This window comes from Ailuropoda melanoleuca, chromosome 12 (assembly GCF_002007445.2).
Source record: "Ailuropoda melanoleuca isolate Jingjing chromosome 12, ASM200744v2, whole genome shotgun sequence".
NCBI classification, from domain to species: domain Eukaryota; kingdom Metazoa; phylum Chordata; class Mammalia; order Carnivora; family Ursidae; genus Ailuropoda; species Ailuropoda melanoleuca.
The window spans coordinates 69,818,716-69,879,663 of NC_048229.1; the positions used below are offsets into that span (position 1 = coordinate 69,818,716).

At 45.3% G+C, this 60,948-nt stretch overlaps 3 protein-coding genes across 21 annotated transcripts in view; 1 reads left to right on the top strand and 2 right to left on the bottom strand.

Annotated features, from left to right (window-relative positions):
- Positions 1-3,468, bottom strand: part of TMEM231 (transmembrane protein 231) — an 18,328-nt gene extending 14,860 nt beyond the window's left edge. Inside the window, exons 1-2 of one of the 2 annotated variants that reach the window (XM_034638217.1) lie at positions 3,060-3,468; positions 2,792-2,961 (exon numbers count right to left, since the gene is read on the bottom strand). In XM_034638217.1, the coding sequence (XP_034494108.1) occupies positions 2,792-2,961; positions 3,060-3,198 (309 nt within the window). In that variant the 5' untranslated portion in view covers positions 3,199-3,468. The remainder of the gene's footprint in view (positions 1-2,791; positions 2,962-3,059) is intronic. The other variant, XM_002927722.4, reaches the window with a different exon arrangement.
- A 5,116-nt stretch (positions 3,469-8,584) lies between these two features.
- On the top strand, positions 8,585-18,952 carry GABARAPL2 (GABA type A receptor associated protein like 2). Its single transcript, XM_002927721.4, has 4 exons — positions 8,585-8,745; positions 9,073-9,128; positions 10,301-10,473; positions 18,348-18,952. The coding sequence occupies exons 1-4, from the start codon at positions 8,712-8,714 to the stop codon at positions 18,436-18,438; spliced, it is 354 nt and encodes a 117-aa protein (XP_002927767.1). The 5' UTR covers positions 8,585-8,711; the 3' UTR covers positions 18,439-18,952.
- Positions 18,953-27,625: 8,673 nt separating this feature from the next.
- Positions 27,626-59,104, bottom strand: ADAT1 (adenosine deaminase tRNA specific 1). 18 transcript variants are annotated; one of them, XR_004619184.1, is made up of 12 exons: positions 58,335-58,995; positions 55,980-56,168; positions 55,618-55,686; positions 54,633-54,687; positions 54,043-54,170; positions 49,982-50,585; positions 48,154-48,299; positions 46,591-46,690; positions 40,516-40,602; positions 37,620-38,493; positions 28,367-28,580; positions 27,626-27,775 (listed from the first exon to the last, which is right to left on the bottom strand). XR_004619184.1 is itself a non-coding variant. In XM_034639231.1 (11 exons), exons 3-11 carry the CDS (start codon positions 56,146-56,148, stop codon positions 38,361-38,363), a joined length of 1,491 nt encoding a protein of 496 aa, XP_034495122.1. In that variant the 5' UTR covers positions 56,149-56,168; positions 58,370-58,459; positions 59,022-59,104. The 18 variants fall into 18 exon arrangements, 14 of the variants coding, with proteins under 14 accessions (XP_034495119.1, XP_011233696.1, XP_034495127.1 ...); XR_002144326.2 differs by having other exon boundaries at positions 27,626-27,848; XR_002144327.2 differs by lacking the exons at positions 27,626-27,775; positions 28,367-28,580 and adding an exon at positions 29,804-30,806.
- Positions 59,105-60,948: the final 1,844 nt, after the last annotated feature.

Here is a 60,948-nt window from a genome sequence, read left to right on the forward strand (position 1 = left end):
TAGTTCCTGGTCACCAAGATAAGAGCCAAACTAACTAGCAGTCCACTGGAGAGCCAATCCGTTGTAGTGGATGAACAAATGAAAAGAACAAATGAATGAAACCTAATGCTATCTTGTTGCTTTCACTTCAACTTTTCATGATTACGTCTTAGATTTAAGTAACCAGAGAGTATGATAGAGAGGAATACACAAATGTAATGAAAACGAAAAACATCTACCCAAAACTTAAAAGACAGGTAATGTTCATCTAAAGTAAAACTAACAAGGGGCTCCTGGGTGGCTCAGTTGGTTGAGCATCGGACTCTTGATTTCCACGCAGGTCATGATCTCAGGGTCAGGGGAGCGAGCACTGTCTCCTAGCATGGAGCCTGATTAAGATCCTCTCTCTCGGGGCGCCTGGGTGGCACAGCGGTTAAGCGTCTGCCTTCGGCTCAGGGCGTGATCCCGGCGTTATGGGATCGAGCCCCACATCAGGCTCCTCCGCTATGAGCCTGCTTCTTCCTCTCCCACTCCCCCTGCTTGTGTTCCCTCTCTCGCTGGCTGTCTCTATCTCTGTCGAATAAATAAATAAAATCTTTAAAAAAAAAAAAAAATCCTCTCTCTCCCACCTCTGTCCCTCTGCTCCCAACACCAGCCCCTCCCCCCCACCTAGTACTCTCTCTCTCTCTCAAAAAAAAAAAACTAACGAAGTTAATATTTTGTTTGGAATAAAAAAACCATTTTGTTTCCACTTGTGGAAAGGAAACACGTGCATGCAGAGCACCAGAAATACAGTGGGTATACATTGAAAAGTAAGGGTACCTTGACAGGGCCTCTCATCCACAGTCACCCTTCCCCACATGCATTATCATCTCAAATAAGAATAAAAATAGGCAGGGGTGCCTGGGTGGCTCAGTGGTTAAGTCTGCCTTCGGCTTAGGTCATGATCCCAGGGTCCTTGAACTGAGTCCTGCATCAGGCTCCCTCCCTACTCAGCAGGCCTTGAACTGAGTCCTGCATCAGGCTCCCTCCCTACTCAGCAGGAAGCCTGCTTCTTCCTCTCCCTCTGCCTGCCTCTCCCCCTGCTTGTACTGTCAAATAAATACATAAAATCTTAAAAAAAAAAAAAAAGAATAAAATTAGGCAACATGTCATGATTAGTGAGGAGTTATTGATGGAAATCTGTCTCCTACTCCAGTTCTACTTTTCAAAATCAATTTGAAAGACCTGATCATTTAAGAATGAAAAGTGTTCAACAATGTTTGTTACAAAACCCAGAAGACTTCCAGCCCCATGGCAAATATTTTCATCTCATTTGCCTGACTATTTAGAAATCTATCTCCATCCTAGTCTTTAAATAACCTGTGCACTGGCAATTCTGGAATTCTCAGTTTCAGGCATTCTTTACTGACTCCCCATGAGGAGAGATGAAGGTTTAGTTTTCCTGCCTCCCCCCTCCCCCCCATTGAGTTAAACTCTCATTTTGGTTAATCAATATTCAGGGTTCACATATTTATGACTACGTAAATTCTATTCCTTTCTCCCTTTTCCTTACTTTTTATTTCTCTGGATTTAATAGTTATTTGCTTGCTTAGTTTTCTATTTACTGGTACAATTTAAACAAACAGCTTGCATTCCAATTCCTCACAATCTGCTGTTTAAAGGTGTAAGATTTACTCAAAATCTTGTTCACTGCAGTATTCTAATAGTGAAAAAGTAAAAACCCATCAAATATCCACCAACAGGGAACTAGTTAAATCTATCAGTTTTTCCATATCATGAAAATTTTATGTAGATCTTAAAAAGAGTAAGGTTGATTAACAAAGGTACATGTCCCAAACTCAGCCTTTAATTTTGTGTCATTATGTATACCTGTAAGTCTTTAATATTTTACAATGAGCATGCATTTTTATAATCAGAAAAAAATTAATCAGAAAAAAGTAATATGAATTATATTTTGTTTGTAGTTATTCATTAAACCAATCAGATGTAATTTTTTTTTTCATTTTATTTAGTTGCTGGAAGAAAGTCTGAATTTTTTTTTTCCAGCTACACAAGTTGGCTTGTAGGCCAATCATCTCTGAGATGTGTAAAGAGATTCAACTTTGGAAGAAGAAAAAATAGAATTTTTGTACTTCTAAAGGAAAATGTTTTCAGAAAATGAGCAGAAATGGAATGATTGTAAAGAAAGCACTCACTTATCCTGAACCAAATACTAAATCAGAGACAGTAAAATGCTTCCTTTTCATCCTGGACAACTGCTAGATGAAGTAGCATCTAATCCTACAAGCCCAGGGAGGCGGGACTGCGACCCCAGCACATTCTGGATGGGTCGCTTAACCAATCAGCGCCTCGGCTTCCACGTGTCAGGTCTGCTTGAAAATGCACGCCCTTAACGGTGATCCCTGCTACGATGCACAACCGCAGCGACACACTGGGTTAATTTCTAAGAACAGCGCTCGGCCTTCGTGACTCAAACTTTCGAGACCACCCATCCATCAGGACAGGCCCACGGAAAGGATGGGGGGCCAGAGACAGGACCTCCCGAAGCTTCTGTAGGTCACATGCCGACAGCAGTGGCTAACATTCTTGGGGCCCTGGACCGCTTGGAGAAGTCGAATGAAACAAGAGTCACTTCCCGGGAAATTAAACGCATGCTCAGGCCAATGCGCCTGTGTACACAACTTCCGTGGGTTCACGAACCCTTCCTTAAGACCCAACCTGGGCTTCCCCCGGCCGGGGCCGTTCGCCCTCCCCCCGCCACCCCCGACCAGTCCCGGTGGGCCTCGAAGCCCGGAGGGGAACCACGCACCGAAATGAGCGGGACGCGCAGGTGATCCCCCTGCAGCCGGTTGAAGGCGGGGAACGTGCTCCAGGCGAGGAACCCGCCGGGCTCGGGTCCCAGTAAGGCCACGAGCAGCACCTGGTGCTGGAAGCGCACGGTCGGCTGCTCCTCGTAACTGCTCCGCTTCAGCCAAAACCCTGAGGTAGAGAGGGCGGTGGAGAGGAGGTCAGGAAGGCGGGCATCGGCGCAGCGGGCCTTGGGGAACTGCGCGCGCAACGGCGGCGAGCAGGCTCACCGTGGCTCCGGAAGGCCACCAGCAGCGGCGGGATGTACGTGAGCGCGGCGGCCAGCAGCAGGAACAGCGCGGCCTTGGAGCAGAGCCCCGCGCGGTAGCCGCGCTCCACCGGGTGAGAGAAGAGCTCGTAAAGCGCCATGAACGCCGCCCGGATTCCGGCCGCTTGCCCGGGACCCCTACGCGGTTCCAGAGGAAGGACCAAGTTTGGCTTCTCCTGGTTGCCATAGCCTTGGTCTCCACGGCAACCGACGGCGCAGGGAAAGGAACCAATAGCGAGGACGCAGGGTCCTGGCAGGGGTGGGGCTAAGCGGGGGCGGTGCCCGCTGGTGGGCGTTCGTCCTCGCTTTAGGCGTTACGTGCGTTTTCCAAAGGCTAAATGGAAAGAGGAGGTTTCTGTACTTAGCATCGTAATCATTTCCTGTGTTAACATCTGTGTAAAATAAGATTTTCCTAAAAAGTGACTTAAAGTCGTAACCTGCTTATGAGTCATCTGTTAATCCGCAATGTGGTTCATACTTAAATCCAACCAGTTACAGCACACCCTCCATTGCAGGAAAACACAAAACGTTTAAGTGTGGCTGTGCTGCTGGCCCTGGCCCGGGCTAAGACCACACCCCGGTCCCTTTGTCTCCAAATTTTCTGTTGCTTTCCCTATCCGCCATAGCAGGGCAGACACAGAAACAGGGCACCAATCCCCCAGCTCTTCGAGGGATACAGGATAATTACTTGTTAAAGGGATAAAGGATAATTACCACATGGCTCTCTCTGCTATATTTCATTACCTTATGCGGGGTACAAAATTGGCTACCGGTTTTAGGGAAAGCTGTGGCCTTATCACTTAAATGAATGCTTCCTCCACCACCACCGCCACCACCTCCAACCAGTATTTTGAACATGGCAGAAGGAGGTGTTTTTTTTGTTTGTTTGTTTTGTTTTTTTACCATGGTCAACAGCCAAGTTCTTTACCAGAAAGCCCTGAAGGATCACATTGCAGTGCCAAACGATAGTGTGAGGTTTGTGGTCAGAGTGGAATCTAGGAAGTGATGCCTCTATTTTGAAGGCAACCTAGGAATGGCTTTTAGATGAATAATACAGCTGAGATCCTAACAATACAGGTGCTTGAGGGGTCAAGACCTGACCATTTGGGAAAATCATCCAGGGTCCTCACCACAGTTCAAGATGACAATATCAGCTATAAGATTTTGACATATCAGGTCCAGTACTACTCATCCTTGCTTTAAAGCTTTTCTGGGGTGGTAACACAGCTTTTAAATACAGCAATTGTTAGGCTTAAATCTATATTTTGATTCTGACATTACACCGTATCTATGATTTAAATGAATGACTTTCGTTTATTGAAATACTATTAAAACCGTATGATTTCACTCATATGTGGAACTTAAGAAAACAAATGAGCAAAGGGGAAAAAAAAAGACAAACTAGAAAACAGACTATATATTACTATATAGAACATATATAGAACAAACAGATGGTTACCGAGGGGAGGTGGGTGGGGTATGGGTGAAATAGGCAAAGGGGATTAAGAGTGCACTTATCTTGATGAGCACTGAGTAATATATGGAATTGTTGAATCAGTATATTGTACATCTGAAACTAATATAACACTGTATGTTAACTACACTGAAATAAAAATTAAAAAATAAACAACCATTAAAATAAGATTCCAGAATGGATGGTTCTAGTGTTGCCTCCTAGAGTAGCTCTACACTGGAGGAAAGAGGTGTTTGCCTTCAAAGTTCCTTCTTTCAGCAGAAGGAAACACATACTGTACTGCTGAGACACAGCATGGTGACTGCTAAGAATTTAGGTGTGTGAAGTGCCTCCCCGAGATGCCATGGGCTTTGCAAAAGTATGTAATAATAATGGTTATTAATATCTATTCTTTGCTTCCATGATTTGAAGAAGCTAGTCTTTGTGGTTTTATTTTGATTCTTTCAGAGGGAACATTAGTTTTCAAAAATGCTAAAGCTCTGTGTATATTGTGTCATTAAAAAAAAAAAATTTATTTGCCAGAGGGAGAGAGAGAGAGTACAAGCAGGGGTGAGGGGCAGAGGCACGGGGAGAAGCAGCCTCCCTGCTGAGCAAGGAGCCCCATGCAGGGCTTAATCCCAGGACCCTGGGATCATGACCTGAGCTGAAGGCAGACGCTTAACTGACTAACCACCCAGGTGTCTCTGTGTCATTTTAATATATACATAACTGAGAACTTACTTCTTAGTTTCCATTTCCGTAATTTACAATTTACTTTTTAAAAAGATTTATCTATTTTCAAGTGAAAGAGAGCGTGCAAGCAAGGAGAGAGAGAGGGGGGAGACAAGCAGACTCCTCGCTGGGCCAAAATCAAGTTAGACAGTTAATGGACTAAGTCACCCAGGCACCCCTTCATACAACTTACTTTTAAGGACAAAGAGAGTTGTTCTCTTAAAACTACACATTTTTATCACGTTCTTCTCCTTTCTAGAAGCTCCCATTCAGGGTATCTTCAATCAGTTTAGAATGCCTGAATGTTTGGATCAGGGCTTAACAGCATTTCTACATCGCTTCCCAGTTCCCTCTTCCAACCCCAGCCTTTTTTTCTATCTATTAAGGGAAGTTTATGTACTCTTCTCTCTGAAGCATAAGATTCACATTCTCTGTGAAGTCTTTCTTGATAAACCTCACTTGGTTTGGTGTCAGCCCCCATTGCCCTAACCATCCCTCAGCGTCCATGTTCACAGACCTCTCCAACATTTGAAATTTATTCTGCATGTTTTATAAGTCTGTTAATATGTAATTGAATACTTTCATTATCCTATTTTTTCTTCTGACTCACCTTTTCAACTAGCCACCCCCTCAAGGAAGGCATTTGGTTTCTTTAGAACCTTCAGTAAGCTAAATATAATGATCCCATAAGTAAAGAAGATGATGCATATCATCAGGACAGATCAGAGAAACCAATTAGAATGGTGAGCTGGAAAAAGACATCAAGAAAGTAGGCAAAGATAGAAGACAGAAAGACATTGCACCATACTGAGACCATCAGGTTACATGCCTGTAAGTGGGTGACTGACGGGATCTTTCCCCTGAGAAGTATACGAAGGTCTTCCAGGTGCAAGGTGGTGTACACATGCCTTGGATCAGGATACAATGACCATTTCTGTAAAAGGCGGCAGGGATCTTCAGTCCAATTTCAAACTCCTCCACTGATTCACTGACTGTCCGATGGTGAACACCCCCCTTGATGCCTCAGTGTTTAATTCTATTTGCAAAATAGGTATTTTCAATTTTTCACTTACTGTTTAGCTGATCTCATCCAGTTCAATAGCTTTAAATACTTCTCTCTTGAATTTGAGACTCAAAGATCTATTCACTTACTCCACATCTTCATTTGGATGTGTCTCAGGAATCTCAGACTCAATATATCCAAACCAAACTTTGATTCTCACTCTCCCAAGTTGGCTCCACCCTATTTCAGTAAATGGCAATTCCATCCTTCCAAAAACCCTGACTTTGACTTGTTCCTCATACTTCATATCCAATCTATCATCAAATTTTGTTGGATCTATCTTCAAAATGTATCTAGAGTACAACTGCTTCCCACCACCCCCACAGACACTATCTTGGTCTAGGCAAACATCATCTTCCACTTGGATTATCACAACAGTTTTTTTTTTTTTTTTTTAAAGATTTTATTTATTTATTTGACAGAGATAGAGACAGCCAGCGAGAGAGGGAACACAAGCAGGGGGAGTGGGAGAGGAAGAAGCAGGCTCACAACGGAGGAGCCTGATGTGGGGCTCGCCGCTGTGCCACCCAGGCGCCCCTATCACAACAGTTTCTTAACTGTTCCCCTGGCCTCCATTCTCAACCCCTTATAGTCTGCCTACAAAGAAGCTAGTCTACTCACTTCAAAAGGAAAGCCATACCATGTCACACCTCTGCTTAAAATCCTCCACTGACTTCTCATGTCATTCTAAATAAGACCCAAAGTTCTTCACATGGAATTCAAAGCTCCATAGTTTTGTTAAACATCTCTTTGATCTCATCTTCTAACATACTCCCCTTTGTTTATTCAGCTCCAGCCACAAGGGGTTCCTTCTTATCTCTAGATCCCCTCCTGTCCCTATGTCAACTACTTTACCTAATTAGCATTCTATCCCACCATCACTTATCACCAATCCTGCTTTACTTTCTAAAGAGAACCTCCCATTACCTGACATCCTTATTTTTCACCTTGTCCCACTAGAATGCAAACTCCATGACAGCAGAGGTGTTGTCTGTTCTGTTCACTGCTTTCCCCCAATACCTAGAACAGAGCTCCTGTATGCAGCAGTAATAATTTCTAGGTATGAAATTCAAAGGATTTTTCACTTCATTAAAAACAAGCAAGCAAACAAAAACCTACTTTGTTTGCTCAGACAATCTTAAAATAACCAAAATACTTCTAGAATGAAGCTAGATTCCACAGCATCTATCAGGAATTACAACTATAGGAAATGATGAATGACAATGTTCAAACGTGCAAGCCTTTCAGATGCATCAGAATCACAAGCACATGGCAAGGATCATGTGCCCAATTAAATGAATATTCTTGTTATGTATTCACCAGCTCGTAAACAGATGTTGACCCAGAGCAGACTGTCCTGATGACTGTGCTAGAAAGAAAGGAGTGACATCACTGGAGAATCTCAAGGCATATGCTCAGGCAGGTGACACACACGCACACACAGCCTGGGCTGTGATTGCTGAAATCCATGCTGACTGCCAAAGAAAACTGTCTTATGACCAACTCTCAGGGGAATTCTCTCAGCCTGACAATCACCTCTAACTCCTCTGCAGTTAAGGTTAAGGGGTCTCTTTCTGATAAGTGCGATGTTACACTCCTCAAATGCGTATTTGTGATACCTTTTCTTGTATGTTTATCAAACATTTATTCACGAAAAAAGAAAGGAAATAGAATTTGTTTAAATTCAATTTCTAGGTCCAAGGCAACCTGTTATGGCTGTCTCCAATACTGAACCCCCGCTTGTCATCAGTACCTCTCCCCATACAGTCCCCTCAAACTAGTCACACCCTCTGTATTGAGCCTCTAACCTATTACCACCCCAAGCAATACTCCCCAGCTGTCAATGCCATAAACAGATTCCCCCCGCCATTACCAATCACGAAAGACCCCTCTTCCGTCATTCATACCTCCAAAATTCCCCTCTTGTCACAGAGACTTCCCTCAAGAAAAGCCCTCTATAAAAGCCCTATCCTATCAGCCACACCTTCAAACTCCTCTTCCCGTTACCAACGTTCACCGAGACCCCGCTCCTGTTACCAGCTCCCGACACCATCCCCTTCCCAGTCACCGAAACCCCTCACAGAGACCCCGTAGCGAACGTCATCATCCCTACTTCCCGTCGGTAGCCCCTAGTGGCGCCTTCTCCTGCCCCCGCCCCTTTGCGTGTGGTCCCCGCCCCCTGACGCGGCGTCCCGGCGAGTGGCGCCGGAAGCCCCGCCCACGGCCGGTTGCTAGGCTCCGGCGGCCGGAAGTCCCGCCTGCCGTGTAGTCGCTGCTGCCGCCGCCGCTGCCGTCGTTGTTGTTGTGGTTGGTTCGCTGAACTCCGCGGCTCCGAGAGCCGGCTGCATCCCTTCCCCGCCGCCGCCATGAAGTGGATGTTCAAGGAGGACCACTCGCTGGGTAAGGGCTCCGTCAGAGGCTGGGTGGTGGGGGTCGGGGCGGCGGGTGGGCCCCCTCCCCCACTCGGGCCGCCCTGGGCTGGGCCGGGCGGGGCGGATGCTATGCTCTGGCCTCGGGTCGCTGAGGCCCCGGCGCCCCCGGCGGCTGCCCACGAACCCTATACCGCCTTTCGCCCTTCTGCCGGGAGGCAGGGGCCGAGGGCCGAGGCCGCTGAGACGCCGGAACAAGGGCCCGGGGCGTGCGCAGGTTGCTGGGGGAAGAGAGACGGGGCCCGGGAACCGGAGGTCGGGCAGGCGCGACCGTCAGCCGGGTCTGTGTCTCCCACAGAACACAGATGCGTGGAATCTGCGAAGATCCGAGCGAAATATCCCGACCGGGTTCCGGTGAGTGCACTCCCCGCCCCCTCACCTCGCTGTCACCCCGTCGCCTAGGACTCGTGATAGGGCCCCGGGCCATTCAGCAGTTGACAAGTTGAGGTTCCATTCCCAGTTACAGTAGCAGACAGGCCAGAGTGGGTTAGGGGCCTTCCGGAGCCGTGGCGTGAGGGGCTTGAGCTGGTGCTGTTCAGGGTGCCTCAGTGCTGAATCTCCCGATCTAGGCCAGCGAGCTGTCTGCAGCCTCTGGGCTCCCTCGCCAATTATGTAAGGAACGATGTTCTAGGACAGGGCAACAGGTCACTGCTACTTTTGGGAACAGCGGTGGAGGGAGACTGTCACTTTGGTCTTAGAAGTGGTACTTTAGTCTCAGGACACTCATCTTTTAACTTTGAGCCTCTATCTTTACTTGACTTCTAGTTCCCTTTCCTCACTCTGATCCTGTCATCCTTTCCTGACCAAACAAATCTGAGAAGCCTCTGAGAACCCCTTCTCTCGTGGTTTCTCCTTAATCAGTAATAAATATGATCCTATATTTCTTCGGTGGTAGGGGATAAAGTTTCTATAATCCTTACCGATTTTTAAAGGACATCCATGCCTGTCATTGTAGCTTTTTGTTTGAACAATTCCTTTGAGGAGGGATTAGGAGGGACACATTTGAAACCTAGTTCAGGGAGAAGCAACAGGCCAGATGAGGAGCTTGGTTCTTGGCTGGCTGAGATTGCCATTCATTCCTTTTAGTCCATCCTTTCCTGCTTCCTGTGTTCCTTGGGGTCTTACTTCCCCTGTAGTGTTAAGGCAGATCCATTCTGGCATCCTGGAGTAACTGGCTGTAGATGAAACCCTCACCAGATATTCTCAGGTCTGCCCAGATAAAATGTTGAAAAGCTTTGTAGTAAGGGTTTCTCTTACGCTTGCTGAGATCCAGGATGATAAACATAATTGACCACAGAAGAACACTTTCTGTTTCCGTATCATACATTGATGTCAGTTCTTAACCTCCAGAGTTAAGAGTTTGTGGTTTATTAAATCAGGGGCATATTTTCCAGTGTTGTGCAGTTTCCTACCCACCTCGTTGCCCACATAATATTCATCAGCTCCCTGACAATGCAAGGCCAGAACAATGCAAGGCCAGAGCCTCACCTTAGAAATCCAGTCCTGATCTCTCTTTGCTTTCCTAGGTGATTGTGGAAAAAGTCTCAGGCTCTCAGATTGTTGACATTGACAAACGGAAGTATCTGGTTCCATCTGACATCACTGTGGCTCAGTTCATGTGGATCATCAGGAAAAGGATCCAGCTTCCTTCTGAAAAGGCAATCTTCCTGTTTGTGGATAAGACAGTCCCACAGTCCAGGTGAGAGGTGTTTACTGGCATTGGCCATCTGCTGGCTGTTTATAGAACTCTAAATTTTGGAGGTCAGAAAACTCTTAGAGATCCTGACTGGAAATCTGGATTTTGTGCTCCCTGACATGAGGAGCTCAAGGAAAATAAGAAAGGGGTGTAGTACATGGGAATGTACTTTGGATCAAGAAAATAGAACAGAGTTGGACTTAAAAAAAAATGACATCTAGCCTCAGACCCTCACGAATCCTTTAAAACAGTTGAGGATTTACTTAGGTTTCAGTTCTACTGATGGCTTAAGCCTAAAATGAGGTTTTCATCAAATGATCCATGAAATAAGTTCTGTCATTCTCCACTGGGAGCTTGTGGGCCCTGCTGAGGCTCAGCTTTAGTTAATCACCCTGCTGCTTGCTCTCCAAACTTAGTCACTTCTATGCCACTGTGTGAGTCTGTAGCTGCTTGATCCTCAGGTATGCTGAAATGGCTGCTGTCCACCACAAGGCTCTGAGGTCTCTTTACAGACTTACACCTCCCTGGTACCACCTGCTCCGACTGTCAGAGTAATTGCCCCCCTTGCCCTAGCTGTTGTGCTGCCTGGAAGCATTCTTTGGGATAACTTGGGGCCTGAATCTAGGCAGGGGCATTACAATTCCCTTCTTCTATGTAGTTGACAGCCCAGCTTTAGTCCCCTGTGGAAAAAAGAAGATGGATTGTCTCCTAAATTCCTGGTCAGCCCTCTGCCATTACTGGTTGAGTAGTAGCCCCTGAGCCAGTCCCTGTCCCCTGAGTGTGAGTTCCTGGCTACATCTCATCTTGGAGACCCAAACTAGGTCTCATCTGTTATCCCCCAAAAGTAGTACTTCTAAAAGCTAAGGCTTTCAGAAGCCCTGGGAACTAGCACAGTGTGGCCAAAATATGTTCCCGTTGAAAATCCTTGAAAGCTCCGGAAAAGGTATAAGCCAAATGCCAGTCCTTTTCCTGTGAAAGGTAGAGAGCTCTGGCTACTTTTTGGTCTGATTTCTTGCTTTCCCAATCTCCACCACCTCCATTTCCTCTGTTTGGCAGAGAAACAGGCTAGGGGAGAAATGAAAGGTTCTGCCTGAGGAGAGAGGCCTGGCCTGCCTGCTAGGTGTCGTTGGTCTACTACAGCTTTAGTTCAGGAAGCTGCGGTGTTGGCAGAGGCAGTCCTGCCGCCTCTTGGGGCTCTTCCAGCTTTCCTTCCCAGGCCTCTAGGCATCGTGGTGCTGCGTGCACTTTTCCTCAGGGTGGGAAGCCCTTGGGCATTTGTGGTCACACTCAGCTTCTCTTAAGGTGGTGGGGAGGTAAATCTGCACTCATTCCACCTGCAGCTTCTGCACAGTCTTGGTGACCCTGTCTTCCCTCCTTCCCGGAGGTGGATTCTTAGTGAAGGAAGTAGGCAACTACGACCTGTGGCATTGAGTTTATTTTATTAATTCCGATCCTCTGATATTTCTTAAAGGAAACAAGGCGGCTTCTGGAGACATTGTTACTCTGATGGCTCCATGTTAATCTAGCAATTAAAATGGCTGCAGATTAGTAACTGCCCCCTCCCTCCATTATCCCTGAGTTATAAATAGAATTGGAAATGAGAAGTGATTCTCAGGGCAGCAGAGGCTGCTTCCTTTTCTCTCCCAGTCCCATTTGCCTTTCCAATGATAAGAATCTCCCCTAAAGCAGATGACACCAGTGACCCGAGTCAGGATTTTAGAGGATCCCTAACCGGGCTTCCTCTGCTCAGGCCTTTGGCCCCAGCTAATGGCTTTGTGTCCCCCACTTGATGCAGCAGTTTGGTTTTATTAAGAAAAATTGTTTCTAAACCAAAATGGTGTGTGACATCATTGGGCCTTATGCAAATGCTGATCACCTGACGGCAGCACACAGAATTGCCACAGGGTCTCCCGTTAAAGCTGGCGTGTGACTCAGCCCTGCCATATCCTCCCCAAGGCACTAGAGCGGCAGCGTCTTCCTCAGCTCCTTCCAGCCTCCTTAGGGAAGTGCGGGGCCTCCCTTAACCTTCCAGCAGTGCTTGCAGCCTTCAGAGGGTAGCTGGCGAAACCGGAGTTGGGAAAGGGTGAATCTAGGCCTGTGGGAGCCCTCTCCCATCGCATAACAGACAGATCTTCGAGAGGATCACTTGCGAGGTGGGAGGCTGAGCCAAGTAACTTCAGTTATTCTTACCTTGCAGTGGAACTTTGGGAGAGTGTTCTGGAACACAAGTGATCATGTAAAAATGTGGTTATTGTTTAGAGTAGTGAGTATTAAGTACTGATTCTAGATACAGAGACCAAGGCAAGTCCCAGAGAGTTTTATTTCCTAAATTATTTCTGAGTTATATATATATATATATATATATATATATGTATGTATGTATTTTAAAGTAGGGCAGAGGGGGTAGGATCTCAACTCCCTTTTTGCATTTAGCATTGGAAAGTTGAATTCTCTGCCTAGGTTCCTGCATCCAGAATCAGGCCAAAAACAAAAGAATTGTGCCTTGGTGAAGGCAGAACTCGAGAAAGAGTATCAGTGTACAAGCCTCTCAGTCATGGCATTAGAGGGGAATCCAGACCTGGCAATGGTATCTACCTTTTGGTCTTTGTTTAGAACACAGACGAGTCTTGTGAATCCCCGTTTAAAATAGAAACAGTAGTATATTATTAAAGAAAATCTCTCTAAGATGTGATAATTTGGGAATGTTACATTTGGAAACCGTTGTTGTTTAAGATTGTGGTGCTTAGCTGCTGCTTTGATCTTAAAGAGATAGTAAGAGGAAGTTGTGAGATCTTACAGTCCATCCTTTATTTAGAAATGTGCTTAGGTTAAGCAGTTTTGATAATTTCTAGGTAAATACCTCTTCAAGGGTTTATTCCAGCAGTAACGGAATAGGGTTTATTTATAGCAGAGAAAAATCTGACAAAAGGAATAGCCACTGTTAATTTTTATTTTTTAGAATGTTGGGAGCTTTCATGGCTACATTACCTTTCACTTTGAGGTAGTTGCCTTTCCAGGGTCCACAGCAGTGACCATTGTCCACCCCTCCCCCGCTGTCCTTCCTGCTGGGAAAGAGAGAAATCCAGGTCCAGTGGAAGCACGTGGGCTCCAAAGCAGATGGGTGACCAGGTGTGTGCCCATCAGTCCAGCCAATTCATGAGTCAGGCTGGAGCCCACAGCCTTCCCAACCTGACCTTGGTCAGGGGCTACGGGAAGGTTCTGCAGGGATTAGGCACCCACACAGTTCTGGGTCGGCCTCCCCCAGTGCATGTGCTCTCGGGTAGCTTAAAGCGATTGTTCGCCCTCAGCAGCACAGCCATTCCTGGATGTGGACCCTTCTGAAAGGTGCCGTGATTATCGGTTGGCTTGTCTGAGTCTGTGTGACCCTGAATGGAGGGGTGAGTGACAGAGTTTTAGCGGTCAGTTTAGGTTCACTAGACTTAGTACTTGAGGTCCCACCACACCTTAGATTGGCTCCGTGGCTTGAAGCTGCCATTGGCTTTTCCCATTTCTTTCCTTGTTAGACTTATGGGTTTGGAAGGTGGCAGTGCTCCTGGCACTTGGCCACCATTCTGGGATGAGTGCATGTCCGAGCTGATGCCGCAGTGGTGGGCTTTTGGGTCTGGCGGTCATCTCCGGGAGTGAGTCTTAGCCAGTAACTTAGGCAGGAAGCCTTGGAGTTGCGGTGTTGCGAGTTGTCAGGCCGTCTGGGAGGCCTGTGTGGCTTAGCCCGGCAGGCGCGGGTGTGCGGGAGGCTCCGGCTGCGGCCTGCCCCGCGCCATGTGACTTGGGCCTCTGTGACCTCTGAGAGGGAAACTCGTTTCTCAGAGGCTTGTGGAACTTGCCCTAAACTGACATGTCAGCTTTCTGCTGGAGACTGCCTGCTGACAAGGGTCGCGTTTTGTCCCCCTGCACTTCCATTTAACTCTTTAATGGGACTTAAAGTGTAAACTGTGTTTGTGGCCAGCTCTTTTTGGCTCCAGACCAAATTTTTCGGACCTTGTATGTGTGTGGCCCGATCCCGTAAGAGCTATTTCGAAATCATACTGTACAGACATCTCAGTCTTCTTTCGTGGCACTCAGTGACACTCAGCGACACTCAGGATCGGGCTTTCGGTCACAGGCTGCTGAATGGTGTGTGCGGCTCCCAGCCTTGAGTAGCGTCAGTTTCCAGGTTTCTGCCCAAGGGCTGTCCTGAGTGTAAGGACCCAGTGCTGCTGCCAGCTGAGTCAAGTTTCCACACGAGGCTGCTTGACAGAAAAGGAAACCAGCGAGAGGACTTAGAGTCAGGGCACAAGCAGCTGGTTGTCACATTACAGGATCTGAGGGAGAGTGCTCTGTGACACGGAGGCTGGCAGTGGCAGCCTTCCTCGCGCATCAGTTCCAAACGTAGAATCTCAGGCCCCGCTCTGATCTGAATCCAGAGAGGCACTGGGGCCAAATGTGCGAGTGATTTCGGATGCGTGCGTGTGCGTGTGTGAGACAGAGAGAAAGAAGCGCTGTTCTCGGGGAGAGGTGTGCGGAAGGCACAAGGTGGGGACGTGCGGGCAGTAGGACAGGTCTGTGTCTTCACTTGGAGGCGGCACGGCTTAGTGCTATGCATGTGTCCTCGCTTTGTGATCTGGAGTGAATCATTTAACTTCTCCGTGTCTCACTTTTATTATTGCCTCACTTTAATATTATGTATAAACTGTGGATTGTGATCCTTGTGAGGATTATATTGCCTTAGAAGATTGCTATGAGGATAAAAAAAAATGAATATAAACAGAACAGTGCTTGGCACAGAAGTGCTATTATAATTAGGAGTTTTATGATCACCCTCTATAGCTGCTGAGGCAGTTTAGAAACAAATTTCTAAACCCAAGTTCTGCGTAAAGGACTGCAGTCTAAAGACAGGGAAGACTGAGCACCACGTGATGATGGGCCTCTGCCTACAGAGTCTCAGCCTTAGGCAGCGGGGGCTCCAGCAGTGCTGTTCACTGTGGGGAGTCTGGGGGGGCCACCAGTATTTATGGCGCCCCTCAAGTATTTCTTTCCCCCTTTTTTTTTTTTTTAAGATTTTATTCATTTAGGATGCCTGGGTGGCTCATTCAGTTAAGCGTCTGCCTTCAGCTCAGGTCATGATCCCAGGGTCCTGGGATTGAGTCCTGCATTGGGCTTCCTGCTCAGTGGGGAGCCTGCTTCTCCCTCTCACTCTCCCCCTGCGTGCTCTCTCTCTCAAGTAAATAGAGATTTTGTTTATTTATTAGAGAGGGAGAGAATCTGAAGCAGACTCCCCAGTGAGCACAGGGCCGGACGCAGGGCTTGATCCCATGACCGTGAGATCACAGCCTGAGAGGAAACCAAGAGTCAGATGCTCAACCAACTGAGTCACCCAAGCGCCCCTCCTTTAGTATTTCTAATTCAGCGGTGGGATTTGGAGCCATTGGACTGGGGCTTCTCACTTGCTGGGAACCGAGTGCACTTAGTCTGTCAGATGGAACTGGACGTGACATTGGTATCATGGAGTGGCTGCCTTTGAATTGCACAGTGTCTTTTACTTCTGCCTCTAAATCCCTCTGGTAATGGTCGTGGGGAGATGGTGGGACAGGTGCTCATCAAGGCCATCCTGGGCATGTGGATGAAGTGGGGCTGAGAGAGTTGTGCAATAGCTGTAGCTGTTTTCCCTGTCGCCTCATTCCGAGGTCTTTCAAAGAAAAGCGGGAGTCCTCGGGGCCTTCCCAACCACTGGATAGAGGCCTTGAGAGATGTAGCTATGTGTTAAGCCTTTGGCTGGTTGCTGGCTCCTCACTGTACTTCCTAATCACGTGGTTCTTAAAGATAAGTATCTGAAACAAAAAAGACAGACGTCAGTAGAGCATGCAAATCTTGATCTCAGGGTCCTGAGTTCAAGCTTCATGTAGCCTACTTAAAATAAGAAAAGAAAATACATTAAAAAGATGAGCACCTGTCTCCCTTCGGCAGAGGCGTCATCAGAGATGATTCCACCTGGCTGCACCTGGAATCATCTTGGGCAGTTTAAAACATACTGATGCCTGGATCCTACCTTGAGATGTCTTAAAGCTCCCCTGTGATTCTGTTGTGTAGCTGAGGCTGAGACCCACCGCTCTAGGGGGCCTCATGCAGGAGTTCCTTCTACCCACCCTCCCTCAGGTCGTCACATGTTCCAGGGCAGTGCTGCTGACAAATGCACGCGTGCCACATTTGTAATTTAAAATGTTCTAGTACATTAAAAAAGAAACCAGTGAAATGAATTTTAGTAATATATTTTATGTATCCAGTTTTTCCAAAATGTCATTTCAACATGTAATAAAAATTGAGGTTTTTACATCTTTTCACAGCAGGCTTGAAATCTTGTGTGTGTTTTACACTTACAACACATCCCAGTTCAGATGAGCCTCATTTCACGGGCACCTGTAGCCAGTGACTGCGGTCCTGGACAGCCAAACTGCAGGACGTTTCTCTCATAGCAGAAATAGCACGAGTGGACAGTGCTGTTCCAGGGAGTCCTTATTTTACACATTCCATGTTAAGAGCTCAGGAGCACTGTGTTATTTACCAGATGCTGATGACAGGTCATTTGTATTCAGACTCTTGCACCCCCATGTTGTTACTTAAGAATTCTCATCTGCCCACGCAGCCATCCAGGCCAAGCTGGCAGTTGGGCAGGAAGAATAGGAAAGGGGAAACTCCCTCCCCCCCCACTTATACATGCGGCCCATATCCCTGTTTATGTGGAGGTCCCATGCCTCCTGCCGGGAGCACGTCAGCAGAGTGGGGCAGTCCCTGTTTCAGCAGCTCGAGGCCCTCTGGCCCTTGTACCGAGTCCTGCATGGAAGCATCTGGTGTGGCCTGTGCAGCTAGGGACCTCTGATGTCTTCGGCTGCCTCCCTCTCAGACCACTGTCTTACTGCCGGTGCTCGTTGGCCCCACACGTGTGGGCAAATGGATGTTCAGCATGTGTCTGTGCCTCCTGCTCCTCGCATAGTACAGTCACATGGCCAGAGCTCGCCTGGGGTTCCCCGTGTTACTAGTCTTAACTCTGGAGCCAGTACAGCTCAGTTCCATGGCAGAACACTAGATGAGGTCTCCTGTTCCGCAGGCTGTTCTGTGGCTTCGGGAAAACCAGCTTTCCCACCCACACGTTTAGTTTGAGCAGTATCTATTTCTGGAGGGTTCTCAGGAGCGTTGGGCAGGGTTTCTTTTGATCCCAGATACAATCTGAGAGCTTTTTGCATTACATGTGAGGAAAAGAACTTCTCTTTGATGGCCCTGATTCCAGTTGCTAGGTTTCAGGGGTTTTGGTGGGGGGGCTTCCACAAGATTGAACCCACTTGTATTTACTGTGTTAGGTACAGATTATAAACCTTCACATAAGCCTGAAGGAGAAGCAAGCCCCACGTAGTCTTCTTTACCTTAGTCCTCCACCCACACAGGAATGGGCCTCTTAGGCTCTTAATTTTGCTTAGGTTTTTCCTCTTGCCCTTGGCATCCAGAAAGAATTCAGGTACTAACCAGGCAAGCCCACTCAAGGAACCAGCACTGGCCTCTGAAAGAGTCATTTGGTGAGGGTGCGGCAAATGGCCTTGCCTCGGGGCAGGAGGATGGAGATTTGATTCTATTCTTATTTACTGATTGCCAAAGGCCTAATTTATCTTAACCTTTCATGGTTCCATATCCCTTCTGTAATAGGATTGTTGGCACAGGGCAGTGCTGAGATTGGAATTACTTTCATTTTCATTATATCTACCACTCACAGTATGGCAGAGGAGCTGGTTTCAGCAGTCAAGTCCCTTATCCTCAGATCAGCTGTCTTCAAACACCTAGACTCAGTGACCACACCCAATTCTCAATGTTGTTTTCTCTTTTCTTTCAAGCCTAACTATGGGACAGCTTTATGAGAAGGAAAAAGATGAAGATGGATTCTTGTATGTGGCCTACAGCGGAGAGAACACTTTTGGCTTCTGAGGGCCAACGCTGGGCTAGGTGCACCGTTCCCGCTTGTGTATCTTGTAAATAGCCGGCCGTTTTCAGTTACCAGACCTCTTCACATAAACCTAATTAGTGCATTTGTAACTGGATTTATTTCTTAATATATTGGAAGGTTTTGTTTCCTTAGATTAGTAAATTATCATACAGAGTTTTATTTTGAGTTTTCTTTTTTGTGCACTGTCCTCATGGCTGTACTCTCCAGGGAACTTGTTCTCTGAGGATCATTATTTAATGAAGATATTTCCGTATTAAGTGAGGTAGGTGGGGTATTAAAGTGAAAGGGAGGGAGATGATGCATTTCTTCTGGATTATGTTCGAAGTGTTAAAGATGGCTAAGTATTAAAAGCACCCAAATTAAATCCTTAGCAATCAGACACTTGCTTCACTAGATTTTGCCAACTGCCAATCATGTTGGACTGAGCTAATATGTTCCTCTTTATGAAACTATTAAGGTAAATAATTAACAATAAAACTTCCTCTTATAAAGGCATTGCAGTGTGACCATGTCCTTTATTTACTTTCTTCCAGAAGGGTCATAGCAGTGGTTCTGCATCTGCTAGGACAGTAGGAGGGCTTGTGGGGCCCCTGGCTGCACCGCCTGGGACAGGAAGCAATGATCTGTGTCATAAGAGGGGCTTTTTTTTTTTTTTTTAATGGTTAATATATCCACGTGGTTCAGATTCAAAGATTATAAAAAGGTAGACATTGAGAAGTCCTCCCACTACTGTTTCCTGACTCCCTAACCTTCTGCCTTATGGGACACTACTTTAACTAGTATCTTGTTTCTTTGCAGTGTTTATTTTTGGAAGTATAATTAAATATGAATATATATATGTCCTTATTTTCTTCTGTTTTTTTTCCTACAAAAGAAAACATTATATATTTTATGTATGTTGCTTTTTTTTTTAACAGTATATCCTGCTGACGTTTCCATACCAGTTCATAGGGACCCTTTTTGTTCATTTTTACAGCTAAACGGTATTGCGCTATGTGAATATGTCATTATTACGTACCTAGTACGTAGGCCTCTATCAATGGCGTTTGGGTTATTTGCAACCTTTCACCATTACATACCGTGTTGGGGTGATAACTGTACAAACATGGCCTCTTATTTATATGTACCTCTATGCACTCTTCCTGGGGCTGCTCTCCAAGCCCTCTTCCTAGAAATCACAATTAGATTTTCCCATGCCCACAAGTTTCATGATTTCTCACAAATTACTATAAATATGTAGGCTTGCCAGAACACAAATACATCTAAGAGGAAAGCTTCGTTACCTCCTCAGATAGCCTGTGTTGGAGGCTAGAGCCCTACAGAGATACTCAGGATAAAGAAGCTAGGGATCACCCCCAGGATCTAGGAACATGTAGTTAAAATGACTGCCTTAAACTTTCTACTAGGGAAGAAACCAAGAGCTTTTGCTTTGTCTTCACTGGATTACAGAAGCGACCTGTCAAAGCTGTCTACTGAGGTCAGCTTCCCAGTCAGGATCATTAAGCATCCTGTTGGTCTTCCCCAAACCTGACTCAGTAGAATCTGTGGTCTCTTTGCTGGTAGTTTTGAACTAGAAGCAGGTACAAGCTGACCTCTGAGTGAGCAAGGGAAAGGGAAGGAACAAGTTCTGTGTTGAAGGGAATCTTGTCTGCGGTGACATACACCCAACTCAAAACTGGCTTAAAGCTCTAAAGAGGCTATTTATTATTTCGGTTACTGTGCAGGGATAGTTCACTGGCTTCACACATAGCTCGAGCCAGAGATCGAATGATAACATCAAAACTCTTCCTTTTGGTTTTGTTTCCCTCTGTGTTGACTTCATTCTCAGGCAGATTCCTCTCACGTGATGGCAGAGTGGCCCCATCAGCTTAGCAAATCCAGTGGAAGAGCATTTCTTCTGAGGACAATGTTAAAAGTCCCTAGGAGGACTCTGGCCTCACTTGAATTACCAGATAACCCCTCACCCTTCCTGCCTGAGGCAGGGACTGGTGGGCAGGAATGGTAAAACCCTCCCTAACAGTGTGAATAGACTAGGATTATAGAGAAATGGGAGGAGGGGTAGCTTTCCAAAGGCACTTTGATCTGTTTGTTTCACAACCACAAACCCACAAATGCAACTGTGAACAGAAATAGTAGAGGGAAGAAGAAAATAAAAAAGCAAGGGTCACCGAAGGCAGCTGTGTTTTCCTTTCTCTTAAAAGTAATTTATAGGGGCGTCTGGCTGGCTCAGTTGGTAGAGCATGTGACCCTTGATCTCTGGGTCTTGAGTTTGAGCCCCATGTTGGGCATAGAAGCCACTTAATGTTTTTAATTAAAAAATAAATTTAAAAAAGTAATTTATAGTTTTTAGCAAACACTCATTGGATATCAGATGATTTATATCTGTTACTACGATTAGTTTTCAAAAGGCACTCATGAGATATAGGTAGTGTAATTGTCATAGCTACACCGCTACCAAGTGACAGCTGAGACACCAAACTTGAGATTTAAGAGGAAAGACAGTTGGCAGTGTGAAATCATGTCATGATGTTTGTTTTTTCTGTTTACGGTGTGCTTCACACTAATGGACACTGAGGAACAAACAGGAATAAAACATGACCCTGTCCTCCAGAAGCTCACGGTATGGGGTAAACCTACACATAAATAATTACAATGTGATTCAGAAAGTATTCTTGGAACAGGGGAGGGAGTAGCCGTTATGTATAAAACAAACTATTGAGGAAAGCAGCCTTATTTGTAATACCAATAAAAATGGATGTCAATCTTGCCTTTAAAATGTAGCATCTAAACAAAGGTTTGAAAAGTTAAAAAAAAAAAAAAGTAGCATCTAGTTTCCCCCAACTGTAGTCCTTAAAAGACAGTAGCAAGACTTTACAGATGAATTGTATCAAACTATGTAAGGAATCCTTAACCCTTTCTTAAACTTTTAGAGATAAGAAAAAGGGAATCACAAATTCATTTTGACACCGAAAATCCCAATGCCAAAACTTTGTAAGAGAAAAATTATAGACTGATCTTATTTATCAACACAGAAAAATCTTAAATAAAATACTAGTAAATGAAATTTAGCAGTGTGCTAAAATAATCATGACTGGGGAGCCAGGGTGGGTCAGTTGGTTAAGCGTCTGCCTTTGGCTCAGTTCCCAGGATCCAGTGCTACATCGAGCTCGCTGCTTAGCAGGGTGTCTGCTTCTCTCTCTGACCCTCCTCCCTCTTATGCTTTCTTTCTAATTCACTTTCTCTCAAATCAATCAATTAATCATGACCAGGTAGAGCTTAGCTCAAGAATGGGTCATATAGGGGCGCCTGGGTGGCTTAGTTGTTAAGCGTCTGCCTTCGGCTCAGGGCGTGATCCCAAAGACCTGGGATCTAGCCCCGCATCGGGCTCCCTGCTCTGCTGGGAGCCTGCTTCTTCCTCTCCCACTCCCCCTGCTTGTGTTCCCTCTCTCACTGGCTGTCTCTCTCTGTCAAATAAATAAATAAAATCTTTAAAAAAAAATGGGTCATACAGTCCATCATTATGTCTACTAATAAAATATACCAAATTAATAATTAAAAGAGAAAATAATTATCTCATAGGTGAAGAAAAAAACACCTGAAATAACTTAAAACCCATTCATAGTTTTTTTTTTTTTTTTAAAGATTTTATTTATTCGACAGAGATAGAGACAGCCAGCGAGAGAGGGAACACAAGCAGGGGGAGAGGGAGAGGAAGAAGCAGGCTCACAGCAGAGGAGCCTGACGTGGGGCTCGCCCATAACGCCGGGATCACGCCCTGAGCCGAAGGCAGACGCTTAACCGCTGTGCCACCCAGGTGCCCCTCATTCATAGTTTTTAAAAAACCTCTTAGCAAATTAAGAAGGGCACTTCTTTATCTTGACAAAGGGAATCCGTAAAAAAATCCAGAGCAAATACTATTTAAAGCTCCAGTCAAGAAGGCGTGTGGTGCTGATACTGGGATAGACAAATACACTACTGGGACAGAACCCAGAAGGAGATCTGTATATAAAACCTATGTCAAAGGTGGCATGACAAATCAGTAGGGAAATGAAGAGCCAGTCGACAAATATAAATGGTACTGTGAAATCTGAAGGGTGAACTTCGTGGTATGTGAACTATATCTCAATATTCTCAAAGCTGTTAAAAAAGGCTATCACTGCTTCTACTCAACGGTGTCCTGGCATAAAACCAATACAGTAAGAGAGGAAAAGTATACGAGAGGCATAAAAATGAGACAGGAAGACTAAACTGTTCTTATATATAGACAGTGATAGTCCACACAGAAAAATCCAAGAGAATCTGTGAAACTTAGAATAAATAAAGTTCAACACAGTTGCTGGATACCAGAGGAGTTACAAATACAGATGTTGTTTCTACATCCCAGCTGTAACCAATTAGGGAATATAATAGGAAAAAAGGTCTCAATAGGAGCAAAAATCTATAAGTGCAAAGGAATAAATTTAATATGATATGCAAGACCTTCATGGAGAAAATGACAAAACATTATTGAAGGACATGAAAGAAGACCTAAATAAAAGATATACACTAATACACCATATTCGAGGATGAAAACACCCAATATTGTAAAGCTGCATGTTGCCCCAGGTTAATCTATAATGCAATTCCAATAAAAATCCCAACCAGTTTTTGTTTTGTTTTGTGGACTCTGACAACTGATGCTAAATTCAGCTAGAAGAGCAAAAGGCCAAGAATAACAAAGACGTGCGAAGAAAAACAAGCTGGGGAAACTTACCTTAGCAGTAGTTAAGTAAGTAAGACTGCACCGTATGGCATAGAGACAGACAAATAAATCAAGAAACACAACAGAAACCAGAAACAGACCAATGTTTAAAATAGAACAGTGACAGCATGAAAATCAAAAGGGAAATGATGGACTAGTTAATCGACAATTCTATAATTGGCTATGCATATGGAAAAAATAGATCCTGGGTGTCTGGCTGGGTCAGTCAGAACAGAGTGTGACTCTTGATCTTGGGGTTGTGAGTTCAAGCTCCATGCTGGGTGTGGAGATTAGTTAAATAAATATTTAAAAAAATAGATCCCCATATTACACCATGCATAAAATAACTTCAGGATAAATTAAAGATCTAATTGTGGAAAAGCAAAACTTAAAAAAAATCTAGAGAAGAAATTAATATCTATGACCTTGGAATAGGTAGGGAGTTCTTAGACAAGATACAAAAATACAATAAGGGCGCCTGGGTGTCTCAGTGTATTAAGTGTCTGCATTTGGCTCAGATCATGATCCCAGGGTCTGGGGATCCAGCCCTATCTGGGCGTCCCTGCTCAGCAGGGAGTCTGCTTCTCCCCCTCCCTCTCCCTCTGCCCCTCTGCACCTCCCCCTACCACCGCCTATGCTCTCTCTTGCTTGTTCTCTTTCAAATAAATAAATAAAATCTTAATACAATAAAGGAAAAAACTGATATATTTAAGTACATTAAAATTAAATTTAATTAAAACAATGAAAGACTTTTGCATAAGGAAAAAGTCACTATAAACAGAATAGGAGCTACAGATTAGGTGAACATATATATGCAACAGATATAAATTTTTTTTAAAGATTTATTTGAGAGAGAGAGAGCATGAGGTGGGGAGGGTCAGAGGGAGAAGCAGACTCCCTGCTGATTGGGGAGCCCAATGCAGGACTTGATCTTGGGACTCTGGGATCATGACCTGTGCTGAAGGCAGATGCTTAACCAACTGAGCTACCCAGGTACCCACAACAGATACAAATTTAAAAAATAATTCATATCCAGAATAAAGAACTTTTCCGATTATTAAGACATAACCACCCAACAGAACAGTGCACCAAGGAGAACAACAGAAAATCCTTAACATTACTCAAGGCCACTGTATATGTTGCACATTGCACCAACTCGAGTGTGCTTTTCAGACTACAGTGTGCATAGTGCCCCCTAGAGTTGCGTAGCGCACAAGCTCTATACTAAAAGATAAAATCTTATATGGTTGGTGGCCCTGTGAAAATGCAAAGGAGAGTAAACTATGGGATACCATTTCACACTCATCAAATTGGCCGAATTAAATTGTAACATTTCAAAATGGTAGGGAAGGGGCATCTGGGTGGCTCAGTTGTTAAGCGTATGACTCTTGATCTCAGCAAGATCTTGGGGTCGTGAGTTCAAGCCCCACGATGGGCCCCACACTGGGCTCCACACTGGGTGTGGAGCCTACTTAAAAAAATGGTAGGGAAGATGTGAAATTTCTGGCATTCTTATAAACTGCCTCTGTGAGTGTAAATTGGTACCATCACATTGGAAACTAATTTCACAATATCCGATAAAATTAAAAATGCAGATAACCTATGACCTAGCAAATTCCGTGTCTAGGTATATCCTAGAAATAGTCCCACTCATGTACAAGAGACACGTCCAAGAATGATCACTGCAGCCTTGTTTGCCTGAGCAAAAAATTGGAAACCAGCTATATGTTCACCAGCTGAAGAATGGAGGGGTAGGGTAATATGTTGTATATTCATACAAAGGAATATGATACAGCAGTTAAACTGAATCCACTAGAGCTATGTATAGCAACATAAATAAATCTCCAAAATGGTGCTGAGAAAGGAAAAAAGCAAGATGTAGAAATATATTCAGCATGGTATCATTTAAAATTTAAAAACATGCGGGGTCCCTGGCTGGCTCAGTTGGTAGAGCATGCGACTCAATCTTGTGATCATGAGTTTGAGCCCCATCACGGGTGTAGTTTACTTAAAAAAATAAAATCTTTAAAAAATGTAAAACCATGCAAAATAACCATATGTATTGCTTAAGGATACAAACTTATGTAATAAATGTTTTGAGGATGGTGACTGCCTAATGGAGGGAGGGGAAGAGTATCAGGGAGGCATGGGGGACGGTAAATGTGGGGTTTCAAATACTACTAGTCCTGTTTTATTTCTCCAGAAAATAAAAACATGAAGCCAATACAGCAAAATGTTTACTGTTAATTGTGTGGTTGGTGTTAATTCTTTTTATTGTTATGTGTGAAGTATTTCCTAACTTTTTATTTCTAAGTTACATCAGTGAGAACAGAGACTGGGTCCTTCTCAAGGAAGAACACACGGGTGCCTCCATTTCTCACTTCCCCTTCCCTCCTCAGCCCAGGAGAGGCTGCCTCCTCCTTCCCTGACCCTGCACTTGCTGAGGATGCCAAAAATAACCTTGACCCTCGGTGGGGGAGAAGGCGGCGAACAAAGTTCTTAAGTTCTTACCTTCCTTGTCTCTTTCTTTTAATATAGTCTACCCTTTAGATTACTCCCCCCACCCCTCGAAGCTCCTGTCTTTTCCCTCTGGCCTCCCAGTCACACTCTTTCCTATCTTCTCCACTTGCTCCTGAGCTCTCCATGGCCTCCAGGGCTCTGTCCACGCCCCCCTTCTTCTCTTCTCATTCCATCCACATTTCCTTTGGATGATTTTACCCTAACTCATATCCTCAAGGATGTCCTACAAATAGATGGCCCCTAAATCTCTATCTGCAGCCCATCTCTCCTGAGCCCCAAACTAGCCCCTGCAAATGTCCACCCCCAGTCCTAATCCTAAGGTAGTACAGAAAGCCTAAACTCTGAAACTGAGCCCATTGTCCCTGACCTGCAGCTCCTCTCCCCAGGATCCTCTTTCCTGATGCATAGTGCCACATTCCTGTCACTGAGCAGTGACCTGGGAGCATGCTCTACTCCCTCCTCCTCATCCCCTACCTGCAACCAGCAGATCAGCCTCACTGGTCCCCTCCCTAGGGCTCCCAACACCAGCATTTTCTGGGCCTCGTCATTTCTCCTTGAATTACTCCAGTAACCCCTCAACTGTGATCTCTCCATCACCATCCCTGCCCCTGCCGCTCCAGCCTCCCTGCCAGAGAAGAGTAATCTTCCTAAAGTGCATCTTCCATCCCAGCGCCCTTTTCTCATAATCCCTGAATGGCGGAGTCGTCAGGAGAAAACCACTCGCCTTCGTGGGATGTACAAAGTCCTCCCTAACTTGCCCAAGTGCCTCTCTAGTCCCTCGTACTCCACCAGCCCAGCCTTGCCCTGCCGTCTTCTCCGGCCTTCGTGTATGGTGATTTGGCCCCAAATACCCTTCTCTCAAACTGTCCCTCACACACCATTTCTCTTTGTTCCCTAACCCATAATCTTTCCTTCTGCCTTTGTCTCTTTGCTCAAGCGAACCTGGGGCTGTGAGATCTTCCCACGCCCCTCTTCCAGGTGGGGTGTTCAACCTAGATCACAGCCACCTTTACACTTCGTTGTTCCACTGTGAAGGCACTTGCCCATCTTCCCTATCAGTCAAGGAGCAACAAGAGGATTGTCCCCTATCCCTGAACCTCAGGTGCATAGCATAATGGCTGGCATAGTGATGGTGTTCAGAAGGCATATGACTGGTCGACCTGGGGCTGACAGCCTACTTAAGCGCCAATGCATCTTTTTTTTTTTAATTTAAAGATTTATTTATTTATTTATTTGACAGAGAGAGACAGTGAGAGAGGGAACACAAGCAAGGGGAGCGGGAGAGGGAGAAGCAGGCTTCCTGCCGAGCAGGGAGCCCGATGCAGGGCTCGATCCCAGGACCCCGGGATCATGACCTGAGCCGAAGGCAGAGGCTTAACGGCTGAGCCACCCAGGCGCCCCAGCGCTAATGCATCTTAGTTTTTTGCAGTGGTTGAAACACACTGTGGCCACATGCGGAGGGCATGGGGCAGTTTTGGGCACCCAGGCACTAGTCCCAAAGGTGGCCTGGGATCTCCAAAGAGAATCTGGAAGGAGGCAGTATCAATTTTCTTTTCTTTTCTTTTTTTAGAGAGAGAGAGTGAGGGGGAGAGCAAGAGAGAGAATCTTAGGCTCCAGACCCAGTGCGGAGCCCCAACATCAGGCTCCATCTCTCAACTCAGATCATGACCTGAGCCGAAATCAAGAGTCGGAGGCTTAACCAACTGAGCCACTCAGGCACCCCGGCAGTGTCAATTTTCTTAATCTCAAAAGACTTGCTCTTCATTTAGACCAAAGGTTAGAACACTTTAAAAAGGGCAACTGGTTCCCCTTTTCATCTTCATTTCCTTAGGGAGGAAAAAAACAATCCTGGTGGTTGACATCAGGGAGGCAAAGCCACGAGAGTTAGGTGGGAGGATCTATATATACCTCTGTGATCAACAGCTTTGCTTCCTCGCCCCCTGTGCAGCTGGAGACGGGCCGTGGCTTCCAGATGTGGGAACGGTGCAGGCAAGCGAACGTGCCAGTGCCTGGTATGCAGCGTGAGGCTCCACAAAGTCTCGCCCAGTAGGCTTCTCCTATGGACAGTCTCTCGTGTTGATTAGCAAACTCTGGGAATCAGGATCAGCGAACTGAGGAGTCACTTACAAGCTGAAATACCAAGGCTGGTGTTCCCTGTGTGCCAGGCAGGCAGTCCTCCCCACAACCGTGTTACCCATAATCTCACTGTATCCCTGTAACCCTATTGCCTGGGGGAGTGGGGCCTTCATTTCAAAGGCGAGGACACAGACACTCTGCGAATGTACTGACCTATCCAAGATCACACCACCAGTACATCCTGGAGCCACAGTTCCGACATAGGCCGATGGTCTGCTAGACCAGAGGATACGCACTGAAGGCCCGTGTCTCTGTGTGGCCCCTAGACATGTATGTAACAATCCAACTTTCCTGCTTCTCCTGAAAAAAATTCTTAAGATCTGATGACAATCAGTTGGAACAAAACAATGGCTCCTCATTGGACAAGGAATACACTTCTCAGTTCACTCCACTTATTTTAAGTTCCCTACCCCTGGAAATACTTGGGTTTGCAACCCTTGCGCCATAGCTTCTGCACATTCCTTTACTTTAGAACAGAATTCCCCCAAAGTGGAGGCAAGCAAAATACTAACCCATGGTGCCCTTCATCTTTCATGAAGGAGGCCAAGAGGTGGGAAGCACCGTCTGGTTGGCCCGTGTCAGCTCAGGTGAGTGGGTGCTGTCATCCGGAGCTGGTTGACAATGTGCTGCCACCGTCACCCCGAAGCCTTGTTTCTCCCACTGCCAGCTGGTTTCTTGGCTTGGCAGTTACGGATGAGTTAGGACAGAAGTGTGTTCGCAATGGCACTGGATAAACGAAGAACAAAAAGTATGGCATGAAAATACTAGCTGAGGAGTGCCTGGCTGGCTCAGTCAGTGGAGTATGGGCCTCTTGATCTTGGGGATGTATGAGCCCCATGTTGGTCTTAGAGATTACTTAAAATTAAAAAAAAAATTATTAAAAAAAAAAAAGAAAAAGGTAATCCCAGATGAAAAGATACTCACTGGCAGTCAAAATAGCCCAGAGTCGTAGCAATAAAAAAGGAATTGGGTGAAATCTTGGCGGCGATGAGGGAATATACCTCGAGAAGAGCTATTTTCTCTCAGTTAACAATGTAATTCAACCAAGACAGCATGAACTGGATTGTTGAGCAAAACGTGGGGTACCCACAGCAGAACTTCTCAGAGATTTCCTGAGGTTGTAGAGAAAGGTCTTGTTGTTGAAGTGAAGGAAGATGGTGGGAATGGGCTCTGTTACCCTGCTCTGTTGACAGGTTGGTTTCATCACGAAGGGGCCCACCGTACCTCTCCCCATGGAGACATTGCTGGGTTTCAAAGCGCTTTTCATTCTCTTGGCCGCCTGAGCAAACAGCCATCACTGTTTCCATTGTGAGCTCCTCTCCTCTTGGAGCCAAGCCCAAGTTCAGAGAACATGTGCTTGAGACCAACATTTGGCAGCCTGGGTCCCCACTTGGAGTGACTCTCTGTCTTTGCCTTTTTCCTATTAAGACTTTGCTGAATTTGGAGATTGAAACGCAGTGCTGAACACGCTTACTGCTAAAAGCTGGTTTCTACCTCTGGCTGGCTCATTAGTACAAGGGACAAAAAGTCTACACCCAAATTCAGGACCCAAGTGACCAGGCTAAGACAAGAATTATTTCTATCTCTCTCTTTCACCGACATAACTGAGGCCATATGTATCTCAAAGCATCAATGGACTCAGGTTCCTGGAGAAAATTTCTTTTTGCACTATTGACACAATTAAGAATTTTTATGAGAAATCCTACCTCACAGTTGAAAAAACCAAGCATCCTAATCGCTGGGACCTCATTTGGTAGAACAGGTGACAGGTTAGAAGTCAGATTAAATACTTTCCCCACATCCACATAGCAAGTAGTGGCAGAGTTGGTACTAGAACATAATTACTGGAATATCCTGATCAAAGTTTATTCTACTACACCAAATAATAGGACTAGGGTTTGTTTTTACATTTTTAAGTTGAGGTATAATGATATACAATAAAATGCACAGATCTTCAGTGTAGAGTTTAATAAATTTTGACAAATGTTTACACCCATGTAATCAACACTTCAATCAAAAGTTCCACAATCCTAGTAAGTCCCCGTAGGCCTTTTTCCACTCAACCCCCATCCCTCATCTTCCCCCACCAGGCACCAACCACTCTTCGATTTCTATCCCCCTTGATTAGTTTTGGGGCCCCAGTTTTAAGAACTAAAAATGGAACACATGCAACTTTGCCTGCAGCCCTGAAGTGTGCCTGCAAATTTTCCTCCCCTTTTTGGACCACAAGTACGACTTCACATTTGTCTGGGATCCATGTGGACAGCCTTCCAGGAAGTCAGTCTTAACCCCAGTACAGACACATTTAGATTTAAAGGGATTCACGTCTTACGAGACACGAAGGCCAACTACAATTCCTCAGCACGTGATACAAAAAGAACGCTTCTTTCTGGAAAATAGTTTTCTTCAACATATCTGCTTTCTTGGCTCTTTCCGTGTCCCACCTCTCCTTCAGGATAGCTGCCTTTGTATCTACAGGAAGAAGCGCCCGGGCCCTTGCAAGCAAGCACATATGCATTTTCTACTGAGAGGTCACCTCCTGGTTCCGGTTACCTCCCTGCTGCGTGGGGCCTCCTCTTCCCAGCTCATCTGGCCTCCCCACACAGGATCCCAAGAGGACAGTGGTCGCTGAAAACCTAACATTGTCCTAAGCCACTGAACTAGCTTGCAAGGAAACTGGGTTTTAGAAACTGGACAAGTTGGGTGAAGGCTTGCTCAGAACAGTCTCCAAGCCAACAAATGTTTCCAAGGTCCAGGTGGAGGCAGCTTTCCACCAGCCACAGACACGACCAAATCAGACGGGGCCTGCTTCTCTTCCAAGCAGAGCGCTGGCTGCCAGGGCGGGTCATTTTCTCCGTAGCAGCTCCGCTTTCCCAGACAGTGAGCTAATGCTTGGCACCGGCAAACTCCATAAAACGAGGCAGTTAGCCCCGTGCTTTCAGGCAGAAATGACTGCATGGAATATATACGCACAATTATTTCAATCGAGCCAGAATTTTAAAAATTCTAAAGAAAAAGAAAAAATTATGCACACAGATGTAACATTAGAATTCACTTGTGCACCCAGAACAAAGAAGCAACGCTGGAATGTACATGTTCCCCAGGAGCCATACTTCAGAAGATGGTCTGTTAGGTGATTCTGTAGAATTACACTCAGAGCTGCCTAAAATAGGTTGGAGAGTCTCTCTTCCCTCAACAATGTCATTTCTGAGTATCTCCTGGGGTCTTGACTGTTTAAAATACAGAAACATTTTTCCATTTTTTAAATTTCTAAAATAGGCACGATATTAACATGTTTCAAAATTTTAAAATAAGACAATATAAGGGGTATTCAGTGAGAAGTCTCCCTCCCGCTCCTGGGCCCCAGGCATTCTCTTACCCTCCCCTGTGGGCCCCGCATTAGTGGTTAGTGGTTTCTTGTATCGAGGCAGAGATAGTTTGGCATATGCAAGCAAAACACAGATATAAACTTCTCACCCTTCTTTTTTATAGAAATGGAATATATTAACGCTGTCCTGCATTTTTTTTTGCACTATTTAGAAACAGAAACTTGAAAATGGATTTCAGTAAAGAAAAATTATGTTCATTTACCCATTGACCCAGCAAATCCCACTTCTAATCTATCCAAAAGATATCCTGGCAAAAATACAAAATATTGCATGGAGGCTATTCACAGAGCATTTTAAAAAGAAAGAATGAAATGTCCACTAACAACTAATAAAAATGGCTGGTCAGTGCTGGGCCAAGCGACAAACGGGTGGAGGATGGGAGACCTCTCTGAATGTACCTTGTTTTTCCCCTGATTTTTTACTGGTTTTAACTTTGGAATCATATAAATATTTTACATAATTTTTTGAAAAGCCACTCCCCCCTCCAAAAAAAAAAGCAAAATGAAACAAAGTTAACTGTGTAGAGATTTGGAGCAATAACTACAAGAGGAACGACTTCAAGTGACTTTATTTATTTTTAAAGATTTTATGTATTTATTTGAGAAAGAGTGAGCAAGAGAGCATGAACAGGGGGAGGGGCAGAGGGAAAGGGAGAAGCAGACTCCCTGCAGAGCAGGAAGCCTGATGTGGGGCTCGATCCCAGGACCCTGAGACAGATGATGAACCGACTAAGCCACCAGGTACCCTTCAAGTGACTTTAAAACACAATCCCTAGATGAGGGTTTCTCAACCTCAGCCCTACTGACATTTTGGGCCAGATCATTCTTTGTGACGGGGGCATGGCCTGTGTAAGCAGCATGTCAGCAGCACCCGAGTCTCAGGCTAGCAACACTTTGCCTGTACTGTTATGCGTCATTGCTGGGTGAATTTAAGTGCCATGTGTGCAAGTCCACTGGGAGAGAGTCTGAAAATGTAGGTGGAGAGGACAAGCTGGGCCACAAGGAGCCCTTCCTTCTTACGGAGAAGCACTAGGGTTGGTCAGGAGGCAGAGGGAGTGAGGACATGTGGGCAAGAGGTGTTATTATAAGAGGGAAGGGAGGGATGGGGCAAGGTAAACAGACTTAGGATTGGCTAGTTTGACTCATTTCAGTGGTGTCTAAGGCACAAGGGCTGTCCCTAGTTTTCTGGTACCTGGACCCAGTTGATGAGGGAGGGCAGGGGGAGAGTGGCCCAGAGTATGAGAGCCCCACACAGCAGATGGCTGGGCAACGAGCTCTGGAGTGCGTGGTGTGAATCTTTTACTATCTCTGGGAGTTGGCTAGACTCCTGGGGGCAGTCTCTTCAGGGTAAGTGAGGCCCCAGATGTCAAAGCATCAGATGCACATGGTTAACACAGGGAAGACGGCTGGAATCTTGCACCCGTTGTCTCCTAGACTTAGCCTGGGTGTCTTTTCTCTTTGCCAACTTTAATCTGTACCCTGTCACTGAAATAACAAGAACTATAACAGTTTTGCTTCACTCTGTGAGTCTGTCCAGTGAATCATCAAACCTGAGGGTGGTCGTGGGGATCCCTGACTCAGCTGCTAAAACCATGAGGTGAAAGGGTGATAGGGAACTTTATGATGGGATAGATAAGGCTGACACCACTGAACCCACTGCTGAGTCACTGAACGTGGGGCAACCAGATGTTCCTCTTCATATTATGCAACAGAAGTGTGCAGAATCACCTAGGTAGTTTTCTTTTCTTTCTTTCTTTTTTTTTTTAAGATTTTATTCATTTATTTGAGAGAGAGAGAGAGAGCACGAGGGGGGGTAGGTTGGCGCAGAAGGAGAGGAAGAGGGTAAAGCAGACTCCCCACTGACCAAGAAGCCTGATGCAGGACTCGAGCCCAGGACCCTGGGATCATGACCTGAGCCAAAGGCAGATGCTTAACCGACTAAGCCCCCCCGAGGCGCCCCACCTAAGAAGTTTTCATGTCAAATCAGCTGAACTTGAATCTGATCAAGCCTCTACACATAGCCCCAAGTTTGGAGGAAATATGGGGATAGAGGAACCTGTTAAACAACACTGGGAGGGAATAATCAGCCAAATCCAGCCTGTGAGCTATTACACAGGACAAATTACCCATTCCTTAAACTAAGAAAGAAAGTGAACTGTTACAGATTTAGTGAGACAAAAGACAAATGAGTCACATGCATTGTGCGGAACTGTTTTTTGGATCCTAATCTGAACCGATTAGTAGTCAAAAGACGCTTTTGAAACAATAAGGGAAAAGCAAACACAGAATGCAAATTAGATATTAAGGAATTGCTATTAATTTTACTGGGTGAAATAGGATGGTTAGGATTTGCTTTAGAAAGCTCCAAGAAAAACAACTGGAAGGGGCAGGGGAGAACGGATCAGGTAACAACAGCATAAAGCCAGTGACTGTTAAGTCCTGGGGATGTATACATGGGGGTCTGCTGCACTGGTCTATTTTTGTGTCCTTTTAAAATTTTCTACAACATGTTTTAAAAGGGTTAGAAAAAATGAATTTAAAAATTAGAAGCATCCATCAAAATCCTAGAGGAGAACACAGGCAGCAAACCTTTGTGACCTTGGTTGCAAATTCTTGCTAGACATGTCTCTAAAGGCAAGGGAAACAAAGGCAAAAATAAGCTATTGGGACTTGTCATCAAGATAAAAAGCTTTTGCACAGCAAAGGAAATAGCAGACAAAACCAAAAGACAACCAACAGGATGGGAGAAGAAACTTGCAAATGTTTTATCAGATAAAGTGCTAGAATCCAAAATCTATACAGAATTTACCAAACTCAACACTCAACAAATAATCCAATCAAGAAATGGGCAGAAGACATGAACAGACATTTCTGCAAAGACGACATCCAAATGGCCAACAGACACATGAAAAAATGCTCAGCATCACTTGGCATCAGGGAAATACAAATCAAAACCACAACGAGATACCACCTCACAGCAGTCAGAATGGCTAAAATTAACAAGTCAGGAAATGACAGATGTTGGCGAGGATGTGGAGAAAGGGAAACCCTCTTATAATGTCAGTGGGAATGCAAGCTGGTACAGCCATTCTAGAAAACAGTATGGAGGTTCCTCAAAAAGCCCCTATGACCCAGCTATTATGCTACTGGGTATTTACCCCAAAGATACAAACATAGTGATGTGAAGGGGCACCTGCACCCCAATATTTATAGCAGCAATGTCCATAATAGCCAAACTATGGAAAGAGCCCAGATGTCCATCAACAATGGATAAAGAAGATGTGGTATATATACACAATGGAATATTACACAGCCATCAAAAATGAAATCTTACCATTTGCAATGATATAGATGAAATCAGAAATTAGAGATGAAATGCTGAGCGAAATAAGTCAATCAGAGAAAGACAATTACCATTACTCACTCATTTGTGGACTTTAAGAAACAAAACAGAGGATTATGGGGGAAGGGAGGGAAAAATAAAACAAGACAAAATCAGAGAGGGAGACAAACCATAAAAGACTCTTTCTTAATCACAGGAAACAAACTGAGGGTTGCTGGAGAGGAGGGAGGTGGGAGGATGGGGTAACCAGGTGATAGACATTAAGGAGGGCATGTGATGTAATAAGCACTGCGTATTTATAAGACTCTGAGGGGCACCTGGGTGGCTCAGTCAGTTGGGTGTCTGCCTTCAGCTCAGGTCATGATCCCGGAATCCTGGCCGGGATCAAGCCCCGAGTTGGGCTCCCTGCTCAGTGGGGAGCCTGCTTCTCTCTTTACCCCTCACCCTACTCTTGCTCTCTCTTAAATAAATAAAATCTTGAAAAAAACCCAAAAATGATTGATGAATCACTGAACTCCACCTCTGAAACTAATAATATACTATGTTAATTAACTGAATTTAAATAAAAAAATAAAAAAAATTAGAAACAGTTATCAGTCAAATATGGGTTAAGAAACATAAGTAAAGGGGCGCCTGGGTGGCACAGCGGTTAAGCGTCTGCCTTCGGCTCAGGGAGTGATCCTGGCGTTGTGGGATCGAGCCCCACATCAGGCCTCTTCTGCTATGAGCCTGCTTCTTCCTCTCCCACTCCCGCTGCTTGTTCCCTCTCTCGCTGGCTGTCTCTGTCTCTGTCAAATAAATAAATAAAATCTTAAAAAAAAAAAAAAAGAAACATAAGTAAAAACACATGATCTAATTAAATGTATGAAATTTGAGAACCTGCCAATATTTCAGAGAGGTGATTTTAAGGCATAGGTGAGATTATAAGGGTTTTAAGAGATTAAATTAAAATATAGGAAGCTGGATGTCTGAGCAACCCTTTCAGGTCTTGAGAAAACAGGTGGAGCCCAAGGTGAAGCTGCCTTTCGTCTGAAGCCTTCAGAGTTTTCCCAGTTTCCGCTCTGAAGTCTAAATGTAGGGGTAGTTTTTGTATTTAGGGTTTTTTTTGGGTATTGACAAATTTACCATAAAACTTCAGAATAAAAAGATGCTACCCTCCTTACATTCTCATACAAATCTTTATCCTTTAAAGAGCATCTCATGAGAGACAGAGAGGCATAATCCTCTGTGGATAAGAGCTCCCGCTAGTTGTTACATGAACTGCTGTCATAAACATGGGATTTGGGGTCAGGCAAAGACTCTCCCTGATTAAAGCAGCATAGGGGAGAGCCTGGCCTTCAGGGAGTGGTATTCTTGCCTTTCTTTCTTTCCTTCCTGCTATCTAAAAAGATTTCTCGGGGTGCCTGGGTAGCTCAGTCGGTTAAGCGTCCAACTCTTGGTTTCAGCTCAGGTCATCATCTTGTGGCTGTGGGATCGAGCCCTGTGTCGGGCTCTGTGCTCAGGGCAGAGTTTGCTTCAGATTCTCTCTCCCCCCTCTCTCCCTCACATTCACTCTGTCTCAAATAAATAAATAAAATCTTTAAAAAATAATAATAAAAAAGATTTCTTATGGAAAAAAATTGAAGGATAATTTGTTAGGACAAATACGTATTACTTCTGTCCTTAAAAAAATTTAAGGGGCGCCTGCGTGGCTCAGATGGTTGAGTGTCGGCCTTTGGCTCGGGTCATGATCCCAGGGTCCTGGGATCAAGCCCCACTTCTGGTTCCCTGGTCAGCGGGGAGTCTGCTTCTCCCTCTCCCTCTGCCTCTCCCCCTGCTCACACTCTCTCTGTATCCCTGTCTCAAATGAATAAATAAAATCTTAAAAAAAAATAAATTCAAGAACATATGTTCGCATACAAACTGGTACAAGAATGTCCATAGCAGCACTATTCACAAAAGCCAAAAAGTGCAAACAACCCAAGTACCCATCAACCGATGAAGGGATAAACAAGCCGTAACACATTCATACAAGTGAATGTTACTTTTATTCCATAGAAAGGAATATAGTATTGATCCGTGCTACTGATTTGTGCTATAACATCATGAATCTTGAAAACATTATGTTCAGTGGAAGAAGCCAGTCACAAAAGACCACATATTATATGATTCCATTTATATGAAATGTTCAGAATAGGCAAATCCCTAGAGACAGAAAGTAGACTACTGGTTGCTCTAGGGCTGGGGTGGGGGTGGGGTTGAGGGAAAATGGGGAGTGGCTGCAAACGGGTACCCTACTGGATTGATGAGTGTCCCCTCCCCCCAAATTTAGAACAAAAATGTTCTAAAATTGATTGTGGTGATGGTTGTACAACTCTGTGGATATACTGAAAGCCACTAAATTGTATACTTTAAATGGGTAAATTATACGGAATGTAAATTATATCCCAATAAAGCTGTTATTAAAAAAACTTTCAAAGCTATACAAAAATGACAGGGCGCCTGGCTGGCTCAGTCAGTGGAGTGCACGACTCTTGATCTTGGGGTTGTGAGTTTGAGCTCCATGTTGGGTGCAGAGATTACTTAAAAATAAAATCTTAAGGAGGTGGGTAGGGGAAAGGGGTTAATGGGGGATGGGCATTAAGAAGGGAACCTGATGGAAGAGCACTGGGTGTTCTATGTAACTGATGAATCACTAAATTCTACCTCTGAAACTAATAATACAGGATATGTTAACTAAAATGAATTTAAATAAAAAATTAAAAAAAAATAAAATCTTAGAAAAAAAAAGCTATACAAAAATGCTGAAGAACTTTGAGAAGGATCTTGAATAATCCCAACAGGGGGAGCTTTCCTTTCTGTCAGTAATTTAGGGTGTGGAGAGGTTGAGAGTTAAATATTAGATACTGGTTAAAACAGGATGGGTTGCTAGGTCACTGCTGATCTGCTATACGGATTTTTGGCCTTTTTAGACAGAACTCTTTTAGCTGAAAGCCACAGAAAACCTACTCAAACAGGCTTAACTGAAACAACAATACAATTTTATCTCACATACTTGGGAGTCCAGGGTGGGCACTGGCATCCAGACAAGGTCACGGGAGCAGATTCTGGTTTCCTTCTTTATTGCCTTCATTCTCAAGCTGCCTGTCTGTGTGTGGTGGCAAAGGCAGCCACAGGCGGTCCCACGATTATGTGGCCCTTACTGTGCCTGGTACAAGAGGAGAGAGACTCTTTCTTGTTAGCTCTCGCAGCAGTTCTGGAACTGTCCAGGGCTGGCTCCCATTCCTACAGCCAGGGAGTAAGGTTTGGTTCACCCCAGTCCCATAGGTAGAGCAGGAAAGAGTGGCTCTCCCAAGGAAGAAAGGCTGAGTATATAAGACATGTCGGCCACAACAAAGGAAGTTCTTCGAACATCATCTCTGCCCCATAAACACTTGCCAAATCAATGTAGGAACACACAAAATGGAGCTACCGCAGAGTCCTTTCAAAGTATCACATTCCAAATTCTTATTCCATATTTTAGAGAAGCAATAACACACAAGTTAGGAAAGACGCCAAGGTCATCAGCCAGATACCATTTTAGCAGAGAGAGCTACTTCAATCAAGGATAGATTGTTCCGTGTTACAGAGTTCTGTCCAAAGAGATAGGTGGCTCTGGTAGATGGCAGACCTCTTTTTTTCCCCCGACTCAGCCACAAGAAAAGCTAAGGCTTGTCCAGCACAAAGGAAGCAGCAATCCAGTGTGAACAGCTGGAAAACACTCTGCTACCAACAAGCTTGTTGCAGTTTGCCCTCCTTATTTGAACTGGTGATAATCCGGTGGGTTTCTGATCCAGGATCCAAAGGCCTGCTTTCGGAGCACACTCCAGGCTTCCTGGTAAGCAGATGCGGCCTCCTTGTACTCATGGTATGTCTCCAGCTTCCGCATCCTAATGCACACACACCAGCAAGCACACAGGTTCTCAGTGATCAGCTTGGCACGATGGCCAACTGAGCCCGCAGCCGGACAGATTTCTAACCAGAGGCCTAGGAACAGATCTAGGAATGGGAGGATTTCGGTATGCTTTCCTACAGCAACACTCTCTCCATTGTAGGAAATTCACTAGAAAGCAACATGGATTGAAACAGGTGATAATAAACAATGCTAGTCTTATCTGCTCCTAGTGGAATCAGATAAAACAGGAATAACTACTTTTTGGCTTAAAGTATTCTGGGAAATGGCTTACTGCAAAGAAGTCCCCTTCCTTATAAGACTCAGAGAAGACTCATGGATGCCCCCTAGGTCTACCTATGACAAACCCTCCAAACTCCCAATGACTAGCTCAACTGTTTGTACCCACACACCAATCTTGACAAAATTCTTGCTTCCTTGACCAACATTAGTTATGCTTCTGTCCTTCTCCCAGGCCCTGAACTTTGACCCACCCTCAGTGTGAGCCAGCATCAGAATGTGTCGTGACCCCTTCTTAACAACCCCCCTCCCCCAAGAATCGACTGATCTCAAGAAAAGACACATCCTGTCCACCTGTCCCCTCACACTGACTGCACATCCTATGCCCCCTCCCGGTTCTTTCCAGCCTTGCTCACAGCTCCCCAAAAAGGAGAACTCCTTCCCGCCCACCCTAGAGGCTTACAAACCATATGACCTCAGCGTCCTGTTGCTGCTGTAACAGCCCCTCTCTCGCTGCAATGATCCTTTTGAATAAAGTCTCTCCTGATCTTAGTTCAGATTTGTTTTCATTGACACACAAAATGCTTGGAACCCCCAGGTCAGTTTGATTCATTTTCCCAGACCAAAAAAATGAGCAAACTGACCTCGGACCAAATTGACCGTGGGGCATCGTTACTGACAGCAGCATCCATGGTGGTGACAGCAAGGTGCTAGCCTCTTTACAGAGACGTTTGTAGCAACGCCTTAGCTTCCCCATTGCTGTACGATATAGAATTTGGCAGGTCTTGTTGCCAGTTGTTGGGAGGGAACCTCCAAACCTTCTGAATTTCCCCAGGGGAGGGAATGTCTTTGTTCTTCATGGTGGGCCCCTGTGATCCCGCCTGAGTTTAAACTTAACAAGGTCACTCCTGGTGGGCCCTAGACGATCAGGATGGGGCTGGCCATGCCAGAAAGAGTCAAGTGGGGTCTGTGCTATCAGTCTGACCTCCTGACCGAAGGCGGAGATGGCGAATGAGTTCAGTCACATCACATGGCCAACAACTCTGTCAGGCTGACATAATGAAACCACAATGAAAACTCTGGACACGGAAACTTGGGTCCCCCTTCTGGTTGGTGATACAGTAATGTGCTGGGACGGTGACATCCTGCAGACACAGATGCGTTGTGTTTGGGACCCTCTCAGGCCTTGCCCTATGTGTCCCTTCTTTTAACTGGTCCTGAGTCATATTCTTTACAGTCCAAAGTAATTGTTCAGTATAGTGCTTTCCTGGATGTGTGAGTTCTTGTGGCTTGTGTCTGGTGTATGAAGTGAGGGCACTGACCTTGGGTAGTCAGTGTCTGAACTGCCCCCACCCACTTGCTCCCAGAACAGTTTTATAATTCTCTACATTCTTGCTTGGGAGCAATTTCAACCGTGATGCTGCAGCTCCCAACCACTGATGTGAACCAAAGAAAGAGAAGACAGTGACGTTCCTAACAGGCTCTACTGCTCCCCGAACCCTTACATGTCCGCCTTGCTCTCCATCTGGAGGAGGGTGAAAGGAGAGCCTGGAACGGGCCAAGCCCCAACTCCCCCCCCATCCTCTGTAACTCTGTACCACTAAGCCACCTATCCTGCACACCTCAGATCTGCGTTTGCAATCAGAGCCCCGGGGAGAGAGGAGCGCACGGGTGGTAATTAAGTGTCCACGGACTCCTGCCAAAGCTTCCTGCCATTCGTAAGCCAGAATTAACCCACAAATCTTCCTAAATACGAAACAACACGGGTCAACGGCGTCACCTGAGGGAGTCTGGCCACTTGTCCTCTGAAATACTGCTTAGCAGTTTCTGAAATGATCTAAACAGTTCCACTTTGCTGATCCGGGATCTGTTTGGAAACAAACGACAAAGAGGTTTTATTAGAAGTGTTTAACATGTACCAGCCCGTCAGAGACGCCGGGCTTCCCATGGAGCTTTCTTAGGTTTGAAGGCGCCAGACCCCTCATTTCCACCTGTTCTTCACATGAAGAACATCTAGACCTGATTGGGGTGAGGGGGGAAAAGGAATCTCATCTTAAGAACTGTCATCAGCAGCAAAATCATCAAGGTGACAGGCTCAAATGAGGTAAAGACGGAGATGGCATTACTAAACTCCCCCTAGGACACCAACCAGCCATGCCGGGCTACCTCTCCTCAAGGGAGCTGGCCCTGTGGGTAATGACGGTCAAGGCACCGCAACAGTTTCAGGGGCGCCTGGGTGGCACAGCGGTTAAGCATCTGCCTTCGGCTCAGGGCGTGATCCCGGCATTATGGGATCGAAGCCCCACATCAGGCTCCTCTGCTGTGAGCCTGCTTCTTCCTCTCCCACTCCCCCTGCTTGTGTTCCCTCTCTCTCTGGCTGTCTCTATCTCTGTCAAATAAATAAATAAAATCTTTAAAAAAAAATAATAAAACAGTGATAATAAAACTACCATAGATTAAGAGGCTTCTGGCAGACAAAGTTGCATAANTCCCTGTGGGAACTGCGGTCATCAAGTTCACTTGGACAAGCACTGGACGTAGAGCTTCCAGACTCTCCCGTGGGTGCTGTGTCCTGACTCTCCCGTGGGCGCTGTGTCCTGACTCTCCCGTGGGCGCTGTGTCCTGACTCTCCCGTGGGCGCTGTGTCCAGACTCTCCCGTGGGCACTGTGTCCAGACTCTCCCATGGGCACTGTGGGCCTTTGAGGCCAATCCTTTGCTTCTACCATGAAGCTTCATGCAGGCCATAGTTTGGAACATTGGGGGAAGTGAGAGTGGCTACCTGGCCACCAGCCCACTGGGGCCTTCTTGCTTTTGCCCATCCATGCCGCTGGGATCTGGCCTGTATGTGCCTCCTTCTTTCTCTCCCTTACACAGTTCATGAGCTGATTTAGAGTAGAGTAGGGAGCTGATTTAGAGTAGGGAAGTAGGTGTGCCAACAAGGGGCGGTCTCATCTTTATACACCAGAGCTTTTGCTGTTCTCACAGACTATACCATCGTCTTGGACACCGTGGCCAAACCAGGATATGTAACATAGGGAAGTATATGGTCTGTCAAAAAGTTCTCTCACCTGGCTGGCACCTAGGCTACTTAGCAGGGGGCCCTGAGCCCTCACATGCTGCTCTGCCCAGGCCTTAACTGAGCTGGAGTGGCGGCTGGTGCTTGGGAATATAAGGTTCCTTTAACATTAAAAAAAATACCAAAGCCAAAAAACTAATGAAATTTATCTTGTTAACAGATTAAAGGAGAAATGTACATGTAATATAATTACAAGAAAAAACACGCAGGGAAGCATTTGTTAGAATTCAACATCCACAGAATGATTTAAAACCTTTCAGCAAACGAGGACTAGGACTAGGTATTTACGTCCATGAAGGGTGTCTATAAAAACCTGCAGCAAATTCATGTCCTCAAAATCAAGAATAAGACAAGGGCACTGCTTTTATCCAATGTGACATAAAGTTCTGGTCAGTAAGATAAGAAATAAAAGGAGTAACGGTTAAAACACAAAAACCAAAATCATTATTTGCTGATGACTATGATATTGTCAGTTCTAGCCAGGACAGGAAGTCAAGAAAAAAAAAAAAAGGAATAGAGGGTTGGAAAAGGAAATACTATTTGCAAAAGACTGTTTACATTAAAAATCCCAAAGATCGTAGTACCCCAAGATCATGACCTGAACCGAAGGCAGACGCTTAACCAACTGAGCCACTCAGGTGCCCCCTACATTGGTATTCTTAATCCAGCCCTATCTTTAACAAACTCAGATGAACTTAGGTTTTTTTTTTTTAATCCCTCACCCTTTTCTTTTATAATCCAGTGAGGCATATAATGATCTCTCTAGGGTGCTGTGGGATGGGAAGAAGATTTGCCACTTAAGGGAAAGGAGTAAAATGAAGCTTCTTGAAAATGAGGGTCCTTTAGCTGGTGTCTGTTATTACTGCATTGTGTGTAAAAGAACACAAGGACTTAAATGAAATATTTTCTTCTCATATTGCATTAGTGTATTAAATGTCTCTAACATTCCAGTTAGAGTTCATATTCCCCACAGTTCTAAAAAAGGTGGTCCCAGGATGCTAGCACGAGGGAATGAGCAGTGAGAAACCCTGAGTCCTTAGAAGGGAAGAAATGGACTCTTTCACACAGAATATGAAGCTTCTCTGGACAAGCGAAGGGGAAATCAATCTTAACAAGGTGTTTGCTGCAGGCCTGTGCCACATTCGCCCGCGCTTCTCACCACATTCATGGGTGAAACACACTTTTAGTTCCCTTGCTCTACAATTGGGGAAACGGAGGCTCAGAGAGGTAATTTGCCCAAAGTCACACACTGGGGAGAAAGGGAGCCAGGAATTAAACATCAGTCTTTTGAACTGTAAAGCGTCTGCTCTTTCCCCCCTCCACGTCCTCCCTGTACGGAGTCTGCCTTCTAAACGGAGAGACATCTACAACCTGTCAGAGACCTCAGATCATCTACTCCAATACCCTCATCTGACAGACACACACGCATGGAGGCCCAGAGCAACTGGCCTTGTCCAAAGTCACGTGGATATTGGAGACAGAGTAAGCGTGGGAACGTGAGGTGCTCCCAGTCATCAGAGAGCACCAACATACTGGGACAAACTGGAGAACAGCACTACAGGAGTTTGAAAAGAGAATGGTAACTGTGAGCCAGAAGGCAGTGGTAGTTGAGCTGAGCTTTGAGGGCAAAAGAGGGTGTGGATTCTGAGGGAAGAAGAGCACTGAGATGTGAGCAAAGCACAAACCTCAGCCACAGTCGGGTGGGTGGGGCTGCTGCTGGCTGTCACTGCCGGCAGAGCCCAACTGGAACTCTACAGGAAATGTGGTGTGAAGGCATGACCTGCTCTGCCCACACACCCTGGTCGGTGGCTAACACCTGGTCCCCTGAGAGATGCAAACAATGGCCTGAAGCCAGGAGGCCCTTGGGGAAAAACAGCCAAAAATCTCCACCCCTAATTTTGTAACTATCACTCACTTCAATGGCTCAGGCCACCACGAGATAGTCTGGGTCTGGAGACTAGGCTATCTGAACCCTGGTTAGAGGCTGCGAAGAACAAAAGTTTCTTTTTTAAAGTCTAAAGAGATGTAAGTTGTTATTGTCTGTGTTGAGGCCAGCAAATAAGCATATCAAAAAGAAAGAAAGAAATCCACCTGCAAACTAAATTTTTTATGAGGAAATAGTAAAGAGATGGAAAAACAACTCAGAGTGAAAAGAACTATAGTTGATGCTTGAATGACATGGGTTTGAACTGCACAGGGTCCACTTACACAAGGAATTTTTTTCAATTAAATACAGTATTGTAAACATATTTTCCTTATAATTTTTAAAAAGATTTTATTTATTTATTTGAGAGAGGTAGAGAGAACGTGAGCAAGGGGAGCAATGGGGAGGGGCAGAGGGAGAGGGAGCAGAAGACTCCCCGCTGAGCACAGAGCCAGATGTGGGGGGGGACACGGACGACAATGGACACGACCCTGGGATCATGACCTGGGCTGAAGGCAGACACTTAAGTGACTGAGCCACCCAGGCACCCTCCTCATAATTTTTTTAATAACATTTTCTTTTCTCTAGTTTACTTTATGGTGAGAATATAGCATATAAGGGGGCGCCTGGGTGGCTCAGTCGGTTAAGTGTCTGACTCTTGATTTCCTCAGGTCATGATCCCTGCATCGTGAGATGGAGCCCCACAATGGCCTCCACGCTGGGTGTGGAGTCTGCTTAAGATGCTCTCTCCCTCCCCCTCTATCCCTCCCCCACCCCACTCGCGAACATGTGTGCACTCTCTTTCTCTCTCTCAACAAAAAGAATACAGTATACGATACATAAAACATGAAATACATGTTAATCAACTGTTTATGTTATCAGTAAGGCTTCTGGTCAAGAGCAAGCTATTAGTAGTTAAGTTTTTGAGAAATCAGGAGGTTTTTTTTTTTGTTTTTTGTTTTTTTAAAGATTTTTTATTTATTTATTTGACAGAGATACAGCCAGCCAGCGAGAGAGGGAACACAAGCAGGGGGAGCGGGAGAGGAAGAAGCAGGCTCATAGCGGAGGAGTCTGATGTGGGGCTTGATCCCATAACGCCGGGATCACGCCCTGAGCCGAAGGCAGACGCTTAACCGCTGAGCCACCCAGGCGCCCCAAGAAATCAGAAGTTTTATGTGGATTTTCAAAAGCAAGGGGTGTCAGAGCCCCTAAACCTCCCATTGTTCAAGGGTTAACTGTATCTGTAAATGGTGGGATCCTACAACAGTCACTCAGTGGCAGCTACTTACCTGATATGTAAGTGCCTTTGGTGGAGAGGTCATTCCCCTGCAGCCCCTCCCACCCTCAGGCTATTAAAGGCTATGGGGAGGGAAAAGCAGAGTGGGATCCTCTGAACATTTAAAAAAGAAAAACCAGTAAGTCAGATGCATGAACCTTCAAACACACAGGAAGTCTCATGTCCAGCAGACTACATGCTCTACGTGTTAGTAAAAGCCAATTTGAAGATGAAAAATCCTGCTTTCATGGTGCCCTTTTTGCTAGTCCAATTACTGTGGCGCTTCATAAATGATTCTTGGGTTCCAAGCTTGACCTGTGAAACCAGAATCCCTAGCGGTAAAGCCCAAGAAAGTGTTCTTTTCAAAATCTTCCAAAAAAAAAGGGTGGCAGGACAACTAGATCCATGCAAAAGAATGAAGTTGGACCCTACTTCACAACTTACAGAAACGTTAACTCAAAACGGGTCAAACTCATAAACCTAGGAGCTAAAACTATAAAACTATGAGAAGAAAACAAAGCAAATCTGTGACGTTGAATCAGGCAATGATTTCTTAACCTGTGACACTAAAAGCACAAACCACCAAAGGAAAAAATAGGTAAAATGGACTTCATCAAAATTTAAAAACTTTGTGCTTTAAAGGACCCTTTCAAAAAGTGAAAAAACAACCCACAACCCACAGAATTGAAGAAAATATGTTCAAATATGTATGTGATAAAAGACTAGCATCCAGATTATATAAAGAAAGCTTTCAACTCAACAATAAAAAGATAAATAAACCAAGCCTAAAAATGGGCAAAGGATCAGAATAGGTATTTCTTCAAAGATGATACACAAATGGCTAATAAGTATATGAAGAACGCTCAACATCAAAAGCAGCTCGAACAGTTATTAGGGAAAGGCATGTCAAAACCACAATGAGATAGCACTTCACACCCACTAGAATGGCTACAGTAAAAAAGACAGACAATAATGAGTGCTGTAAAGGATGTAGGATAATTGAGACTCATACATTGCTGGCAGGAGTTTAAATTGGTGCAGCTGCTATGGAAAAGTTTGGCAGTTCCTCAAAAAAGCAAAAGCAGCAAGAAATCCCCAAGGTTATCATAGGACTCAGCAATTCCATGCCAAGGTATACCCAAAAGAATAGAAAACCCATGTCCACCTAAGAGCTCATTATATAAATGTTCACGGAAGCAACATTTCTAAAAGCACAAAAATGAAATAACCCAAACGTCCATCGATGGAAGAATGGATAAACAAAAAGTGGTCAGATCCACACAATGGTATAAAGGAATGAAGGACTGACACATGTTACAGCATGGATGAGCCTTGAAAACCTCATGCCAAGTAAAATAAGCCACACGCTGTTTGATATCATGTAGGAAATGCCTAGAATGGACATATCCACAGAGATAGAAAGTCAACTCGTGGATGTCAGGGGCTGGAGGAGGGCCTCGGGAATGACTGCTAACAGGTGCGGAGCTCCTTTTTGGGGTCATGAAGGTGTTCTGGAATTAGACAGTGGTAAAAGGTGCCTGCACAACCACCATCTCCTTCTGCCCCAGTATGCTGTACCTGGCCTGAAGGCACCTGACTGCTTTTTTCGTTGCTCCCTGCGGAAAACCATTGGCAGTGACATCCAGCGGCTGCTCAGGAACCGCGCTCCAGCTGATGGCTATGGAAAGACAAGATTCTGCAGTTAAAACTGTTCAATTTCCTGTGAATGTCAGAAGTGTTTTCACAAAACTAGTTCCCTCTCTCTCCAGACCAGAGTCAATGGCTGCCACTCTGATGCTTTGCCTCCAGAATACAGTAATATAAACAGGTTCATCATTCATCATCTTCATTATAAGACCTAGGAACCATGAAGCACTTATTATTCACCGGACACACAGTCTATGCATGAAACAGAACTTATTTAATCCTCCTAACAATACTGATTAAGGAAATGACATATTTTTCATCATAAGCGTACTCTTACAATCCCCATCCCTCTTTCACCCCTCCCCCATTAGTTTTATTCTCTAGAGTTAAGAGTCTGTTTCTTGGTTTGTCTCTATTTTTTTCCCTTTGCTTGTTTCCTAAATTGTACATATGAGTGAGATCATATGGCATGTCTTTCTCTATTTTGCTTAGCATAATACACTCTAGCTGCATCCACGTTGTTCCAAATGGCAAGACTTCATTTTCTTCTACGGTCGAGCAATATTCCATTGCGTGTGTGTGTGTGTGTGTATACCACATCTTCTTTATCTATTCATCAATCGATGGACACTTGGGCTGCTTCCATAGCTTGGCTATTGTAAATAATGCTGCAATAAACATAAGAGTGCATGTATCTCTCTGACTTAGTGTTTGTTTATTTATTTATATTTATTTATTTGTCAGAGAGAGAGAAACTGAGCAAGCAGGCAGAGATGCAGGCAGAGGGAGAAGCAGGCTCCCCACTAAGCAGGGAGCTAATGTGGTACTAGACCCCAGGACCCTGGAATCATGAACTGAGCCGAAGGCAGAGGCTTAACCGACTGAGCCACCCAGGCGTCCCTGAGTTAGTGTTTTTGTACTTTTAGGGTAAATATCCCGTAGTGCGATTACTCGATCATAGGGTGTTTTATTTTTAATTTTCTGGGGAACCTCCATACTGTTTTCCACAGTGGCTGCACCAGTTTGCATTCCCATCAACAACAGTACAAGGAGGTTCCTTTTTCTTCACATCTTTGCCAACACTTGTTGTTTCTTGTGGTGGTAGCCATTCGGACAGGGGTGAGCTGGTATCTCATTGTGGTTCTGATTTGCGTTTCCCCGATGATGAGTAAGGTTGAGCATCTTCTCATGAGTCTGTTGGCCATCTGGGTGTCTTCTTTGGAGAAATGTTGGCTCATGCCTTCTGCCCATTTTATTAATTGGATTAATTGTTTAAGAAATGATATCCTTATTCGAAGATGAAGAACCTGAGGCTAAGACAGGGTAAGTAAGTTGCCCAGGGTCACGCAGAGCATGAACCTGACTCAGTGCGGTCAAGCCTGATGACTCAGCTCCTAAGCTGCCTTCCTGGGCTGGGTGGATGCAGCCCCTCCCAGGCCACTCCACGGTCCGGAGAAGAGTTACTCCAGGGCAAGTGGAATGCGGATACCTTACCTGCACCACAAGGAACAAGTCGGCTGGGGCCGTCAGCCCTTTTTGCCTGCACTGCACAGCGGCTCTGGTCAAACAGTAAACCTGACTGCTGTATTTTCACTTCTTGAACTCCAAAGCCTTTGGGTAGCGCTGAGACATTCTGACACCTAAAAGCGAGGGAAAATGCACTCAGTTTCGGCACGCTCCTTGAGGAAGACAGTGTCTAGGCCCGTGGACCACTTCATCATGCCTGAGTCTCAGGCAGAGGGTGTGACAGAACAGAACTGAGATCATACGAGTCTTAAGGCCGGAGGAAGATCCCTTCCTAGCTCTCTGAAGTGAAAACGATGAGCTGAGTCACCACCCCTCAGTGGCTTCAGGGACACTAAACTCCAGTCCTGATACTGGCTTTGAAAGATTTCAAACCCTTAAACAGAAATATTAACTTGTTAGCATCTGCTTCCTAAGGAATCATCCAAACACACCAGAAACCAAAACTCTCCTATAATATAAAAGCTTCGTTTTTCCCTCTTGGGTCTTTCACACCATCTAGAAGCCAAGATGACGCTGCTTTGGAACCGCACAGACAGCAGCTTTAAAATCTCAGAATCGGGAAAGCATGGAAAACACAGAAAATGTCTTGGGCATAGTGCCTAGGGGCGCTTCCGTTGAAAACATCTTATTGGGATATAGTTTGTATACCACAGAATTCATCCATTTTAAGTGTACAATTTAAGGTTTTGCTTGTTTTTGGTTTTTACTATATTCACAGAATTGTGCCACTGTTACCACAATCTAAGTTTATCACATTTCACCCCTGATAAGAAACCCTGCACCCATCAGTGGTCACTCCCTATGCCCTTCTCTAGCACCCACCAATCTACTTCTGGTTTTGCCCATTTTGGACATTTCACTCCATGAAATTGTACGCTATTCGGCTCCTCTCACTGAGCACAGAGCTTTCAGGGCTCATCTGTGTGGTAGCTTGAGCCGGCCTCTGCTCCTTTTTGTGGCTGATGATCTAAGAGTCTAGCACCTTTCATTTATCCATTCACCAGCTGATGCACATCTGGGCTGTTTTACTTTGTGGCTATGATGACTTGTACCGCTATGAACATTCATGCACAAGTTTTTATGTGGGTGCACGTTCTCATTTCTCCTGCGTACGCACCCCGGAGTGGAATCAGTGGGTCTGCTTCCTGGACTCGGGCTTGGGAGCAGTACATCTGACATGACAGGCCTCCACTGGTCGTGGCCTCACCCTGCCCTCATTTACCATAGCCTTAACTGGGCTCCTTCCTTAGGGAGACCACATTTGAGTGATCACCCTTTGTCTTTTATCTTTTAAAGAAACTGACATTGATGGTTTTAAAAAAATTAGAGTAGCAATATATATATGTACATGGCAAAACAATTAGAAAATAGAGTAACCACAAGGAAGAAAAAATACCCATAATATCACAACTCAGAGATAACCATGCTAATACCTTGGTATATATGCTCCCACAATTTTTTTTCTACATGTATACTTTAAGACCAACACGAACTCATTGTATCTTTTAACTTGCTCTTTAAAAATTATGAGCATCTTCCCAGGTCAAATATTCGTCAATACTAGCTTAAACAAAAATCATCTAATCTGCTGGCCATTTCACTGGTTTCCTTTTCTTTCTTAGACATGACTACACGCAAAGCTAAATGTTTGTGTACTTTCTTATTTCCTTAGGACATATTGCTAGCAATGGAACCGCTGGATCAAAATGCACGGATGTTTTAAAGGCTCTTTGCACATCCTCTCAAACTGCTTCTTGGAAAGGCTGCTCTGGCTGTGACCTCCCTCCCTGCTCACCTCCCAGTCAGAGCTCTCTGCATGGCCTCCTGGCTGTACGGGCACCTCCCAATCACAACAGCTGACAGGTAGATGGGCTCTTCTAGAAGGTGCATCAACAGTGCCCCCTGGCATCCAAGGACGTTCCACCGGGCCAGCTTGTCACTGCAGGACAAGGAGCAAGTCCGGTCTCCCCGGCCAGGCTTCACTCGGAGCAGCCCCACCTGGTGATACGCAGCACCAGGCTTCCCGGAGTCACCAGCTTCTCCAGGCACACACTTGGCTCCAGTTCTATAAACGTCCACCACTTTAGCACCACTGGGGGCCATTCCAGTGAGAGTGGCCAGCTCCTGTGCAGTAAGATGAGAGCTGCTGATGCTTGGTGGGATCAGGCAACTTTCCTCATGGCCAAAACTCGGATGGTGAGCCACGCCATCAGGAATCCCAGGCTCAAGCCTCATCTTTTTGGTCACAGGACTACCCAGGTTTTCCCATTTCTTTGTATCTTCAGGAGCTTCCAGGTCACCACTGGCTTTTCCTGATGGGTTATTGGCCCAATCTCTACGGACAGGAAAGCACGGCTGATCTTCAAACTCAAGCATTGGAATGATGGATGCATCCCCACCTGCAGGAGAAGAAACTCCTTAAAAACCAGTGGTTCTCAAAGTGAGACCCCCGGACCAGCCACATCAATGTCCCTTAGGAACTTGCTAAAAATGCGAATTCTTGGAGCGCACAGTGGACCTGCTGAATCAGAGACTCTGGAGGTGGTCCCCACAGTGTGTGTTTTAACAAGTTTTCCAGGTCCTTCTGATGACAGGAGAATCACTGTCTGAAACAGAGTTTAATTCTGTTTTCCTAGTTGACCTGAGATGAATTAGGAACACTTCCCCAAATCTCCCAAGTGCGAATCCTTTGTGGATCTATCCTACCCAGACCCAGTGAGTTAGAAACTCTGGGGTCGGGTGTGGGGGGAGGGGCGGTCTGGAAAGCAGAATACTGTAAAAAAGATCCCAGGCAATTCTCATCACAGGAAGTTTCGGAAACACCAGCTTAGACCAGGGTTTGTCAATGTTCACAGTACCGACATTTGGGGCCAGATAATTCCTTTTGTGGGGGCTATCCTTTACATCATAGGATGGTTAGCAGCTCCTCGGTGTCTACCTACTAGATAACAACAGCACCCCCCAGTCTGACCATCAAAAATATCTCCAGATGTTGCTAAATGTCCCCTGAGAAACAAAACTGTCCTGAGTTGAGAACCCTTGGTTTACAATGAGCACAGTTTCCCAAGTGCATTTTGTGGAATGTTATCCAGTAAGATGCTTTGGAAAACAAAAGTGGGAGGTTGATTTCATGGTTAAATATTTGGCAAAAATGCTTGCAATTTCCCCATCTTGATTTTTGAGCATATCTTCACAGTAAAGACTGCAGTGAATTACACAAGTGGTGTTTCCCTATGCTGGGTTAGAGATTTCTTTTTTTTTTTTTTTTAAAGATTTTATTTATTTATTTGACAGAGATAGAGACAGCCAGCGAGAGAGGGAACACAAGCAGGGGGAGTGGGAGAGGAAGAAGCAGGCTCATAGCAGAGGAGCCTGATGTGGGGCTCGATCCCATAACGCCGGGATCGCGCCCTGAGCCGAAGGCAGACGCCCAACCGCTGTGCCACCCAGGCGCCCCTGAGTTAGAGATTTCTGACCTAACTCTGTCCTTAAACAGAATCACAGAAAACCAGAAGTTAGTTAAAAGCACAGCTTCCCCTTGAGAAGTGAGCCACTTCTTAAAACACTAACGCAGTGTGTGTTGCTTTCCTTAAGTGTGCAAATAATACATCTGTAGCCTTTATAAGCTAAGAGTGGGAAACCCAAGAGATGTAGAAGTGGGACTGTTGCCAGAGAGGCTGGTGGCAGACTTCCAGAGACCTCACAAGGTGACAGTGACTTTGGAGCATTGACTGGGGCCCACCTCCCACTCTGAAGGCTTGGAGATTTGATCCAGACAGATGCTTAAACTCGAGAGGCTGACTCATGCTAATAAAACTCACAAGGAAGAGTCTGAAACAGCTAACCCAGTAACCAAATTATCAATTAGTAATGAGGAATAAATGCAAAGGGAGGCAGACAGTCACATTCTCCAGGTAGTGTCCTTTCCTCCTGCAGACAAACCATGTGTGGGCATCACAGTTCAAAAAGATGACCCATTAGCCCAGGGCAGTTAGATCGGTGGTTCTAGACTGTGATTTCACAGACCAGTAAAATTTCCAGATTTTAAGATCAACAGAGGGGGTGGTCAACTTTGTATTCCATCAAGTAAGACCTTTAAAAATCCTAATTACCACTATCTATTTATTTTTTCCTAATTACCACTATTTAAAATAAAAAGATAAAAATCTTATAACCTTTCCATGGAAAGAAATTAGCTTTTTGAAAAACTCACTATAGTCCTGATTTTTCCCATCTGGCTATGGACCAGCCTGAGGACCACTGGTTCATGTGGTCTGATTAGGCGGTCAGGCCAGCTGTGATCCACAGATGCTATACCTGCACGGCATCAGCCAAGCCCTGGCTACTCAAAGTGTGGTCCACAGGCCAACACCACTGACACCACAGGGGCATGGTTAGAAACGCAGAACCTTAGGCTTCATCCAAGACCTAATGAATTTGAATCCACATTTTATTAATATCTGTGGGTGATTCATATGCATATTATTAGTTTGCGAAGCACCGAGTTAGGAAACATCCTTTGGTTTGGACCAGGACATCCACTGCTAATAAGAAAGCACAGATGAGACCTGCCTATCCCTGCATGTCATTTTCCTGGCCTTTGACTCAACCAATTCTTTTCTGATAGACTCATTCTTCCTTAAGCTGTATTCTGTTTCTGATCTGAATTATGCCCAAGTCTTGACAGCTCTTCTGTCTCTTCAGGACAAGTACCTGTATCTGCTCTAATTGCATGTGTTAGTTTTAAAGCTTACTACTTAAGATGATGATATTATATCCTTACTTCAAAGGTTTTAAAATGAGGAAATTTTACTGCCACCCCTGAGCTGCTGTCTAAAAAGAGTAGAAATTATTCTCCATTTTCAAGACAAAAAAACAGTGGTCACCCCGAGGGTATGTCTGGTCTTCCTGCCTGATGCAACCACAGCACCTGAACATCCCCTTATAACTCATCAGAATTTAACTTAACCAATCTTGACTGTCTACATTCCAGAAAGGACTATATGAGGCTAAGCAAGGGACTAGTCTTACTCACTGCTATATACCCAATGTCATACTGTATCTGACATGTAGAAGAAAGTATCTGTTGAATGAATGAATGAACAGAATGAGTTCCAGGATAAATCACTATAGAATTCAGGGCTTTGGACTTTTTTTTTTAAAGATTTTATTTATTTATTCATTCGACAGAGATAGAGACAGCCAGCGAGAGAGGGAACACAAGCAGGGGGAGTGGGAGAGGAAGAAGCAGGCTCACAGCGGAGGAGCCTGATGTGGGGCTCGATCCCAGAACGCCGGGATCACGCCCTGAGCCGAAGGCAGACGCTTAACCGCTGTGCCACCCAGGCGCCCCGAAGGCTTTGGACTTCTAAGCCCAACTGCTGGTTTCAGACCTTTGTGGGATTTCAGCTCGAAGCTTCCCAATCCTGATTGGGAACCGAGAACTGCAATGTCGTTCCTTGATAGGGAAGTGATCAGGCACCGTGGGCTGTTCAGAAAAAGGTACTGTAGGGGCGCCTGGGTGGCACAGCGGTTGAGCATCTGCCTTCGGCTCAGGGCGTGATCCCGGTGTTGTGGCATCGAGCCCCACATCAGGCTCCTCCGCTGTGAGCCTGCTTCTTCCTCTCCCACTCCCCCTGCTTGTGTTCCCTCTCTCGCGCTGTCTCTATCTCTGTCAAATAAATAAATAAAATCTTTAAAAAAAAAAAAAAAGAAAGAAAAAAAAGAAAAAGGTACTGTCCACTACTTGTAGCTACACTGCAGCCAGAAGAGCTTTTTTGAGAAATGTATCTACGGATCAGAGGATATAAGGAAGTAGACAATGTAACATTAATCCACGGGCTTGACTATACTTACAGGGTGTATGGCTGGAGAAAAACACAAACAAGAGGTCTGGTCTGAGTTTCCACAGCCCTCTCTCAGTTCCGGGGACAAAGATGCTATCCTCCTTCAGGGCGGCCAAGTGGAGCTGATGGAGAAGGTACCTAATGGGGTGCAAGGTGTTATCAGAATGAATAACCAATCTCTGCGGTGAGGGGAAAGACTGGCTGGTTGATGACTAAGAAAGAGTTAACTGCAGACCAATGGGACTGGCAGTGATTTGGAATTACGAGAATGATCTAGACCAGTGATTCTCAAAGTATGGCCCCTGAACCAGCCGCATCAGCATCATCTGTAATTTGTTAGAAATGCAACTTCTCAGGTCCCACCCCCAACCTGCTGAATCGGAATCTCCAGGGGTGGACCCAGCAATCTGGATTTTCACAAACGTAGGTAATTCTGATGCGCATCAAGCAGGAGAACACGGTCTAGACCAGAGCTATTTGAAGTGTAGTTCGCCGCCACCCGACATCATCAGTGTTACTGGAGAGCTTATTAGAAATGCAAATTCTGGGGCTCCCATGGCAAGCTAAGTCAGATTCTCTGGGGAATGGAAACTCCTTTACCTTTGGAAACTCCTCCTGGCTATAACCTCAGCATGGCTATCATTGAGGATGTCTCCTGTGGCAAAGACAGGACACTAGTGAAGACATACGGAACCTGGAGAGACCGTTTCCTAGAAGTAGAATGTGGCGGTTTCCCCCAGCAGCTGGGATGGCCATGTAGCTCCTGGAGGGCTCCGTCAGCAAGTACTGCAATCCCTGACAGCAATACAGGGCTTCCTCAGTCAGCGCTATTGACATTTTGGGTTAAAAAATTCTTTGTTGTGAGGCTCTGTCCTGTGGAAGGTAGGATGTTTAGTAGCATTCCTGGCCTCTACCACCAGAGGCAGGTAGAACAGTATCCTCCTCCCCTGAGTAGTGGCAACGGAAAATTTCCCCAGCCACTGCCAAAAATCCGCTGAGGGACAAAATCTCCCCACAGCTGAGAACTACTGATTTATAGAAAAATAGCTGGAGGAAAGGGGTCCAAGTCTTTTGTACCCTGATGTCACACTTGAGCTTGTGGTGATGTGATCCCACCAAATTCAATCCACAGTGGTCCTAGAACACAGGAGGCAAGGCTGGGAAAATGGGGAAAGCAAACTTGAGAAGGAATCTGCTAACTGGAAGCAGGAGATGAAGATGCCAGATATCTAAGGGATTTCCATATTCTTTTTGGTGCCCAAATCTCCATCTAATTCAAGATTGCTTTTGGGGGCCTAATGGGGAATAGCTAAGTCCAGGGAACTTTTGGTTTGAGCATGAAAATACTGGCCAACTTCCAATCCACGCAGAAAGCACGTTCCTGGAGGCCTTTGTTTCCACTGTTTATTCCAATTCTGAAAATGAGTTCTGTCCTTCCCACTGGAATGACAGTCAGTGGGAATGGAAATGTCAGCCACCCCAGTGATGTGGCCCCTTTATTGGGAAGAGGAGAGGAAAGGACAAAATGCAGGGTGGTTTCCAAAGCTCCCGAGACGGGTGTTGTTTAGACCCCACCCAGGCTTACCGCTCTTCCTCATTTTGGACTGGCCTATGCATTTCGTTCCTGTTCCCATTGAGACAACTTCCTTTGTCACTGAGAGGAAAAGACTGAATCAGTAAGTGAGCTCTCATAATGTGAATCGTCCCCAGCCCTCCAGTTTCACGTGTGCACACTTCTCCAGAGCATTCCTATAGGGTGACCCAACCCCGGGCTGTGGTTCCAGCACCACCAGCTCCTGCCACAAGCACTGCGCCACCTGGTGGAGAGCAGGGGGAACATGCCCACTACTGCAGCGGACACCAGCCAGGACAGTCCCAGCATGGCCATGAATAATTCTACTACCAGCTCTGACAGGGAGGGACGGTTGGGAGGTGAAAAGGCCTCACCTTGTGCAGGTCTGTTATTGCCACCATGGGCCTGGTCAGCTGCAGGCTGTATCTTCACCACGGCTGCTAGTAATGTCCACTCACGGTTGGGCTCAGGCTTCCCCTGCTTGGGCAGCCTGGTCCTATAGTGCTCGTAACACAGCCGGGCAATCTCATCTGCAGTCCACATGGTCTGAGTTAGTGCCAAGCCTGATCAAAAACCACAACCATCAGAAGTACAGAAAAGAAAACCAACCCAAGATGCTACAATGTGCCCAGGAGCTTCAAAAAGCTTTCAGGGTAGCCCGACTGCGTCCATACCAAGGTTTTTCTATCTGGAACTCTAATGGGTCATTTCCTTCTACCACCTCCCTGTCCCCTCTGCCCCCCTCCGTTTTTCTAAGTAGGCTCCATACCCAGCATGAAGCCCCACGCGAGGCCTGAACTCACGACCCTGAGATCAAGACCTGAGCTGAGATCAACAGTTGGAGGTTTAACCCACTGAGCCATTCAGGCGCCCCTTCCCTTTTTGTTTTTAAGGAAAGATCAAAGAAGTCCCAGATTCCACCAACCCCAGAAAGACTTAAAGCTGTTTCTTTTTAAATGTTGGACATCTGACATGTATCTAATGAATCTGAACCTACTATTCAAAAATAAAAGCGCAAGGGGCGCCTGGGTGGCACAGCGGTTAAGCGTCTGCCTTCCGCCCAGGGCGTGATCCCGGGGTCCTGGGATCGAGCCCCACGTCAGGCTCCTCTGCTGTGAGCCTGCTTCTTCCTCTCCCACTCCCCCTGCTTGTGTTCCCTCTCTCACTGGCTGTCTCTATCTCTATCAAATAAATAAATAAAATCTTTAAAAAATAAAATAAATAAATAAATAAAAGTGCATGAGAGGGAGGGATCCTTGCTGCTCCAATTTTCATATGGAAGTAGCATATCAGGGACTGCAGGCCTCAGCCGGCTTTGGGCAGACTCTAACCATACGAGGTTTAACTTTCTGGCAGATGTTCTTCTTTTCCATCCTCTTTTTCAGACTTTTTATTTTTCTCTTCTCCGACTTCCTCCCAGCAGATTGACTCTTTCTCTCCCTCTAATAAATCTAATAAATCTCCACTGATGACCCCATCAAGTTTACAGCTCTTCAACTTCTCCTGTAATGTTTTATGAGACAGGTGGGAGAAGTGATAAAGCCCAGAGCTTTCTCACCAGTCAAGCGCTCTCCTCTCAGGAGTTCGTGCTGGACTGTGGGCTTTGGAGTTACCCTTTGTGCGTTCTAATCCTGACTTTGCTACCAATTAGGTGATATTGGGTAGATTACCTAACCTCACTGTTTGTTTCTTTATCCGTTAAAATACAGACAACAGTAGTGTTTAATCTATGGGTTATTGTGAGGATTAAGTAATATTTATAAAAAGCAACTGCTACAATGTTAAGCATAATTAATGTCAACTGTGATTAATATTCCAAAAAGGAACATTTCATGTTCCTGATTGTCTTGAGCTCCTTGGGGAACAGGGGGGCTACAATGGCAATGTAAAGCAATGAATAAAAAACCGTTAAGCAGATCAGACGTGAGAGGCTACTTTGCTAGAAACTCTTCTACTCTTGACTCTATGCTCAGTCAATGATTTCATTTGGACTCAAATGTATGAAAAGCTTCTTAGCAGAAAATGAGATCATATGGTGATGGATACAGCTAAATCTTTTTTTTCAAAAAGGCTTTACTGAGTCCCAATGCATGCAGCTTCTGAAAACTGCTATTTCTACAATAAGCCCCCAGAATTGAGTTAAATTAAACAAGAAGGCCATTAGATTGATGTGGCTCTAATGCTGTGGTGGCCTATGTACGCAAACCATGATCTAAGTCTGTACCTGCCTCTAGGTTACAAAAGCAAAACACTAAGGATAACAAATCACAAACAGCCAACCTAGGCTTAAGCTACTTCCAATCAAGTAATTTCCTTTCTTGCTGCACTTTATGTAAGTCTCTCTCCTAGCTCTGATCTGCAGTGTTCCCAACCACTTTTGGTTTGCTGCTGCCTAAACAGAATTGATTTTTGCCCAAAAAAACCTCTTAAAAATTTTAATATGCCTCAGCTTCTTTTAAGAGTTCTAATGTGGAGGCCTGCTGCTGCAAAAAATGGTCATGGTAAATCACCACAGTGGTTGAAAACCAGAATCTGGCAAGAACTGACATAAATTGTGACTTTGAGGTCAGAGAACCAGCAGGTGATGTACCTCTCCAGGAAAAAGAAAAGCACCGGAGATCCTAAAAGCCTGTTTGGAAGGTATTTTTCCCTCTCACACTGGGGTTTTGGGGGGGGTGGGGGGCGGGCATCACAAGACATCAGCGTGAAATTAAACCAGAGGCACATACCACGAACCATAATAGCCAGGGAAGACAGAACTTGCCAGAAGTAACGTTGACTCCCTAAGATGATGCAGCCCAGAACTATTCCATCCTCTCATTCACGTAGTTGTCTGGGTGAGCGTGCATAGTAGCTGAAATGAATCAATGTTTTGCTAAACTACGTCCACTAAAATCCAAATCCACTCTGCTAGATCTTGAGTAACTTCATATGAAACAACAGCTCAGTTGAACGGGCATTTTGCCCACAAGATCGCTTGTTGCAACACTTGCAAAAAGCGTTAAGAACCCACTTCCTTTTCAAAGACAAGTTAAGGCAAGTCGGCTGCCAGGGAAGATCAGGCTTTAGCCTTAGCCCCCGTCCTCAATATCCTGGGCCGCAGCCACTTCTCGGGGCCCATCTGGCCAATTACCCGAGAGGCTCTAGGCCGGTCAATTAGCGACAACCTCCGCGCCTGACTCCTCGGTGGCGCGGGCGATGCTTAGAGGCCACACGCCCCGCGGCTTCAGCGGATACGGGCACTTCCGGGAAACGGGACGCGCGATGGGGGAAGCACCGTCCTCAAGACCACTTCACACACAAAACAGGGTCGGGAAGTCAGACCGAGGGCAGCTCACCCAGCAGCCTTGGAGCACCCCACACTTGCGCGCCCTCGGCCCCGCGACCCCACCGCCTCCCGGACGCTCCCCTCCCACCTCCAAAGTGCGTGCCTTCTTTGTGAGCGAGGAGAACGCGGTTCGTACCGGACGTGACGTCACAAGAGGCTGCTCTTTCAGGCCCCGCCCCCAAGGGCGCGCAGTGAACACTGGCCCTTGTAGTCCTTCTGGGTTGGAGCTCAGGGCTTAGGAGTCTCACGTGTTGGAGCGCACATGTGAGTGAAGTGGCCCAATGGAAGCTGACTCCCTGGTAAGATGATTCAAATAGAAGAATGATGTCGTATCTTGGAATACTAGTCTGAATTTCTGTCTAAAACAGCGCTGTCCCACAGAAATATAGTTTGAGCCAGATAATGTAATTTAAAATTTTCTAGTAGATACATTTTAAAAGTCGAAAGAAATAGGTGAAATTAATTGTAATCATATATTTTATTTAGCCCAGTGTGTCCAAAGTCCTATCATTTCAGCATGTAACCAATATTTTAAAAACTGAGATATTTTACATTGTTTTTTCATACTTAAATTTAAGAAATCTGGTGTGTGTTTTACACTCACTGTACATCCCAATGTGGACCAGCCACATTTCAAATGCTCAATAGTCACGTGTGGCTAGTGGCTGCTCTAGTGGATAGCGTGGGTCTAAAACCTTCAGGTTGCCAGGAATAATAATAATAATAATAATAATAATAATAATAATAATAATAATTATAATTCAGGAGCCTGTACCATCCAGCAATTGTATACCTCAGTTCCTAAAGATGAGAGAATTCACTTTTTTTCTTGGTACCCTTCAAAAGTTAGAGGAGACAGGAGTGCAACTTACTTGACCCCATCCTTCTCTCTAGTTCAGAGGAAAAGGGCCAGAGACTTCCTCCAAGGCTAAGGACCCTGCTCCTCATTCCTTTCTTTCCAACATCTTTATTTTTTTTTATTTATTTTTTTTAAAGATTTTATTTATTTATTTGACAGAGATAGAGACAGCCAGCGAGAGAGGGAACACAAGCAGGGGGAGTGGGAGGGGAAGAAGCAGGCTCATAGCAGAGGAGCCTGATGTGGGGCTCGACCCCGTAACGCCGGGATCACGCCCTGAGCCGAAGGCAGACGCTTAACCGCTGTGCCACCCAGGCGCCCCTCCAACATCTTTAATCCGCAACTGCCTCCCTCCTCTTCTGCCTTTAAAGAGGCACTGACCCTCGTGGGGGAATCATCAACCTCAGGGATCGGTACCACCATCAGTCTAGTCACATAAACTGTAAAGTGAGTTACCCTCCTTGTCATTTTCCTTCCCATAACCCCAACAATATAATCCACTGCCACATCCTGTTGATCTTAACTTCCTGTCTCTTGAATACATCCATGCCTGTCCATTTCCATGGCAACAGCCCAGTCTGTCTTTCCTGTGGATTGCTATGCTAACCTCTAGACTGTCACCTTTCTTTGCCCAACTCCAATTCTTTTTCACAGAGCAGCCAGATTGATGTTTTTAAAACACAAATGTGAAGCCACTGGTCTGGTTAAATATTTTAGTGGCTTTCCAGCACTCTCAAAATACAAAATCCGACAGTAAGGCTCAGAGATCACTCAGAATCCCATAATAGGGCTCATACCACCGTATGACCAGCCTCTACCTGCTTCATCTGATAGCGTATTTTCATGGGCTTCTGTACTCTATCCAGTGTCACTGGCCTTTGTTATGCTCTTTCCTACCTCAGGGCCTTTGTGCTTGTTGCTACACCATGGAAAACCCTCTCCTTCTTTGACTAGTTAATGCTCTATCTTCTTTCAGATCTCAGATTCTAATGTCCTTGGGTAAACCTTCCTTGACTAGATCTCTAGAGTTTCTCAATACCCCATGGACCTCTCCTTCAAAGCATTTATTAGAACTGCCATTTTACATAATTAAAAAAATGATTTATTAAATGTCTCTTTTCCTTACAAGTCTAGATGCTTGATGAAGCTTGCGACC

What these genes read in the sequence shown, in the direction of transcription:
- GABARAPL2 (XM_002927721.4), top strand. Translation starts at nt 8,712, where the DNA reads ATGAAGTGGATGTTCAAGGAGGACCACTCGCTGG. An exon ending in CAAGGAGGACCACTCGCTGG is followed by an intron (nt 8,746 to 9,072) that starts GTAAGGGCTCCG and finishes TGTCTCCCACAG; the next exon opens with AACACAGATGCGTGGAATCT. An exon ending in AATATCCCGACCGGGTTCCG is followed by an intron (nt 9,129 to 10,300) that starts GTGAGTGCACTC and finishes TTGCTTTCCTAG; the next exon opens with GTGATTGTGGAAAAAGTCTC.
- ADAT1 (XM_034639228.1), bottom strand. An exon ending in ACTTGTTCCTTGTGGTGCAG is followed by an intron (nt 46,691 to 48,153) that starts GTAAGGTATCCG and finishes GTCTTTCCATAG; the next exon opens with CCATCAGCTGGAGCGCGGTT. An exon ending in AAGTGGCCAGACTCCCTCAG is followed by an intron (nt 38,494 to 40,515) that starts GTGACGCCGTTG and finishes TGTGTGCATTAG; the next exon opens with GATGCGGAAGCTGGAGACAT.